Below are 72,089 nucleotides of genomic sequence, written 5' to 3'. Positions count from 1 at the left end.
GTTTGCAAGTTTTTTTAACTAGTTCTGGCATATCATATATGAATAGCAAAAGTAGTAGAGGTCCTATGACAAATCCTTGAGGAACACCACTCAGGACATCCATCCATTCATAGAAGAAATTGCCAAAAACAACACGTTGTTTTCTACAGTAAAGAAAAAGCCAATAGAGAATTTTAATATAAAAACCATAGCCAGCTAACTTGAGATGAAGCAAAACATGCGACACATGATCAAAAGCTTTAGCAAAGTCTAGCAAAATACGCAATGCTGCGCTATCTACACTTAAAGCTTCAGTAATTATATCCAGCACTTCAAGAAGATTTGTAATGCACAATCCATATTTGACAAAACCATGTTGATGCCAAGATAACAAATTATGTTTTACTAGGTGTTCAGTCATGACATCATACATTATTCTTTCCATTATTTTTCCAACTGCAGAGGTGATGGAAATAGGCCTGTAATTTCAAGGATCAGTATGATGACCTTTTTTAAATATGGGCGTTATATTAGTTTCCACCCAGATGGCACTTGGGTGTCATCTGGGTGGCACTTTGGTATTTGGCACATAGCCAGAATCAAAGGACTTAATAAATATTAGAGAAAGAGACACACTGAACTCTTTAGAACAAGTTTTGAGCACTCGAGGATGAATTCCATCATTATTGAAATGTCAAGTGCAGATAAATGTTTTTCGATATTACAACAATTAAACAAAAAGCTTGAAATTGGAGAGCAAACAGCTTCAGTTCTTCCAGGAAATATAGGGGATTGAGAGTGAGTAACAGGCGATGAAAACGCTTTAAAAAATTTATAATTTAGACAGCCTGCTATAGACTTTTTATCGAATAATTGCATTCCATTGTGGTCAAAGAGAGATCAAATGTCACTTTTACAAGACTTTTGGCTATTTACATAAGAGAAGAGCTTTTTTGGGCAAGATTTGCAAGCAAAGATGATTTCACTCTCAAACTTTAATACCGCATCAGCCACAAGTATTTTGACCAGACAATTTTGTTTATTGCACAAGACTTGAATACTGTCTTTAAATTTACTAAAAGCACAACGTAACTTCATAAATAGTCTAAATTTTTCTTTTGTCGCAGCTTTAATAGAAGAACCAAACCTTTTGGATCACTCTTCTTCAAACTAAACGACACATTGAACTTAGTAATGTGCTGTTCGATCAAAAAAATGTATGCACCTTTAAATAATTCAAAGCTTTCGTCAGCTGATTTATTTGGGAATAAGTTTGAACAGTCGATTTCCTTTAGGCCCTTATTGATTGCATTATAGTCACCTTTGTTATAGATATAATTTACTTTGTGTAGTCTGGAAGTTTTAGTCAATGATTTAAGTCTGTAATCCCATAGGAGTGAATTGTGAAAATAACTTTTCTGAGTACATCCAAGTGGAGGACTGATTATAACATTATAAATATGATCAGGGTCATCTGATAGCACTAGGTCAAGTGTATTATTAATAAAAGTTGGTTCAGTGACAAACTGTGGTAGAAAACAATCATTAATAGTATCTAAAAAAAGTTGACTAGACTGTTTTCCACTTTGACATTGGCCACCCAAATCACTCCACCTGATATCACTATGATTAAAATCACCAATAATTAGAACACTTGTAAATTTCCCACCATCAATTAGAACTTTAGCACATTTGATTGACTTATCAATTTGCAAGTTAGACTCATTTCGAGTAAACAGATGACGATAAATACATCCAATTAACAAAATATCAATTGAAATTTGACACCATATTTGTTCACCCATTTGTTTATCACTGAACTTGCATTCAAATGAAGATATATCTTTTCTAACATATATGGCAACACCACCTCCACAAATTGTCCTATTTCGAAGGTGGGCAGTGTAATTGTCTAGATTTGTTAAAGATGTAGAAGTGAACCAGGTTTCTGTGATTGTAATGATGCATGGGTAATCCAATGATAGAACTCATCCCACTTATTTTCTAAAGACGTTGGATTAAAATAAAGACATTTAAGTTCAGATAAAGAATAGACGATAGAGTAAGAGAACTATAAGCACTTTTGTTTGGTGTTTCATTATTTTTGTTCAATCCATCGAATTGAGCCAGATCGCACAGACCAGAAACCTTTTTTTCATCTCTAATGCCCCAATTAAGTTGCCTCCCTTGCAGACCTTCAAATGAATTTGAAAGAGCATTGTTTCTAATTCTACATTCAGCATAAAGTTTAGATAGAGCTATCTTTTCATTCTCAGTTTAGTCTGGTCTGACATAAACTTTTCAGAAACAAGAACTACTTTTTAACTCTCTTGTGTTATCCAAAGCTAATTGACGTTTTCCATAATTCTTAAATTCAATTAACACCAACGGGGAACGCAAAGATACATCATTTAACTGATTGGTGTTACCATTAGAAATAAAAGGAGTTGGAAATTATGTATTTTTCTTTCTTAGCCTTATTTTAACTTTTACATCATCATGAGACACTTTTAAGATGGTCAGAACTTCATCGATCACTTTATTATCATCCTCCAAATTAAATGACTCACGAAGACCACTTATGATTAAATTATTTAAAATTCTGTAGTTCTCGTTGTTTTCTTTTGCAATTTTCTCTTTGATAGTAATGTCCTTCTTTTTGTTAATAAAACCTGCCCAAACATCAGCACTGCAAGTATTATTTTGAAAATTGATGCTTTCATTCTCATTTTTTTAAAGAAAATCAAGTTCCTTTTTTTTGAATTTTGTTTTCTGCTTCTAAAAACCCAACTCTTGTAGTAAGGGGAGGATACCAATGATGATAATTTTCCACAACAGACATGCAATGCTCTGCTCAGATCACTGTAATTTCCTTGACCAATTTTAGGCCAATTTTCTTCTTAAAGAAAATTGATTGAAAATTGATTGATTGTTAATAAGATTTTTTTAAATATGAAACAAATGTTTAATTTTTGAATAAATAGTTGATACTAATGAAACTACCAGCTGTTTAAGTAATGTTTAATTAATCATATTTTAAAAGATGTTCTTTAAAAAAAAAAAATAACAGTTTTTCCAGGCTTCTAGACTTGCAAATCTGAATAAAACCAATCATTCTTGATCTGGCCTTTTAAATTGAATAAAATTACTTGATACGTCATAAATAGAAGAACATAGCATGCAATATGCAAACAATTCTTTACTATTTTAGCCAATATATAATGCACGATAACTGCACTGTTTTTACTGAACTTACTAATGACCTAATATGGGTTTGGCTACATTTTCAACTCACACAAGCAATAAACTCATCTTCTATAAGTTATCAGCTCAAATGTATTGTGTGTGTGTGTGCGCGCGCCCGCAGAGATGAGCTCATTTTGGAGGAAATCCTCCTTAATTATACAGTAACATAATAGATGTACATAAGTTAAACCCATTTATTTTCCTTGGTCATTTATCTCTAATGAAACTTATTATTTTAAATTAAAAATTAATTTAACAACACCTTGTAAAAATTTTCAATATGATTCACAATATTGTTTTCAAAGAAATTTATTACAATCAAATTTTATTTGAAAAAGTTCTATCAATATTTTATTAATACATTCAAAAAAAGTTATGTAATTAAATGTTATTATTAAATGTTTTCTTAAAATTTTTCCATTTCCTTTGCCTTGTTGTTATTAATAAATTTTTATAACTTTTCTTAAAACTAATAAAAAACTTAGCATCTTATCAATCATAAATGACAATAACAAAAAAAAATGCTGTTGCAAAGAAAATTAGATCTACTATTTACTTCGCAATAAAATTGTTTTTTTTATTAGACATTAATATGATGTTCAACTTGAGTTGATTTAATAAATTATTATTTCATGTGTTAACATGAGTTGTTTAAATTTGAAGTGATTGGATTTAAACAAATTTATATTTGTTAATTAAGTTTTATTTGTTATAGAACTCTTATTTATATAAGTATACTTAAATGTAGAAGTTATTATAAAAATTTATATTTGCTTTTATTTGTAATTACTTGTTTTCTTTGAAATAAAAAGAAGAGAGCTTTCTTATTTTACTAAACTCATGTTTAAAAACAATTTTTTTTTTAGTTTCTTATTGGTTGACAAAAAAAAGCAATTGTGCTTTTAATCATCTTAAGCAAAGCTAAAGACAATTTATCTCTAACTTTTATTTTAGGAATAATACTTATGAAAAATTTGCAAAAAATAAATAAATTTAGAATTGGCTAATTTATAATTATATTTCACAATGTTTCGCACTACACAAACAAGTATAACAAAACTTTGAATAAAAAAGAAATTAAGGCCAATAATTTTATAACTAGGATATAAGTTGAAAGTGAAAGAACTTCTTATTTCTCTAATTTATGCATACATATAACTTTAAAAAATAAACAAATTTAAAAAAAAGTAAATAAATATCAATTTACATCACTTTAAACTCCATCAAAAGAGATTAAAACCAAAACTTTAGCATGCATAAATTATGTCACAATTAAGGAAGGAGGGGTAGGGAGAAGGGTTGGTGGTTTTGTGATGACTCATAAAAGACTTATTACTATAGAGTTACGATTTTGTGACAAGGAGGAAGAGGGGCAAAAACAGACAAAAATTGTGCGACAATTTATGGATGATCACTAACTTACTTTACCAACTTAAAAAAAAAATCATAACTTTTTTTGCTATTAAATAAAATTTACAGAAAATTTATGTGTATATGAATATGGTACAACAAATGTTTGTAATCCCATCATTTTGGTATTATCTTTATTGTAATAAAAGTAAAACAAGCTTTACAAATCGTTTAATTAAACAATGTTACATAACAGGGTTGCAAAAAAACCGGTTTTTTTGAAAAAAACCAAAAACCATAGGTTTTTTTAAAAAAAACAAAAAAACCATGGTTTTTTTGGTTTAAATTAGGTTTTTAGAATCTATTGCTTCTCTTGCTAATTGTGTAAGATATTCACCAGTATGTGAATGACCAATGTTGATTGTTTCTATTAAAATGTTAATTTTATCTGTAATTACAGAGATACAAACTATAGGTTCATTATGTACATTACTCCAGCCATCTAAAGACATGGCTACAATTTTCCCATTCAATACATTACATTTTTCAATTTCTTATGTGTAAACCCTATCTAATATTTCTCCTCCAATTTGAGTTCTATTAGGTAGAGTCTATCCTGGATGAAGCATATTGATAAATTTTTAAAATTCTTTGTGTTCAACTGTTCTGAAGCTAGAGTTTGTACTGTATATAAATCTACCAAGTTGCAGATCAAATAAATCTTTCTCTTTGAGGCTTGTTTGTGTGAAAAACTTATCAATTTTCAAATATTTATCAGCTGATGTTGAATTGGGCTGAAACCTTTTCATTTGTTGTTGTGATGTTGATAGTGAGTTACCTTTAAAATGAAATTGCAGTTTATTGAATTATTCTAAACATATATGTTTACAATTTAGAGAAAGTATAAAATTTAAAATGACAATGCACTCATTTAATTACCTTCAAGAAGTTGTTAATCTTTAATTGAATCCATAATTTCATGGGGTTGTGATTGCTTGCACTTTATTATATGTTCATGCATCCTTTGAATTTGACCTTCCATTTCTTTTCTACACGCATTACAAACTGCTCTACACCCCTTTTTTTCTGAAACAGTCACTCGTGTATATTTTAACCAAATCATATTACATTTGCGCCCAGTTTTTTGAGACATTTTTGTGGTATCAATAAATTATGTTATAACTACTTATACTTTTGCTAAACATATAAATCTCTATATATATACATATATATATATATATATATATATATATATATATATATATATATATATATATATATATATATATATATATATATATATATATAAGAAAACTTCCTGATGAAATAAGTTCAAAAGGAAGCAATGCTTCTTGATGAACCTATTGAAGGAGAAACTGCCTGTAGAAGAAAACAGATAAATGTTATTACTAATTTATTACTGCTTTGTTCTATAATAACACTGAGGACTCTATTCTATGAAAAAACAAAAACAAAACTCATGGATTCAAAAAAAATCATCTATATTGAAGATTAGTTTTATTTGTGAACATAACCCTCTTTTAGTTTCAAATCATTTTTAAAAAAAAACAAGTTCAAACCATTTAAACATTTAAGTTCAAATCATTTTTAAAAAAAACATTAATTTGGTTTAAACCAACATTTTTTAAATTGGTTTAAACCATGGTTTAAACCATTTGGTTAAAACCATGCAACCCTGTTACATAAGCTATTTAACTATGCATTTTCTAAAGTAACGTTAAAAAATTTAAATTTAAAATTATTAATGGCTAAGACACTTAATAAATGGAAATAACGCTGGATTATTGATATTTATAGTTTTACTGATGTAACTACATAACATGAAATAATTTTTCGAAACTTAACTAACTAACAATATACTTAAAAAAAAAGAAAAGAGTTTTATGGTGCTTGTGATAAAATAAAACATAAAATAGAGAACTTTCTGTATAAACATTTCTACAAATTAATACAAGAAATATTGTCTAATCATAGATTATTGTACTTACTTCAGGTAGTCAGCAGTAATATAGTTACGGGTTTAAAAAAAAACAAAGAAATTTAAGATACTTTTGAGCAACATACAAGAAAATAATTTGTCTGGCTCATCTAATTTTATGACTTTTTTTTAATACACAGTGATGCTGTATTGATTGTATTTCTGTAATCATTTAGTCAAAGTCATACAAAAAATAATAGTTGAAATTTTATTACTTACAAGAATTTTTAACATCAATAAATTTAAGAACTTTTTAAATAACTTAAATAATAACTTGTTTAGAATAAAAATCAAAAACTTGTGAATGGTGAAAGTGAATTTTAAGCAACTTTAAAAGCTATTTTATTGTGTTATTAAAAAAGAAATCAAGAACATGGATCTTGTAGCATATTGCTTAGAAGACACTATGACTACTTTAACACTACCACTATATTATATATTAAACACCAGCACACAAATGCTATTATTAGCACTTATTATTTACTCAAAAATAGTTTATGTTTTCACTAGCGAAAAATACATTACTTATGTTTTCTCTAGTAAAAATACATTTATTATGTTACTATTCACTAATGTTTCATTACATTAATTATTTTAACTGTTATTTATTTTTTATGCATATATTATTCCAATGTAAAAATACTGACCTGGTGTACATACTGTATCACAGACAGCCCCACAAAGTCTACAATACTTGCAATACTAAATCAAAAATATGGTTTTAAACCTAAAAACAAGCTTGAAGTATTTTAAAAAATATATATCATTCTTAATATACCATATATCGATATATAGTTATCAATTATAATATGTCACTTATATAAAACTTAGTAGAAATATATTAATTCAATTAAACTTTTTCTATCTTTTTAAGTTTATTAACTTTAATGATTCTTATATCAAGTTGATTAGAGACTTTCGTTTTCTAAGAAAGTTGTTGTTTTAAAAAACAAACAAAAAATTTTATTTTTTGACAACGTTTATTATAAAAAATGCATACTTATATAATTTATATAAGTTAAAAAGATTACATACAACTTTTAATGATACTTTAAACAAAAATCATTATCAGTAAATTGTTACTTTATTTAAATGTGTTTTGCTAATATAAATACATGAGTAAAGATAACAGTTTCAATGTCATTTATTTCTCTAAGATATAATTTAGAATCTCTTTCATTTAGCATGTTTTTTAAAATGTTTTTAAAAAAAGCTGCGGTCAAATAGTCAATGCAAAATATTATTTGCTTGGTCATATAATGACATGCGAATGCATGCTTTCATATGAAAGCCTAGTGGTTCATATTTTTAAATTCTAAATTTTACTGGTTAGCTACAGTTATATTTTAAATATAGTTGAAAAAAAAACATAAACTTATTCTATAAACTCAGTTTGTTTTGTTAAATGATTTTGCACACTTAATTTCTGAAATTTTATATAATTTTATTAAAAATATCACACCCTCTATCTTTTTTTACTGCTCTCTCCTCCTCCTACCCAGCTATTTGTAATTGCAAGTTCATTTTGTCAAGTACTGGATAACAAGTTACCAACCAACTAATAGCAACATGTAATGCAGTAATACTTGTTCCATATTCTGTGACATGTAGGATTTGCTTTTCTATCCAAAGGCTAGGAGAAAGAAATTCTGACTTAAAATTCCCCTTCCTTAGGGTTATTGGTTTTGTAAAGTCTAGAGATGACGTCTTGATAAAAAAACTCATCTTGAGCAGATGTTAACTACATCCAGCTACTGTCTCATGGAAGGCCTTCTAGACATAAAATTCTTAATTTTACAACTCCAAATGACAAACTTTGACAAACAAGGTCGCTGTGGGGAGAAACAAGTTAAGCATGGTACTACCAGGAACGTGGTGGGGGATTGAACTCATTGCTTGTGATGTTATGCTCTATCTATGAATAAGTTAAGTTCTCTTATTTAAATCATGACCGAAGTATTTAAAAATATTAAACATAAAAAAACATCTCCATCTAACTGTTTCAATATATCTTTTACAAATATTTGTGGTTTTCAAAGTAACTTTTGATCAGCTGAGTCTTACCTTTTTAAAAATTCACCAGTCTTACTTACTCTTTGCAAGACTGATTTGAATTCCTCTGATTCTTCTTGGGATCTCTGTTTTGATACTATCCTTTTATTTGCAAAGACTCCAAATTACCTATTTGCTGTATAATCAAATTTGAATACTTCGAACATTCTTTTATGTGCTTCCTTTTATTAAGTAACCGGGACCCCTGCCCTGGCTAAAAATGAGACTTTTTGCAAACCTGGCCCCAGCAAAATTATAAGAATTAGCAGGGGTTGATAACCAGTAATAAGCGAAGACTTAAAAGTTGTAGATTGTTTAAGTAAGAAAAACATGAAGATATGTTATGAGATTAAAAAACTAGATTAATAAAAAAATTTAAAGTATGAAGGGACAGATACAGTAATAGGATGCCACTTGCTGTAGAAAAAAGAAAATGCAACAATGGGAGAGAGCCTCAAGCTTGACAGATAAAGCTGGTCAAATTTACAATGTGCTTTTAGACTTTGTCTGAGAGTGAGAGGGTTGTTATTCGCCAATACAGGAATGCCAATAATATTGCAATATTTGTTTGCAGTAAAAAAAATTTTGAGTTTTGTTGTCAAACAGAAATTGTGGATTTCAATCAAAAAGTGAAGACTGTCAAAACAAGAGTATAAAGTTGAGTCGTCAACAAATAGAGCTATTTTAAATGTAAATTTTTTGTGAAGATTGTTATTGTAGATAAGAAACAATGTAGGACCTAACCTTTAAAGTTACTTGAAATGAAGAAAAGTGTAGGCCTTCAAAAATAACTTTAATACTGCAGTTAGAAAGAAACTATTTAATAATCTCAAAACCTTTATATAAAGAAACTAATAATACAGTGAAGACTAATCATAGGATAATTAGAAAGGTCAGAGTATTTTCTAGAGTTTTTAAAAGTTGAAACCACTTATTTGGTATGCTTATGCGGTAGTGGTAGAGCGCTCGCTTCATAAGTGAGAGGTTCCCAGTTCAATTTTCACCACGCCCCTGGTAGTACTGCGCTCAACTTGTTTTTCCGCGCAGAGGTCTTTTTTGTCAAGGTTTGTGTTTCGGAGTTATAGAGTTGGGAGAGGGTTATAACCACAAGTAGCCTCCTCATCTGTAGTGCCCTTCTTGGTCTTGGGGAGGCGAATAACAAAAAAAAAAAAAATTTTTAGCACTCACTTAAATTTTTAAATGATTAATGTTTAATAAAGCAACTGCTCAAAATGATGAAAAATGTGAAGTAGAATGAGACTTGATCTAAAATTCAAAAGAATGAACAAAAGCTTCAAAACTTTTATTCCAGAAGGAATAAAAGCTTCTAAAATGCAAAACTATGCTTACATAATATGGATATATATCAGTGATGAACCCAGAGTTTATTTGGGAATACCGCTTCATTTTTTGCGACATTAAGGAGGGGGGGTTGATGTTTTTGAGAATTTTGAGTTCTCGCCCTCTCCTCCCCTTGTTACAACCGGTGCTGCAACAATGATTTTTAATCACCATTGTCTCATTATCATTTTAATAATTTGTGTTTATCTTGTTTAGTTCTATTCTAAGATAAGGAGTTGATTTAAAGGCATTCCTTTGAAAACATGAATCTACCGGTGGACGTAACCATATTGTGGCATGAGAATTATAGGGTTCTATCCACCTTTTTTTATTTTAAAGGAATTTAACAATTAAAGTTTTAAATAATAATTAATAATAAAAACAAACAACTTAAAAAATGATATGAATAATAATATATGTTTAATAATGAAAAATAAATAACATAAATGACTTATAATTTATAATTATAAAGAATAACAACAGTAAAATATTTTAATAACTAAATATCAAAACCTAATAGTGATGTACCGATGGCAAAGGCCAACTGAGGCTAATATAATAATATTAGGTATGAAATTTGCATATGAAAGGTGCACCTGGGCAACAGTTTGGTTTAGCTTTTTAGCCAATGCCGATGCATCGGTCAATACTGATTAATGAACGAATGCCATTGGGTGAATAATTAGCCGATGGTTAAGCTGATTAATTGGTTGCTGGTTACCAATGGCATAAGCTAGTAGGTTGAGTCACTGCTGATGTATAGGTACATGTTATATATGTATTTTACATCCTTAATATTATTATACTACCTTTATATAAATACATTAAAACCTATTATTAGCCACAATGTTGTACCGATGGCCTTTACTATTGGTTTAACTTTATTGTTATTACAACATTAAAGTTTGGAAAGCTGGTTTTTCCATGAGCTTACTTTATATAAATTTATTGAGATTATTAAATCATTTCTTTCTAACCCTAGTGTTGGGTAGAGCTTAAGAAGGAAAAAAAGGACACTCAGCCTCAAAAGTAAAGCAGTTAAAAAAGTTTCCACACAGAGTTCTCTTGTTTTTTAATTGGTAATCAAAATTTATTTAAATTTAAAAAAAAATGATCTTAATAAGATCAAACAGGTTCTATAAGGTTTTATAATAGAACTTTAGAATCTCTACTAGTCATATAACTTTTTAAAAACAAAAAACTGTTTAAAACTCTTAAAGGGCTCTATTTAAAATATCGAAGTTTAAAATTTAGTTTTTACTGGATATTATATGAAGCTCTTTTTTGGAGGGCAATTTTTCCAAAAACAAGAATAATTCATCTAATTTATAAAATAAAATAATAAATATTATTATGAGTCATGGTAACAAGCAAATATATAAAATGCAGTACAAACTCACTTTGCACATATTGCAGTTATCACTATTATCTTTGCATGATGGACAACTTGTATCACATAGCTTGCATAACTGGAAGATAATTGGTTGATTAATTTAAGTAATTTAAATATTTTTAAAATAATTTCGCATAATTTACTCATAAAAAGCACTTAATATCATTTTTTTTGTGTTTTATTGATTGCATATTTATTATTACACTATAAAGTTATATTTTCAAAATACCTTACAATATTTACAATAAACACAAACAGATCCTTTTTTATATCCATCTTCATCAACTTTTTGATTTTCTACTGTTTCACTGCCTTCCGATCGTTCATTGGAAAGCGTTGGTTTTTCTAAATTTGGGATTTCTTCTTTATCAAAATTTGAATTAGCATTTTGAGCAAACAAAACTCCCTGCAATGTTAATGCCAAGCATAAAATAAAATAACTATTAAATGACATTCTAGAGTAATTAGTGTAAAAAAACGCTTTATAGTGCCAAGTAGTAGCGCATTACACAGTAAGTTTTTTAAAAAACATAAAAAACAACGAATACACGAACTGCGATAGTTGACACGCGCAAGTATTTACAAATGTCATGCGCAAAAATTTGGGAGGTAAACAAAACAATTTTGCAAGTTTAGTAGAGAAAATTAATGAAAAATGTCGACTCATTCTAATGGTCAATATAAGTTAATAAAATGGAACGAAGCTTTTTGTGAAGAACATGTGGTGTGTAGGGATGATCTTAAATGTTCTTGTAAAGCGCCGTTCAGGTAAAAGTATATATTTTTTTTTGTTGTTTATTCTTTAGAAAATTTATAAGATTGCAAAAGCTTTTAAAACATAAGAGCATTCCTTGTTAAAATATTTATATTATTACATATCTAATTCAAAATAAAACAAAATGTTAAATATATTATTGCTAGCCAACAATAACTGTTTACAGCTAAAAGAATATAATTTTTTTTTTAGGTTGCATCAGTAGTCAATACTTTACTAATTAATACGAAAAATTAGAAAAACTTTAGTGCTTGTTTACTTCGGTTAAATGTTTATTTACCTCCTAAAACTTTGCGCATGTCAACTATCCAATTCCGCAAATCGTGTATTTATTTAGTATTGCGGACCGCACAGAACCAATAAAGGTGGTCATGCTCTAGACCAGCGTTGGCTAGAATTTTTGACGCGAGATCGGCATATAAATACTGACGTGTGCCGAAGAGCCGCAATAATAATTGGCGAATGTAAATTTAAATTTTTTAGACAGCAATATTTAAATTTTTTGTTAATGAAAATGTATTTTTAAAAATAAACCTTTTACAATTTGTTTAGAAATTAGTTTTGTTGAAAAAAAAAAGAGAAAGTAAAAACTAATCTTTTAATGTAAACTTGGTTATAGAAAAAAAATGAAAGAGCATCTTCAGATCATAAACTTTTTTAAAATTAGTACAACTACAACTGGCATAAATTTTCTTATAAAAATAATTGGCAGCAAGATATGAAAATCTGAAGATAAATAGGGATCTTTAAAAAGAAAATTGTTTCTATGTAATTTAATTAAATTTGCTTATAACCACTTATTAGAAATAAGTTAATAAATAACTACAAAATACTAAATAAATAAAAAAAATCACTAGAAAATGAAACAAATCTTTTAATGAAATTCAATTAGGTATAAATTACTTTAAATTTTATAATAAAAAATAACTTTATCATCATTCAGCAAAAAGTTAGACATAACCGAAAGAATTCTTTTTATTACATCAATTGTTGTGTAAAAAACCATTAGAAAATTCTTCTTGCATAATTACTCACACATTTACAAAAAATTTATTAGGTACTAAGAATCTGAACGCTACTGGTAATTTTTTTAAAATGTGGTTTTAAGCTTGTAGTTGATATTCTAAGCAACTCTAACACATCTTCACAAGCTAGATTCGCAAGATACTTTGATTTAACAAATTTCATAGTCGAAAATATAGATTCACATGTATACGTTGAACCAAAAATTTATATGAGTTTTATACTTATCATTTTTAGTTGAGGATACTTAACTTCAGGAACTATTTTCCATAAATTTAATAAAGTTAGTGTTTTATGCATATTTGAAGATTAAATTACTACACCTTTTCAAAAACCATGAGCGAGATCTCGTTCTCGTTTCTCGTGAGAAATGGGACTTCTCGTGAGAAACGAGAAATAGAAAGTTCTCGCGACACTTAAATATTATATTATTTTCCAAATTAAAAATTATTATCATTTACAAAATGCTTAATAATTTGTTTTTTTAATTAATTAATATTTTGACTCCGCGAAATTTAATAAATCTAATTAAAAATTTAATTTTTTTTTGACAAAAACAAATTAAATTTTTTATTAGATTTTTCAATTAGATGATTTAATTAGATTTTTTTTTTAAATCTAATTAAAATATTTTAATTAGATTTTAAATATTTTTAATTAGATTTTAAATACAAAAACTTTTTGTATAAAATGGTGCACTTTCGACTTAATTTCATTAGTTTACCAGTGGAATTCAACTTGACACATATTGTTCATATTGAAAAGAAATATTCTTGCCTCATTTCAACGATCAAAAATGTCACCAAGAAAAAACAAAATCTAGAGATATTTTCAAAAAACAAGTGACGGTGCTGAATGCAAGGCGTGCAAAAAGTCTTTGAAAACAAAAGATGGAAACACAAGGGACTTCGTCGTCACCTCGAAAAAAAACACAGCCAAGATTACGTTAAGAATTCTGAAAAAACTGACGACTCTCTTCTTCCTCCTCCTAAGAAGAAACAACGAACCATGGTCGAAATGCTTGAAACAAAGTCCAAATATGACAAAGACAATTCCATTCAAAAACAGTTTGACTCTGCAATGCTGAATTACTTTTGCATTGAACTGGCATCCTTTTCAGCAGTCGAAGGAAGAGGTTTCAAGAAATTGTTTGACATTGCAAACCCTAAACTGAGCCTTCATCACAGAACAACATATTCAAGAAAGCTTTCAATTCGATCAAGAGAAGTTCAAGCTGAAATGAAGAGCATAATAACAAAGATTACGCCAAATCTAAAAAGTGCTGCATTAACTTCTAACCTTTGGAATTCTAGAGCTCAGGACAGCGACATCTCTCGGACTTTTCATGTTATTGACGAAAATTGGAGACTACATCACTCGACACCCCATGTTCAACAGTTCCTAGGCAGACACACAGGTATCTTAAATGAAGGAAAGCTGGATTCTTTCTTAGAAGAACTAAGTTTGCCTGCTGATTTGCCAATGTACTGCGTGAACGACCAGGCAAGAAACATGAAACTTGCAGTCAAATTGTCAAAGCGCCTTGACCAATACTTGTGCAACAATCATATTTTGCAATGTGCAGTTCGAGACTCATTTGGAATGACTGCTGGAATAGATGATGCGTTGCAAACATGCAAAGATTTGGCTTCTTTAACTCACCAGTCAACAGTTGCAGCTGAGTTGTTTGAATCAGTATCAGACGCTCAAGGAATCAATTTTAGACAGTTACGCCAATCTATTGACACAAGATGGAATAGTGAACTGGATTACATGGCTTCTGTCCTACATCTAAAGAGTGCAATTATCAGCTTATGTGCAAATGAAGATATTTTTTCTTCAAAGATAATCAGTGCATCACAGTGGAAATCAATCGAGGGAGCAGTAGAAATTTTGGCACCACTTAAAGAAGCTACAGAAACGTGGTCGGCTGAGTCTATTCCAACAATTAACACTGTCGCCGATTCTCTTTATTTAATCCATGAAAAAATTGATCAATTTATTGAGACGGATGGAAAAAATGGCTACGGTGTCTTGTATGCAAAAAACTTGAAAAGCTGCATTGATAAAAGATTTCCTCGTTGTCACATTGGAAACTTATTGAGTGCTGCAGCAAACTACTTAAATCCTGCTTTAAATGGACTTCACTTGAAGCTCTTCAAAAAATTTCCAACAACAAAAGGATGGTTAGCCTCACAGGTTAAGGATAATGTTGAGTGCCAACCTGTTGCCAGAGTCCTTTCAGCAAATTTGTCCCCTAATTCAAAACTGAAGCGCAAGTTAAACGTCAGACTTGAAACACAAGAGCCAACATCTGAACTGAATCCTATTTTGATCGAAATGAGCCAGTATGAATATTTCCCTGATGCCAAAAAAGACTTTCCGATTCTTGATTGGTGGAAATTACATTCAAACACATTGCCAGAACTCTCTTCATTAGCTAGAAAAATTTTAACTATTCCAGCAAGTTCAATTAAATCAGAGGGAGTTTTTAGCTTAGGTGGAAATGTCGTCTGATCATCCAGACACAACTTACACCCAGAAAAAGTAGAACAAATCATCTTGGAAAAGTTCGGCAAAAAAATTCTGAATTAATATTTGAAAAAGTTGTTTACATTTGACAAATGTCATTTGTGTCTATTTGTCAAAACCATGTTTACATTTTTTTTTTTTTTACTTGGATTTTAATAAATTTGTTTTCGAAAATTGTTAAATTTCTCGTCTCGTCTCGTTCTCGGTCTCACGAGAAGTACTAACTTCTTGTCTCGGTCTCGTCTCGGTTTGAAAAAACCTAGTCTCGCTCATGGTTACTTTTCAAGATATAATTCAGAACTTGAAAGTTGTAATTAACAAAAGTAAGATGTAATTGAGAAATACAACATGTAATTTAGAAGTCGCAATATGTAATTCAGAAACACAACATGTAATTAAGAAATTTTAAAATGTAATTGAGAAACCCAAAATGTAAATAAGAAATCGCAATATGTAATTTGAAAAACAAAAAGTTATAATTAAGAAATCGTAATATGTAAATGAGAATACACTATTTGTAACTGCGAATTCAATGTAAGCTTAAAGGTCATTATAAAAGATCTTCTTGGACATACATTTTAATAAGTTAATAATATCAAATTTAGCATTTGTATGCACCAGCAATACAGTAATGGAATTGAAAGATAGTTGTGTTATTTGTCAATACACTATGAATAGAAAGTCTGTTATTAAATTGAATCCGTGCAAGCATTTATTTCATCAAATTTGTTTACAACCATTTCTGGAACAACCAGAACCACCTTGTCCAATTTGTAGACATGAAATACATACAACTGAATAAGTTGAAAGAAAACATTATGCTTTATCTTCATCGAATGATAGAAGAAGAGTAATTAAATGTGCTGAGCAAAACGACGATTGGGTGACTCTGGCGCAAACTTTAGGTGTCAAATATAAGACAGCATACAATTGGGTCCGCAGCGGAAATTTAAATTTTATTGAAAGAGGTGGTTTTAAACCAAAAGAATTAGCCGATGATCAAATCGAAGAAACACTAATATGGATTGAAAGTGACTGTCATTTGACATTGGTGGCCATTAAAACAAGGATATTAAGTCAGCTTAATATTAGTATCAGCACAACCACAATTGTCAATTACCTCGAAGGCAGACTATTTTCATTTCAAAAAGTGCACAAGGAGCCTACTACAATGAATAGTAATGAAAACAAACAAAAAAGATCTGAATATTTTAGGAACATTAACAAACACATCACAAATGGTTATCAGATAGTTTGGTTGGATGAAACAAATTTTATTCTTTTTTGTAGAAAAACGCCAAGACGTGCCAAACAGGGGAAAAGAGCAATAATGAAAATACCTTCGTCAAAAGGTGCAAATATACATTTGATTGCAGCTATATCAACAACAAATGTTGTCATGATGGAAATTCGCAGAGAATCATTTAAAGCAGATTCTTGTAACGCGTGGATGTTGGCTTTGTTTAACCAGTGAGTTACATCCAGGAATCGTTTAGAGGGCTTGACCGTCGTAACAGACAATGCTCTATGTCACGCTCGTTTGGAAAGGGTGTTTGAAAATTCACCGGCTCAGTTGTTACGATTAGGACCCTACAGCTCAATGTTAAACCCAGTGGAAGCTATCTGGTCCAAAATAAAAATAAACGTTAAAAATGTTATTTGCATTACACCTGTATTCGGTGCTGGGATTATGGAACAACAAATGTAGTATTTAGAAAGAATTGGTTCTGCGGCAAAAAATACAATAATGGGAGGTGATTGTACACGCGCAGTATAACTATATGACCACGCATTACGCAACGATTTTAAATATGGAAGACGTCCAAGTTGGTGCTTAACTAAATATTGCAATGATTTTTAATGACATTGTTTAAATTTAAATTTTTATGTAAATAAACTATTTGTGTTCTATTTATTATTCATTTGAAATCTCAACTAAATTTTTCACAAACAAAAATAAAGGAAAGTTTTAATTGACACCCAATAGGATTTTTCCAGTTACCGCCTAAACCTCAAATGCTTTTTTCATGACTTTTTAATTTTATTGATATTATATTATTGTTTCCAGCCTAAAATTACAAAGTATATCTTATGATCATCATATTGAATCGTAGGATTATGATTATGAATCATCTTCTCTATCTAAGGAAAATGATTAAAAAAGGTAAGATCTTTTTGAAAACTAAATATAGTCTGAGCAAGTTAAGATTTTTAATCTTTTCTCTGAAGTGACAAATTCATATTTTGTAAATGTTGCATTACATCAGTTAAAAAAAAAAAGATCTTGCTAAAAGTTCAGATCGTCAAAAGCTTCAACTGTCTTTTGTTTTTCAATCATAAAAGATTTAATTAGTTATAATACTTCTACAAACCTATAAAAAATGTAACTACTTGGTGAGCAGCCGTGGCGCAGTGGTAACGCACTTGCCACGAAAACAAAGAATCCGTGGTTCAAACCCCACCTCTGGGTAGGTTTTGCAGCATCGGTTAAGAATTTCACGTAGGCGGAACTCATTCACGTAGGCGGAACTCATTAACGTAGGCGGAACTCATTCACGTAGGCGGAACTCATTCACGTAGGCGGAAATCATTCACGTAGGCGGAACTCATTCACGTAGGCGGAACTCATTCACGTAGGCGGAACACATTCACGTAGGCGGAACTCATTCACGTAGGCGGAAATCATTCACGTAGGCGGAACTCATTCACGTAGGCGGAACTCATTCAGGTAGGCGGAACTCATTCACGTAGGCGGAACTCATTCACGTAGGCGGAACTCATTCACGTAGACAAGTGAATAGATTAATTGTTTAACTAGTAACATGTTGTTCAGCAAGATTCAATTTAGCAGCGGCAAAATCGTGGAATGTCTTAAAAACTCAAGATACCAATTCAATATTATTAAACTCATTTAAAACTGTTTTATCGTCCGGGTATGATTACTAACAGTTACATTTACAACGGTATTAGTAACAGCAACGTTCACAATTAAACGCAAGTTTATTATTGTGTTTTTATCCTCCTAAAAACAACAGCTTCAATTGTACGGTTATACTTATAGCAATAGCTATAGACTTTTCAGCCGTCTGTAAATTAGACAGGCTCGCTAATTCAAGTAGCTAAATAGCCAACAAGCCGCTTGTAAAGCTAGTGGTGACTGGCTAATAAAAAATGAACCTGACTAGACGTCTGAAAAAAGATAAATACCATATATTGTTTGCAACTATTACAATCAGTAAGTTTGTATCGTAACCCTAACTTATCTCACAACGAACCAATGTTATTGTGTAAAAAATAATCATTTTCATACTAGTTGGGTCCGGTAAACTTCTTCGAGAATTGACAATCAATCCAGCAGTTAAAAACATGTATTCTACTGTTACACTGTTTGATAGAATACAAAAATATTCCCTTGCTAAACATATTAGAAAAAAAACATTTTTATGGTTATTTTTCCAAAACTCTACAGGGTCTTTTTCTTCTTCTTTTGTCAGTAGACAATTGATGTCCGTTTTGATCGTAACTTGGAAGCGCAGCTTTAATTTCTTGAAGCAGTAATTTCTTTGCTGTAGAATAATTTTTTACAACATAATTTACATAAATCAATCATGCAAATAATTCAATAGACAACAACTCTATTTAAAAAACGTTACGTCGTTCTTCACAATTTCGAACTAGCTGGCGTTTTTAATTATGCCCTCTCACAAAATAAAGTTTTTGCGGGGACGAAGAAACGTACAAGTTCGCGTTAGTCAAAAATTTCTTTTAAATTACATTAATAAAAAATTTATTTCAAATTACAATTTTTTAAACATAAACGTTTTATTTTGGTATAAGTTTTATTTTAACGAATTTATATAAATTTTCGTCATTTCTTTACTTAGAAATATTATAATGAAATTTCAGACAAAAGCTCCGCTAAGCTTAACGGAGAGATGAGAATACGGCCCAAGGTCTGTTCTTTTACGGTGTTCGTCAAGTGTTCCCAGTCGGCAAATTTAGTTGTAAATGCGCATTAGAAACTCGTTTAAATACGTATCGATGTGGTATGTATGTTAGCCATTTTATCGTGTCGAATACGCATTAAAAATACGCATTAGATGCGTATAAGAACAGGTATACAATACGACGCCTACTGAGTATCAAACTCGCATTTGAAACTCTTGTAAACACGTATAAAATACGATAACCAGAGAATATTCAATACGATATTTTCCTGGTATTACATGCGCATTTAAAACTTTCCAGAATACGCATTATTTACGAATATTTGTTAGCCATTTTATCGTGTCAAACGCGCATTAAAAATAGACATCAGATGCGTATAAAGACAGGTATACAATACGACGCCTACTGAGTATCAAACTCGCATTTAAACACGTATAAAACACGATAACCAGAGAATATTCAATACAATTTTATTAACTAATATGAATTCATAACATAATGATAATGACTAGCAGTAAGCAACCCGTAATACGGGTTATGAGTTATTAAATCACTAATAACAATAAAAACACATTAATAACTTGATATATTATCTAAAAAATTAAATACAAATTTATCTATAAATATTTTAACTTTGACTCCATATCAGCAACGTCATTGCTTATAGTCACAACACAGGTACCAGAAACGGAAAGTCAAGTAAAGCCTGCAAATACCTAAAAAATGATATTAAAAAAAAAATTACAATTTTTAATTACAAAAGTACTATTTGCATTTTATTGTTAGTAGAATTAGGATAATAATAACAGAAAATATATATTCCGTGACTACAGAATAATTAAAAAAGATTATAAAAAGGCTAGACAACACAATGTAGTAACACTGGCAAATAACACAACAACTTAATACTTGGACTGAAAAGATTTTATTTATTACAATATTTGAACAATCGAGGGACAATTATAGTTGAACAATTTAAACAATTATACCATAAAATAGCAAGCAAATCGTAAAATATTTCTTAGAAATGATCTATTTTTTTCATTTGACTACTATTTTCAAGTTGCCTATAAGCATTTACATTAATAACTACGTTGAGCCTAATACTATCTATTTCAATTTAACTATTATCATTAAACATATTACCAGTAATCTTACTATTGCTGCAACTGAATAAATGAACGTAAAAGAATCTTACAAATTGTGATCTTTTCTAATCAAAGATTTTATTTAAACTTAAGATTTATTGAAATCCATATCTTTTTATATGTTTACATACATTAGTCGTTTATCAAAAATATTAAACAACATTTACTTACATCAATTAATATTAATTAAAAAAGAATCTAGACTACAATGCACAATATTATTTTTACCTTAATGCATAAAAATAATAAATTCACCATCTTGTATAAAAAAATGAAGCAATGTCAATCAGTATATTTTACTCTAAATTAATTATTTAAATATATATATATATATATATATATATATATATATATATATATATATATATATATATATATATATATATATATATATATATATATGGGAACATGGGGTAAAATGACGAATGGGGCAAGATGACGACCTACAGTTATCTCTTAAGCAAAACTAAATATAACAGTTGATTTTAGCTGAAAGGGAAGTAGATTAATTTTACTAGATTTATCAATGGTTTCTTTTTAAATATTATTTTTGTGACGAAAGTTAAGTATTAAAAAAGTTTTTCTGACATTGAGAAAAAAACTTTTTATCCTCGTTTGACTTGATTTATTGCATTGCTACATCACCAGCTAAAGGTAAGTTTTATTTTTTGGGACAGACTAAGATACAGGCGTTTTTCGAAACAGTCATCATCTTGCCCCATGTTCCCCTATATATCTATTCACATACCTTTAAATAGTGGTATTACACTTTACACAATGAAATATGTAAATACATCATCATTTTTTCAACTACTTTCAAAAATTTTTTTTTTTTTTTTTAGTCTGTTATTTTTTCTAAGAAAGAATATTTATAAAGATACAGAGAAATATAAAATATACTGAAATATAGGCAGATTTATGTTTATAAACTTTTGTGTCAACAAATTACAGTCAGTTTTCCATGTTAAATACATAAAATATATATCTAATATAACATATATCAAATATCATATAAATACAATATAAAATAAAACAAAATAGTAAACTTACTCAAATCAGTATCAGTTATACTGTGTGAAGTAACTAAAAAACACTTCAGCTCTTTTCAATTGCTCTAAAAAATAACTTTCAGCTCTTTCCAATTGCACTAAAAAGAAAAAAAAAACTTACTTAGATAAGTTGCCAAGTTCTTAAGAATCTGAAAACAAATAAGTAAAAAAACAAAGAACAAACAAACATTTATTTGTTAAAACTACTATATTTAAACAATTTTTTAAATTTGTTAAAATTACTTTATTTAAACAAATTAAATTTAAAAAAGTGTAACGCCAATTCTCCTTAAATGCTAAAAAAAGATTTTCAACTTAAATTTGCTTGCATATCTTGCTTGTAAAACCATGTGAATAAGAAACACTTTTAGAAAAGCCTAGAAATTACTTAAAGATGACATATGCAAAATTTAAGTTTGAACGTTGACTGGACTAATTATTAGCAGATGTTTTTAAAAAATTCATAAAAATTTACATATATTCGTTCTTTTATATTGCATAAATCCATCATATGATAAATCTGAAATGAAAAAATGTAATGGATAAGTAAATACAAAGAAAAACATCATATATGAATCACAAATCAATATATCAGATAGAGATAAGATGTCATGATAAGAGAGTAGTAGTTGTTAAGTATTGTTATTTCATGTTAGCTCGTAGAAAATAATTCATGTTGGTACGCCAATGGTTCTAAAAATTTAAATTAAGATATAAACAAAATGTATATGTGGCAAAATGATTTTTCTTGAGTGGCTTTTACTGAACGATTAAAAGCAGTGAGTTTCAATAATAAAACCACTTATAATTTTTAACAATAGACACCAACATAAAGGTAAGCCAAATGTAAAAACATTAGTAACATAAATAGCAACTTTATGCAAAATCTTGCTCAACACGATTGCCAAGTCACACACTTTGAAAACATGGTCCATAAATATTATAAGAAGTGTTTATATATGTTATATAAATTTAAATAAATATATTGTGTTTTATAGTTAGTATATATATTTATATTATGCTGTTTCTATGTCATGCAAAACAACATAATATAAACATATATACTAACTATAAAACACAATATATTTATTTAAATTTATATAACATATATAAAAACTTCTTATAATATTTATATACACAATAGATACATTTTATACTATTTTAAAAATACATTTATAAAACAATTATATAACACATATTACCACATACATATATTTATCAAAAACTTTTTAATTTTGAACATAATATAAACACATATGCAAACTATAAACATATATAACTTGAATTGCGTGAACAAAAAATTTAAAAATAACATGAAAAAATCTAAAAAGGTTCATATATATTTATATATAAAGACATATATCTCATAATAAAATATCAAATTATAATCATATTTAATTTAAATCAAATACTTATTGAATGAAGAACAAAAAACAGATAAGAGAACTGCAATCCTAATAACAAAATTTTACGTTTAGCAACAATTAAAATGTCAGTTTTGGCTCAAAATTTTAACTTATTTTTCTAAATTTTCTAAAACAGAACAAAAAAAGGTGATAGCATAACAGAAATGTCAATAAAATAGTAATCAACGGAATAAAATAAGCAATGTATGAAATGATAGGATTTAACATATATTTGAATTATATAAGTTTAGGACTTCATAAAACTAAATTAATAAATTTAAAAGTAGTAATAAATATTTTTATGATAACTCTTTTAGTGCAAAAAAGTACTGTAACTGTACTGGAGATAATTTACTAAATTGCTCAAGAGAAACCTTTTTAATTTAAATTTTATTTTGGCTATATCAGTTTAAGCATGCGTTTTAAAAGCAAAGATTTTCGTTATTCCCTTATTTGTTAATTATTTGTTAATGATCTTCATACGTCCATTAAGTTTGCTACTGTTTACCACTTTGCTGATGACACTAACCTAATGCTAATTAATAAATCCTTAAAAAAAATTAACAAACACATTAACCATGATCTTGCCAATCTAGTTCAGTGGCTTCGCTCCAACAAACTTTTTCTAAACTCTAACAAAACTGAACTTATTATCTTTAAATCAAATAAAACAAAAATCTATAAACATATGAACTTTAGATTAAGTGGCAAAAAAATTGAACCTGTTAACTCAATTAAATATCTTGGTATAAAAATTAATTCAAATCTTTCCTTTTTATCCCACTGTGAAGACTTAGCAATGAAACTAAGTAGATCTAATGGTATGTTGGCCAAAGTTCGCCATTATGTTAATCTTGAAACACTTTTGAACATATACCATGCTATTTTCGGCTCACATCTTATATATGCATGCCAAATTTGGGGGCAGTCCCATCAACAAGCTCTTATTAGGTTATCCCACCTCCAAAACAAGGCTTTAAAAATTATTTATTTTCAGAATATTAAATTTAATTCTAATGTGCTCTATCTAACTTCTAAAGTATTAAAACTATGTGACTATATTCAATTTTCAAACTGCCAATTTGTCTGGAACCACCAACACAATAACCTACCTTTAACTTTCATCAATTTCTTTTCCAAAAGTGCCAACTCTCGTTATCACCTTCGTTCCAATAGTAATTTAAACCTGTCTGTCTCTAAACATTGCTCTCATAAATACGGACATAAATCTATAAAGTATCAAAGCATTAAAACTTGGAACAACCTTCCTTATGAACTAAAAGCTCTCAATTCATTCTCAACCTTTAAAACTAGATTATTCTACTTTTTATTAAAAAAATATATTTTTTTTTTATAATTTATATTATAAATTTTTTTTGTCTTTAGTTTTTTTTTTTTTTTCTTTTTTTTTTTTTTTTTTTTTAATTTTTATTATATATTTTTTTGTCATTACTATTGCTTATTGTAATTTCTATAAATATTTACATTACTATTATTAACTACTTTTAACTATTACTACTAATATTAATATTGTTATCATTATTATTATTATTATTTTTGTTATTATTGTTATTATTATTAAATATATTACTATTATTATTATTGTTATTGTTGTTATTATTATTATTATTACTAAGATTAATTGTATATAAATAAACTATTTTTTAAGGTATTTACTTGAGATTAGTATTTCAATACTATTTGTAAATAGCCGTGAAAATTTATTTTCAGAATATATATGATTGATTGATTGATTGATTGATTGTTAATATTTGATCAAAATCGGGTTCGATATCATATCCGATTTTGATCAAATATTATAAATACGTATTTTTGATAAATAAGTGGTATTGAACTCGAATTCGAAACTTAAAACTAAATGCGCATTTTTCTGGTATCAATGGCGGTATGTTATACGTGATCAATACTCCGAGTATTTTCAATACTAGATATGCCGACTGGGTTGTTAGACCAAGCTATTCGAGTTGAATTTCATAGGACTGATGTTTAATAGATGATATTATTTTTGTTACTCGATGTTGAATTTGCTAGTGGGTAGCAATGTCGGAATTTAAATGCGGCGACCATGGCTTGCACAGCAAACTTAAGGTGGGGGCGAATGTAAATGAGATACAGCGTGCGTCATAAATAAAAACTGCAACTGCAAAACTTTTTTTTGACTCGCCCTAGCATTCTATTAGCTACGGCTATTGATACGGCTGACTCTACTTGTGGTCTGACGTTAAAGTCATTGGAGACCATCACACCAAGATCTCGTTTGACTACAGTCTTTTTGAGTGGGCAACGCAAGTCGTTGACGTTAGCCATTGAATATTCGTGCATCGACTTGTTATATGTGCGACAAACATGCATTACTTTGAATTTCTCAGTTTTAAAATGCATGAGGCAAATATGTCACTATTCTACTGCTCTGTCAATATCAGCTTAGAAAGTGATGATGTCCGACTCCTTTTTAGTTAAGCCAATAGTTTTGCTGTCTTCAGCATACAGTTTGATATGGTGGATGATGCTGTCCAGCTTGTCATTAATGAAGATTACAAAGAGCATTGGGCCCAAGACCGAGCCTTAAGGCACACCACTAGTAACCACTTGCCCTTCAGATGTAATGTCGTTGACTTCGGTCACGTCACAATGCTCTTGCAATGAACAAAGCCATGTTGCTTTAGAGTAATTAAGCCATTAGCAACACAGAGCTTGTTTGCAAATATACTTTCCATCATTTTGCATGGAATAGATGTGAGCGAGATAAGCTGGTAGTTTGATACATTTAGTTTACTACCCTTCTTGAAAATAGACGTTACATACGACTTTCTCCACAAGTCGGGAATTACATTTAATACACGAGCAGTTGTAGATAAGCGAAAGAGGTTTGGCAAAGGTAGCTGCTTATTTGCTATGGAACCGTGGATGTAGCCGGTTGACTTTCTTTTATGAAGGTGGTTGAAGCACTTTTGTACTATATCATTAAAAAAACTTACTGGTTCGATATATATATATATATATATATATATATATATATATATATATATATATATATATATATATATATATATATATATATATATATATATATATATATATATATATATATATATTATATATATATATATATATATATATATATATATATATATATATATATATATATATATATATATATATATATATATATATGAAGACCTCAGTGGAAAAACCGGCGTTGTCACATTTAAAAAGTATTGAGAAAGTATTTATTGATCATTAATAAAAGCCTTTATTTAAAGCAAATGAAACTAAGCAATTTAAAAAAATTTATATTATAATTATTTTATTTAAAATTTATTTAAAAACAAAACATTTTGTAATTTTTTATACAAAATTTTTTTTTTCTTTGCTTTAAATAAAGACATTTATTAATGATCAACAAATACTTTCTTAATACTTTTTAAATGTGACAACGCCGGTTTTTCCACTGAGGTCTTCATATATATATATATATATATATATATATATATATATATATATATATATATTATATATATATATATATATATATATATATATATATATATATATATACAAATATATATATATATATATATACAAATATATATATATATATACAAATATACATATATATATATATACAAATATATATACATGTATATATATATAAATATATATATATATATATATGTATATATATATATAAATAAATATATATATATATATATATATATATATGTATATATGTGTATATATATATATATATATATATATATATATATATATATATATATATATATATATATATATATATATATATATATATATATACTGTGCCAGTTTTAGCACTACCAGCGCCCTGGGCGAGATTTTTACGGGGCCCCTAGCTTAATTTAACCCCATTCAAAAAAAAGGCAAAGGGTAAAATAACCAATTAGTTTCGCCCCTTTATATTCGGCGCCCTGGGCCATCGCCCAACCAGACCCTACCCTAACGCCGCCACTGTATATATATATATATATATATATATATATATATATATATATATATATATATATATATATATATATATATATATATATATATATATGTATATATATATCCAAAGACGGATCCAGCATTTTTTGGTCTTTGAGATAACTTCCAGACAAAAGTAAACTCCAAATCGTTATATGTTTATACTTATGTCAAATAGAGATGCCTTGCAAAAAGTTGCGATGATTGAAACTTGGGAACCAAAAAGCCCAAAAATTTTGGAGCCTGTGAACAAAAAAATCCCAAAATTTTCAGGGTTGCCTTCTGATGTTTTTTAAAGTCAAATTTCTCAAATCTGGTTTGTTATTTTATCGTTGGGCCTGGAATTTTTGTTTTAATTTATTTTAGGAAATCGGGTGTAAATCTGGTTTATTTAAGTATTTTGTCATTTTTTTTTTCTGGTTTGTTTTTTAAAATCTGGTTTAATTTTGGTTTACTTATTAATAAATCGATTTAATCAAGTTTTTATTTCATAAAAAAAGTTTATTTTAGGGAAAGAAAGATTTCTATTTTTTCATTTTATAAAAGAACAATCAAGTTTAAAATAAATGAAAAAAATGTGCACATGTGTGAAATCTGCAAACATTAAAAAAAAATTAGTTGTAATGTCATTAGAATGTTGTTTTCAACCTTCAATTGCCCAAAATATTTGAAAATTCATTTTTTGAGAAAAATCTGCCTGTAATAAATGTTGTTTACCAAAATAAAAAGGCTTTTTCAAATCTACCATTTCCTCATCTTATGGAGACAAAAAGTGAAGAAATTAAAAATCATTATATAAATTATCAGCATCATTATATAGAGTGTCTGAAAACTTTTAAGAAAAGTAAGTTTCTAAAAACACCGCTGAATTCTGAACTGCTTTATGAGACCATTTAGAAGTTTAAGGAGACCTAATTGCCTTAACTGTCTATGTGTTTCATTTCTAACTATTTTGTTGAGTCTTCTCACAGTTCATCTGCATAAAAAAGACAAAGTCTTGGATGCAGTCATTCAGAGCAAGTCATATTATATAAGGTGAATGATTTTTTACCAGGACTTTAAAACAATTGAGTCAATAATGCTGTAGCAAATGAAACAGATGAGAGAGCTAGGAGAAAAAAAAATATTATTGTATTTGGTTTGAACCAGTCCATAAAAACCGATTTAAATGAAAGAAAAGAAGACGATAAAAAAGAAGTATTAAAAGTTATTAAAGATATAAGTTTAGAGAGTGTGCAAATTAAAAAAATTACGAGATTACGATCAAAGGATATGTCACAAAAGTCCCCAGTCATTTTTGAACTTGTTGATGTGCATGCAAGAAATCAAGTGCTAAAGTAGCTTTTCGAAACAGGGAAAAGATACCAAATATTTACTTTAATACTGACATTACTGAAGCAGAAAGAATTTTAACGAAGCAATTAAGGTCTGAAATTAAAATTTTAAATGGAAATTCAAACATAAACAATAGCTCATTTTATTATGGTATAAGAAGTAGTAAAATAGTAAAACTAAATAAAAAGACAATTTGAGTATAAAGTGGCCAAAAATAATAATAACATCTGAATATTTGAACGAACTGTGAACAATATTCAAAAATAAATGATAATGCAAAAGAGCCAGTTACAAATTCTGCACACAACTCAAATAGGTTGAAATGTTTATATACCAATGCCACATCATTTGAAAAAAGTAAACTAAATGAAGTTATGATTGAAATTGAATTAAATTGTCCAGATAAAATTTTCATTACAGAAACATGGTGGAATTATACTTCAGCAACAATCATACCTGGGTATAACCTTTATCATAGAGACCGCAAGAATACCATAGATGGTGGAGTCTGTATTTATGTAATTGACCAAATTGATTCTTTTAAAGTAAATAAGGAAGTCTACAACAATAAAAATGTTAAGCAGATAGGGTCTACAAATAAAATAAACAATGAATACATATTATGTGGCTGTATTTATAGACCAGGAAGTGATGATCTGGTAAACTGTCAAAACATAATCAATTCCATTAAAGAAAGTTACAGTTTGTTTCTCAAGAACTAAAATATATTCTGAAATTTTGATATGTGGTGATTTCAATTTTCTATCCTTGAATATTATATAGAATTCTAGTTACGAAAGTGTCTGCATCGCAAATAAAAAGAGACACAACATGTAAAAAAACCAACATTCCAACTAGATGACACAAAATTGACCAATATATTAGACTTAGGGTTTACAGACACTGCTTTTCGTATATCTAGCTTGGTGCATTTGGATCCCTTAGGAAAATAGAGGTCATCATATTTTACTTTTTAATTTTAATTATAAGGCACGTAATAATTCCAATAATATCACTACCAAACGATTATTCGTGAAAGAAAACGTGAATTTTCAAAATATTTATATAGACTTGATGTTGATCAGTGTTACAAAAGATTTCTTCAAATTTATGAAAATGGATGCAATAGTTTTATACCCTCATTTATTCAAAAAACAACTAAAATTAGAAGATCTCTATGAATGAATAAAGAATTGAAACACGAAATTCGACTTAAGCGTAATTTTTGGTATCGATACAAAGCTTCTCATTTCAAAAATTTAGATTTAAAAGAAGAATATAAATTATAAAATAAATCAGTTAAAAAACTTGTAAAGATGACAATCAAAAAATATGAAAAAAAAATTGCAACAGAATCAAAAAAAAATCCAAAACAAATTTATGCTTATATTAACAGTAAACTAAAAGTTAAAGAGCATATTATCAACTCAATCATATAAGAGCAATTACAACTGGAAATAACAAAATATCAACTGACAGTCAAGTTATTACTAATCAATTAAATAGATTTTTCAATTCTGTTTTATAAACGAAAGCCTAACTAATATGCCTACTTGTGAAAGTATGGCAGAAAAAATATGCCCAACCCCATTCATTAAAAAGGAAGATATAAAAAAACGATTATTAAATTTAAATGTGCAAAAGTCTCCAAGTATTGATAAAATTCATCCAATGTTTTTAAGTAAATGTGCTGACAGTTTAGCTAGACCACTTTGTATAAAATTTAACTGCTCATTTTTAAGTGGAACATTGCCTACAAGCTCGTTGAAAGCAAATCTTACACCAATTTTTAAAAACGGGGATAGGCTGCATGACGGTAACGACCGTCCAATTTTATTGAGCTCTGGAAACTAATGGAAAGTATTGTAAAGGGCACAATAATGAATCATTTAATTAAAAATAAATTAATAATACCAGAACAACATGGCTTCGTTAAATCAAAAGATTGTGTGACAAACCTTCTTGAAACATTAGATATAATAACAGAATTGATAAATGGGGGTAAATTTGTTGGTGTTGCCTTTTTGGATTTTTCAAAGGCATCGATTCAGTTCCGCATTCCAGGCTGCTCTTAAAACTGAAATCATTTGGTATTGTTGGAAAATTGTTGCAATGGTGTAAAGCTTTCTTAGCAAATCGAAAACAGAGAGTTGTTTTGGGATTATTTGAATCAGAATGGGAAACAGCTTGTAGTGGGGTACCACAAGGATAGGTTTTAGGACCCTTGCTTTTTATAATTTATATAAATGATTTAGCACAAAAATTGAACAATAAAGCAAGGCTATATGCTGATGATTTAAAAACAATTGCAGTTATAGAAAAAAATAAAGTAAGCCACTCTCTACAGTATGACAAAAAATGGCTAATCAGTTTTAATAAAGGTAAATGTAAAATTATGCATTTTGGTCGTGATAATCCGAAAAAAACATATAGTTTAAAATATGATGCTACAGAATCAGATACAATTCAACATGAACTAGTAGTAACGAAATTGGAAAGAGACCTAGGTGTTTATGTTTCGGACAATTTAAAATGGGAAAACCATATTGAAAAAATGGTAAGTAAGGCGAATCAAAAATTGGGTATGCTAAAACACCCAATTCTCTATCCAGATAAAACATCAACGAAATTTTTATATACGTCACTCGTTCGGCCGCACTTAGAATATGCTTTTCAAGTATGGAATCCATATTTTTTTAGGGACATAGACTTAATCAAAAGGGTTCAACGAAAAGCTTCAAAAACTGGCTACAAAAAAAAGGGAGACAGTTACGAACAAAGGTTAAAGAAAATGGACTTACAAAATCTATCGAAAAGAAGAGAAAATGGTGATCTTATCCAAATGTATACAGTCCTAAACAAACGTGATACTATCAATTGGCATCGTGAAACAGAAGTATTGGTTAGGCTAACCGGAGGGCACAATCTAAGGTTGAGAAGGCAGTATGTTCCAAACTTCTTGCCGAGGCATTATTTCTTCACGAACCGTATAGTTGAAAATTGGAATCGTTTGGAAGGTGATATTGTCAATTCCATTTCAGTGATTAATTTAAAAAAAAAACTTAATAAATTAAGCGAAAAAAACGCTGATAATATCTAACATCTACTGTTGTTAGGTTCTTTCTTGAGACTCTCAAAAACACAGCTTCAATTATTATTATTATCATTAATTATCGCATAGGTTGGAAAAGAGATCTATATCCATATGCAAGCGAGAAAGAAAATATATTTTAAAGGTTGATAGTGTCGGATTTAGTATAGGTGTTTGGGAGTGAACTACTTTCTCCACGCCACTTTGAAGGCTGTACTGGACCTCCTTAAACAGTCACACACTCGTCCTTTTCCTTTTCCCTCCCTCTCTTATAATTGAATTTAAATATTTAAGGATGAATTTTTGGATAAAAAAACATTTTTTCAAAGTTTAAATCTTAAATAAGGCTTTAAAGCAAAAATTATGATTTTTTTCTTTTTTTTTAGGTCTGGTTTATTTCTGGTTTATTTTTGTTTTGTGCCTGAAAAAAAACTTGGCAACCCTGAAGTGCACGCATACCTCTATTTCAAAATAAGTAAATAAGATAGTGTTAATCTCTGTAAAAAATCGAGTTTGTTGCGCGGTTGTCTCTCTTTTCAAACCTCTGTTCCGACATTGAGCATCCTTGACGTCTGAAAACCCGGATTTTTAGGGGATAGGCAAATTGGGATATATAGGGATAATCAATCAATCAATTGATATATTATGAAATAGTTGTTACATTCACGGAAGTTTACAAATAGTACATGTACTAATCTTAAGTAAAAACCTTGCAAATAAAAGCTACTAAATATATTGTTAATACTAATAGTAATATTAATCGTCCACAGCTGTAACAAAACGAACATTAAAAGTTAAAGGAGTAAAATACTAATAATGATAATAATAAGAGCGGTAGTAGTAACAATAATAACAATTCAATGATAAGAGTATAATGATAATAATAAAAATAAAATGACAACAATAAAATAATTACAATAATCATAAAAAGAATAATAGTAATTTAGTATTAGTCACACAAATACACATTTTATTAATGTGATTTATATTATAATCATATTTTATTAATGTGATTTATATTATACAGTGATTTATAAACTCAAATAAATAATCAAATATACTAATAACGTTGGTTATATAAAAACCTTACACGACAGTAATTATGAAAACATCAGAATATAAAATAATGTTCATACACACATTATGTTACATACGCACATATATAGACACATACAAATATATACATAGAAACAAACACACATACACACTTACGTTCACGAATACACATAAACACATATACTTATATCTCCCTGTATTCAATAGTTATGTATACAGTAATTGTATTCATACATAATATACACACATGAATGTAGATTCATATATACTATACACAAATATACGTATATACACAGACGTACATATACATACGCACACATACATAAACACATACATACATACACATATATAACCATAAAAACATATACATGCATTTAAAAATATTATATATGTGTATTATATATGTATACATTACATACACATACACACATATATGCATACATATATACATATCAACCCTCGGAATTAGGGTCGGCATTCGGCAATGCCGACCTAACTGTCGACCTGAAAGTGTTTGAGGTCACACACGCACACATATATATACACATATAAATATATACAAACATACACATACACACATACACATCCATATATACATGTACACATAAATACATATACACTCACGCTTATTCGCATGCGCTTATCACAAACATATCTTATACATAGATACACACATCTTTGGATTTACAAACTGTATTTGATTAGGAAGAATTTTAGGTCATAGGGATAGGCGCATTGCAGTGTACGTACATCGACATATGTAGCAATAGGCACATTGAGTGTGCATACATCGACTGAGGGTTTGGTCAGGTTGTGTTGAACTGAAAAATTAATCTTTTTCATATTTGCGGACTTAAAGGAAACGGTTGGAATCAAGGTTTGAAAAGAGAGCTTATGGTGAAAAGACTAAATTCCAGCCGCATCTTTACAAAATTGTTTCTACAAACATATTAACAAAAAGGTCAATATGAAGGTTTTGCTTTTCTAGTAAGATAAATCTTTCAGCATTTAGGATATAATTACAGCAATTATTATAAATGAAAACTGTTTGAAAAAAAAACGACAACCAAAAGTATATCAATTAAACTAAAATACAGTCACTATGACCAAGTTTCAGCCACGCGTATGCGTATGAACCTAATTACAGCCAATATAAAAAAAAGCTTTTTACCAATACTTTTATGTTTTGCATTTAAAATATTTAAAAATTAATTGTATTACTAAATACTGAATCCATAATTTTTTTAATCCTACAAATTTAGCCGGTTGACAGATAAACAATAAGCAAAACAGTTTTAGTGATTTTATTTAAGTGGATCTACTTAAAGTTTGTTTAGTTTAAAGTTAAAATAAATATATTCTTAAACATCAATTAGAAAATGATTGTTTAACTTAATACTAAGCACTCATCAATAAATAAACTTGCCTAAACTTAATTAGGATGCCTAAACTTGTAAAAAAATATATTTTCAGGAGTGAGTTGCATCACCTTGCCCATGGGCAAGAAAAAATAAAGTATACATGTTGATTACAAACAAAGCTTTTTTTTTTAATGTAAATAAAAACCAAACACAAAACTAGAATTAATATTTTAAATAAGAACCTATATTATGTGTAAATCAGGATAATTGATGTCAATCTATACTACTGTTTTAAAAGTGAACTATATAAAAGATTTAAACGGTACGAACAAAAATTCATAACAACATAATCAAATTACGCATTGTTTTTTTATACTTTTATTGGTTTATTCTTATAGCAAAGATTTTTTTCAAGGATTGTCTTTTGACAATACCTCTGCTTCCTTTATTTTTAAGTTTGGTAGTCTTTTCAATTTATGCATATCTTTTTCCGTTTCATTTTGAGCTTTTTTTTGCATCTGCTTTAATTGTGACTCATATGCTTCCTTAGAAGTAAGCACAAAAAGTTTGTCTGCATTCTAAACTTTTTTGTTCTTTGTAAAACTTGCATCTGAATATAGCAAAATATAATTATCTCCATCTCCTGGATAAAATGAATTTTTAAAAGAGAAATTTGGGACAAAAGATCAAAGCTGAAATCAGATACAAATACAAAATCAGAAGCTGAAAGAGTTGAAACTGTAAAATCAATCTCATGCTGATCAATAGGCTGTTCAATTTCAGAGTCAGACGTAATCCTAAAGCTGTCTTGAAACTTACTAGTAAATGCAGCTTTATTATTCGCAGCTTTTAGTTTTATATTTTACATACTTAGTTCCACTAAACCATCACTGCTATGTTCTGGAATTTCTACTACGGTTATTGGTTCAGCTAAACAGTCATGATCATTTGCTATAGCAAATCTTGGGTTGGTAATTACATGTTGTTTCAAGTCAATATCTGGTAAAAGTATTTTTGCTGTCTGTTGTTTGATTAATATGCTCAACTGTTGTTGTATTATCAATTGTTTTAATTTAATCAAAGAGATTAGTCACTAACCTGTCTTCCGAATACATACATTTTGGCAAGTAAACTTCAGCCGGAGTAATGGAAGGATTATATGGAAGGATTCCACGTGATTTAAAGCCAGATTCAATATTAGCTTTTTTCTTACTTTTATTCCAGGCCTTGGTTAAAAGTCCTGTGAAATTGGCCTTATTTATTATAACCCTAAGGTGATTAGACATCATATCCTGGACTGCGTTATTATATGAAACTTTTAATGACTTAAATACAGTTTGATCGCAAGGTTGAAGCCAATTGCTTGTATGAGCAGGTAATTCAACAATTTCAATTCGGTTTTGTATGGCCATATCTATTAACTCTAGAAAATTGTGGGAATCGTGGCCATGCAAAATTAATACTTGTGGACGTTGTGTCCAATGTTTTTTAAAAATGTAAGCTCAAACCATAGTTTTGCAATCCCTTGTTTAGTCCATCCAGATTCACTTGGACTCCAGTTGGTTCCTTCAGGGGCATCTAGAACTTGAAAACTTTGAAGGTATTTTATTGTGTTCCCTTTTCGAATCACATGAGGTGGTAAGGCTCTTCCTGCTGCACTCACACAAACAATTAAAGCAATCATTTCTCGATTTCCACTGGTTCTCATATGTAAATATTTAGTACCTTATGCAGCGACAATTTTTTGCGCCTTAAAGTCTAGCTGCAGCCTGTCTCATCCATGTTCCATATTACTTCAAGCTGACAGTTTTTAATGACTTCTTTAAGTGCGGTAAAATAATTTGCCACCTTTATAGGATTCATGCATTGACGATGAACTGATGCTGTTGATTCTGGTTGTTGAAAAGTTACTTTTCTGTAATGTTGATTGTTTAATAGTTTCACCATTTATTAGATGGTTTGCCATTCTTAAAAGAATATCCATATTTTCTGGCGAGCTTGCCAGCATATACCATGAATTGCTCTTTTCCAAAACCAATGCCCATCCTAGCTCTATTGTCTGCAAAATCAAGTAACTTTTTTTTGAGATCAAGTAACATTAAAGTTTTTCTTCCTGCTTTTGCATCTATCCCAATTTTTCCATTTATCTTGCTCTGCAAAGTTGCTCGAGATATTTTTTAAAAATTTAGCAGCAGCTCTAACAGACATTTTAGGTGAACCAATAACAGTTTATAGTTTCAAGTAACACTTCCTCTTTATATTTCACATATTTACTTTGAGTTGGAAGACATTGTTTCTTATTATGAAATTTTTTTTTATTATCAGCCATTCTAAAATGAAAACTTTATATTATAAATTATTAAAACTTTCAATTAAAGATTATTTTTTTAATATAATTTCATTTATAAGCAATAATCTTCATGAAACAATATAATATCTTTCAATTATTTTGACTTTTGTTTATTTTTAAGTCATCATCATCATATTTTAAAAATATTATATAAATATTTAACTAAATAAATGCATATATTTAAGATTGATAAGTTTTAGGACATAAATATAACATAAAGTATTAAAAGAATATAATCTAATAATATAAATATCGTACAAGTATGAGTTACTTTTAGACACTCGTGAACCTAATTTCGGCCTTGGCCGAAATAAGGTTTATACCTGGTCGGGTTCTGGTCTTTCTACCAGGAGCATTTAATTCAGAAATATAATCTATAGAAATGACTCAGCATAATTATAAAGCTAAAATTGTCTTTTTAAGAAATATATTTATAGTTTAAAATAATTACCATTTCGTTAAGTAATAAATATTTAATGCTTATAAGCTTCAAACTGGATGCTTACATGATATTTTAAATTTAAAGTAGTATTTTTTCGAGATAGATATTTAATATGATGTTTCTTCTATTATAAACACCCGCCAACTAAAATGTTTTTTTTTATTGTCTGAGTTCATGCCAGTCTCAAAAAAGTCGCATTAACAAGCATAAAGCAGAAACCAAGATAGAAATGTTAAATTTAAAATGTGGGTGGAATTTGGTCACTGGCTCGAATTTGGTCACTTTGCGGATGACTAGGGATTGCCAGACGTTCGGCTTTTACGAAGAAGACAACGCCAAACCTGTAAAAATAACTTGTTTTATTGTGTTCTCCTTCATAAAAGCCGGACGTCTGGCAACCCTACGCATGGTGCAAAAACAAAAATGGTAGTGATATAAATAATAACAATTTTTTATCCATTTTTAAATATAAATGGTTTTGTTTATATCAATTTTTTTTAATGAATAAATTGGTTAAAGTTTAAAATGGTATCAATTAAATTATTGTTGAATAAATTTTTTGCTGTGGTTTAGTCAAACTGGTATAAGAAATGTTGAAAGAAGTTTTCATTTTATCCCAGTTTAATTGGATTATTGAGAGCTAACATAAAACAAATCAGACGTTTAAATGCGTTCTTACCCGTTATATATATGTTCATTAACATTAAAATGGTTTGCAAAAAACTTTTTTTGTTTTAAAATGTTTTCTTGAAATATTGTTTCCATAAAAAGAAGTTAGATTATTGCAAACAAGAAAAAAGTAGTAAGAGGCAAAAAGTTGTTTCAATGAAATGGACTGGAGGACTTCAGTGAATAATGTTCTCAAGCAATCATTAAAGTAACTTAAATCAGCAGCTTAAAAATAATCCTGAATACTTTACAATAAGTTCAAGTTTTTTTGAATCCACCATAGTCTTGTGATGGCTGCACAATTGAGTACTGATAACTAGTGTAATTGCTGAAAATTTAATATTGTTCAAATTGAATACCGCGAATGGGGCTGCATAGAAATTTGAAAAATTCATTTAGAATGTTGAATTGGTACTAGCTCTTGTATATAACTGATAATTTTAAACCTAGAACTATGACTTGAGTTTTGAGAGGTTTTATTTGAAATTTTTCTTAATTAAAGAGAAAAACAACTTCTATTAAAATATTTTTATCTAAACTTACTTCACAAGGTGTTATCAGGAAATTTTAAATTAAAAAACACCTATGATTTTTTGAAATTATTCGTATTGCAAATTTTGTTAAGTCCTTCAATAATTGTGTCACAATGATCAGAATTATTGTGAGGATTGTGCAATTATTTAATATTTTATTTGTAATAATTATATATATATATATATATATATATATATATATATATATATATATATATATATATATATATATATATATGTATATATACATACATATATATATTTATTTATTTATATATATATATATATATATATACATATACATATATATATACATATATATACATATAAACATATATATATATATATATATATATATATATATATATATATATATATATATATATATACTACTGTGATCAAAAAGTAAGGTGAATTTTTAATTTAAGTTGGTAGGAATGTCATTAACATTTGCGCCAAATTACATGTCAAACTCATAATTTTTTTGTTTTGTTTACGCTTGTTTCTGAAGTACCAAAAGTGCATTCGGCGATTTTCATGATGTCTAATTTTGTTGAGCAAAGAATTGCTATTAAATTTTGTTTGCAGAATGATATTTCTGCTGCTGAAACGTATCGAATGTTGCAAAAGGCCTTAGGTGAAGAGACTATGTCTCAAAAAAATGTTTACAAGTGGTACAAAGACTTCAAAGAAGGCCGAGAACGTGTTGATGACTTGGAACGCTCTGGACGACCATTGACTTCGATTGATGATCGCCACATCAACAAAATCAAAGAATTGGTGCTTGCAAATTGTCGGTTAACCATTCGAGACCTTGTTGACATGGTTGGAATATCATTTGGGTTGGTGCAAGCGATTTTGAAGGATCATTTGGGCCTCAGAAGACTCAAATCACGTTTGGTGCCGAAATTTCTCAATTTCTTTAAAAAAGAGCGTCGCGTTAAAACGTGTGAAGCTATGCTTTCTGACTATCAAGACGTCTACAAACAAATTATTACTGCGATGAGACTTGGGTCTACGCACATCCGACCAATCGAGTGAATACCGTGAAAAAGGCGAGCCGAGACCGAAGCAACCATGTCAAAATCACTCAAAAATCAAGGTCATGTTGTTTTCTTTGATTATTGTGGTGTCATGGACTACGAATTCCTTCCAACTGGCCAAACTGTCAACAAGGAATATTATTTAAGCGTTATGCAACGTTTGCGTGAAGCTATTCGCAAAAAGAGACCGGAATTATGGGCCAATAACTCTTGGATTTTGCACCACGATAATGCACCTTCGCATACAGCACTATTTCTTCGTGAGTTTTTCGCTAAAAACTCTACCCATGTTGCTCCACAACCACCGTATTCGCCCGACTTAGCACCGTGTGACTTCTGCCTGTTCCTAAAGCTCAAGAGACCACTCCGGGGAAATCGTTTTGAGTCCATTGAAGAGATCCAACGTGAATCTGCACGCGCATTGAAGGCTATCCTTACTGAGGACTTTTCGGCATGCTTTGAAGACTGGAAAAAATGTTGGTAAAAGTGCATTGGGGCCGGGGGGGGATTATTTTGAGGGGGACGATACAGATTTGGAAGAATAAATAAAGATTTTTCATTTTATAAAAAAATTCACCTTACTTTTTGATCACAGTAGTATATACATATATATTATATAGCCTAAATTTCTTTTAAGCACCAAAAATGTAAATATTTTCAGACATTGAGCAAACTTCAAAGGTTTGTATATTTAGACTTGTGTCAAATAAGGATGATTTTCATAGATTGGAGTCTGGGAACAAAAGAACCCTAAAATTTTAGCCATACTTGCCCTAAATGTGAAAGCAATAAGTTGAATAAATTTTTTTTTGTTGCTATTCTCAACTAAGTTTATGTTTATCAACAAATTTAAAATTTTATATAATAATTTATTAGTGTTCAAAATTATGACTATATGTTTGGAAACCCTCTCAGTTTGAGCGGGTAAAATTTAATTAAGGTCATAATTTTTGAACACTAAGATATTACTTTACGGCTTTTAAAATTTATAGATAATTACAAATTTAATTAATAATAGTAAAAAAAAAATTTAATCAATTTTTTGCTTTCACATTTAGGGCAGGTGTAGCTAAAGTTTTGAAGCTTTTTTGTTCCTAGGTTCCGAGCATTGCAATTTTTGCTAAGTAACCTGAATTAACATCTATAAACATATAAATGTTTGGAGTTAGCTCCATGTCTGGAAGTCTCAAAAAACATCAAAAGATGCTTTTGATGTTTTGAGATAGATCATCCTCTGTATATATATATATATATATATATATATATATATATATATATATATATATATATATATATATATATATATATATATATATATATATATATATTTCACTTAGATAGTATTAGCTTACTTTTTTTTTTTTTTTTTTTTTTTTTTTGTGTTATTCACCTCCTCAAGGCCAGGAAGGCCACTACAGATGAGGAGGCTACTTAATAGTGGTTATAACCCTCTCTCAACTCTATAACTTCGAAACACGAACCTTGACGAACAAGGCCGCTGCGCGGAGAAACAAGTTGAGCGCGGTACTACCAGGGACGTGGTGGGGATCGAACTCGGAACCTCTCGCTTATAAAGCGAGCGCTTTACCACTACACCACTACCGCATTACTTACATGCTTTTACTAATCTGCAGCTTTATCACTTTAGCCAGTTCTTTTTGGTAATTCAACAAAGTTTACATTCCAACTTTTTGGCATTAAAGTTGTTCATTGAATAAAGGTACTTTTTAATTATTTTTTATTGTTATAATTCTCCTAATAGAGCTAAATCTCTAATGGATACTGTGGATTCTTATCTGTTTTGGAGAATCTCTTATGGTATTGCATTTATTGCAGTACAAAGAAAGAGCGAATTGAGTGTAAAGCATCCCGCAATACAATTTTCCAGTTTTTCAATGTTAGCTATTTTGATTTGAAACCTAATGTCAAAAAAATCCATATTATTCCATTAAAGTGCTCTATTTGTCCGTTTCCTCTGGGATTAAGCCTCATTCTGCTCGTGGCAATGCCTAGGATATGCAAGAAAGTACTTCTCCTGATAATAGAGAACTGCCTCTGTCAGAATAAATATAAGCAACCATGATTATATTTATTCTGACAAAGAGAACAGATTCTTGAAACAAACAAAGAGAACAGATTCTTGAAACACTAAATTACCAAAGATGTATCAGAGCAAGGAAAAGCGAATGGAAATTGTGCTAGTAAATAATTGTAAAGATATACCAATTTTTAGTTGATGTCAGAAGTGGGCTTAGCGTGTGCTTCTTTTTCAACAGCTGGTTAGTGTTTTTCGTGTTTTAAAGATTTTGAGAAGGCCAGTGTTTGTACATTTGTTTTAATATTGCAGCTAACAGAAAATCAGTCGCATCTGTTTCAACAACAAATTGTTTTTTCAATTGTTTTTGCAACAGCATTTGCTGTGTCGTTTTTTAGTAGTTTAAAAGCGTCTGTAGCTTGCTGATTAAGTGTGAATGTTGATCACTGTAATAACAGACTTACCTTTTCAGATTAAATAAAGATTATCTTTTAGTAGTAGGAGAACAGCTTACAATTCTTTGTAATACTTTACCATTTAGTGGTACTGGTAAATTAAGTAGGGATTCTAATCTCTCTGGGTCTGACTTTATACTATTAGGAGATACAGTATAAACAGGTAGATTAATTGAATTAATTGGGATTGCACTTTTGTAATCACCTTTTTTTTTAAGACTACAAATTGACATAAGAGGTAATGTTCCTCCAAAAGGTATTCTTATATTGCTATGCTGTTTCAAAAGCTTGACCAAAAATAACATCACACATAAATAAAGCAGTATCTACATACTTCTGATTTTAAAAAATTCTATTTACTCTACAATAACGTTGAATTTTATATGGGTTTTAATACTGATTGACAATGCATTTGTTGATAAGGTTGTCTAAGCATCCGGTATTTGTTAATGCAAAAAAATTCTCCTCATTTATTTCTACTATCTGAATTGCATGTGAGGGGCAATTAGGGGCCCAGCACTTAATATTACTAATAAATCTTCGGATTCATTAACAGCTAATAATCTATTTTATTTACACACTTTAGCAATATGTCCTTGTTTTTGACATTTGTGGCAAACTGCGTTTTGAGCAGGATAAGTACTATTTGTTTCCACAGAAGTCACACAGTTTTGTGGTTGTTGGTGAAGTTTTTTGATTATCGGTATATTTTCTTGCATTAGAATTTGCAGTACGTTAGACTGATACTGTTCGGAAAATTTTTGTGCAAATTCTAGTAATCTTTCTTGATCGAATACTGATAATAGTTTGAGAGTCTTGTGTTCTAGTAGTTTCTGGCGTATCAAACTGCATTTATCACTTAAACCTAATATCGGGTGTTACAGCTTTAAAGTTGCAGTCTCTTGCTACATTTTGGAAAGCTTGTATGAATTTTTCCAGTGTTTTGCCAGTATGTTGTTTGTGTGTTGCTAACAGATGTCACGTGAATAATTCGTTTTTCGGTTTATGATACAACAATGTGAGAACTTCAATTGCATTTTCATCAATTAGAGAGTGGGATATTTATGCATAAACAGTCGGTGGTACGAAGTTAATTAATATCCTCAGCTTTTTTTCAGATGTAGATCCTAAAGGTAAAAAAGAGTTTTCTAGAATTTCAAACTAGGGAGTTTTTTTCTTGTGTAGATGTTAAAGACAGCGAGTACATTTTACAGAAGCATTGTAAAATTTAATAGCAATAGCATTTCACAAGTTTAAAAAATAGCATGAGTTTTTTTGTTTTTTATGTTTTGATTTTTATTATGATTATTATAAGGGTTGATTATGTAATAAATAATGCGTATGTACGCAGAGGAAGAGCGAGGAGGAGGAGTTGTTGAAGGTATACAAGTACATATAAGGGGGGGGAGGATGGAGTTGGTCCTAAATCAATGGTTTTATTGCGTACGTGTTTTATGGAGGCCCCCAAATTATTTTTTTTGAGTTGTTTTTATTCATGATGGTCTGAATTTATTTTACAAAAAATCATCTGTAGCCTGATCTCGTCACTAGCGTGCAATGTTCTGAACTATCAAAACCGTGCAAAATATTTTTATTAATTTTTATTCACCGAATAATAAAAAAAAGTTTAAAGTTAAAAATAGATGTTTTTTTATATTAAAATGATGATTTCACTTATATAATTATGTTTAGGCAACAATTGTTGGTTTTTTAAAGATGTACCTGCTGTTGGTGCTGATTCTACTCTATGTGGATGGTAAACCAAACATAGTTATATTTATTGCTGACGATTTAGGTATTGCTGACATTGGATGCTTTGGCAACAGTAGCATTAAAACTCCAAATATAGACTATATTGCAAAGAATGGTATGAAACTGATGCATAATTTAGCAGCAGAGTCAATATGTACACCAAGTCGTGCTGCATTGTTAACTGGCAGATATGCATTAAGGCTGGGTTTTGGTGCATTTGAGGACGATGCTAGCAGAGTGATTCTTAGATCATCTAGCTCTTCTGGTTTACAGCCGACACATAAAACATTTGGTCACGTCCTAAAAGAAAACAATTTTACCACCGGTTATTTTGGCAAATGGCATTTAGGTATTCACTGCTGTAACAACAGTGATTTTTCGCATTTTCCTTTAAACCATGGTTTTGATTATTATTATGGATTACCATTAACCAACGTACAAGATTGCAGTGATATTGATAACGGAGCTTATGAATTGGTGCCTCGTTTACCCTTTCCAATAAGTGGAATGTTTTTACCAACAATTTGTGTTACAATTTTTATATTAGTAAAAAGTAATTTCATTTGTAAAAGGTATATTGTTTTTCTCACAGCAACTTATTTTATTCTTTGGTGTTTATTTATTTTATGGTGTATGATAGTTCGTTACACGAATTGCTTTGTTATGCGAAACCGTGATGTAGTCGAACAACCTGTAGATTTATCTCAATTTACATCGAAGTTAACCAAAGAAGTTAACGGATTTATTGAAAATAATAAAAGAGTTCCTTTTCTTGCTGTTGTTGCATATCATAAAGTTCATTCAGCATTAAAAACACATCCAAGTTTTGTAGGACACAGTAAACATGGTAAATATGGCGATAATGTGGAAGAACTCGATCACTCGGTTGGACTAATTCTTGATAAATTGAAAGAACTTGAAGTGCTTGATAAAACTTTTATTTATTTTACATCAGATCATGGACCTGCGTTATATATGATAGTTAATGGAGAATATCACGGAGGCTGGAAAGGAAGCTATAGAGGTGGTAAATCTTCCAGTTTTGAAGGTGGCATAAGAGTTCCAACTGTTGTAATGTGGCCTGGTAAGATACCTAGTAACACACAATACGCTCATCCTACTAGTCTTCTAGATGTGTATCCGACTTTGATGTCTATTTCTAACATAAGTGCTCCGTCAAACCAATTGTTAGATGGTATGGATATTTCAGATATTTTGAGAGGTTTTAATGTTGATCCTCGTCCGAGGTTTTTATATCATTATTGTGGAGCGAAACTAGAGGCTGTTACATACACAACTGATGATGGCAATGTTTGGAAATTGCATTATCAAATTCCTAAGTCTCACAATGAAAGTAATTTTTGTGATGGTTCATTATGTAAATGTTTTGGTGATAGTGTTTTAAAATTACAATCACCAGAACTATATAATATAGTGAAAGACTATTCAGAATCTCATTCAATTTCAAGCGAAGATGAAAATTATAGTAATGTTCGCTCCACGATTGATAAAGCTGTAGCGAGCCATATTGATTCTATTAAATATGTTGAACGCCAGTTATCGAAGGAAAAAAATAGATTTTCACTTGACAGACAACTGTGGTGCAATAAACCGTTTTTTTAATTTTTAATGTTTAATTTCTAATGATTTTTTTTTTATTTTTTTTTTTTTTTGCAATCGTAATATTACTTTTTTTGTTATTTAATGGTCATTTAAAATGGGCCTCTTATCAAAGGTAAGATTGCATAATAAACAAAATTATATAAATATAATTTATATATATTAAAAATTATATAAAAATATTATAGATGGTTTAATTAAAAAAATTATAGCTCTACGAAATTAATGTCTATGACTACATTTTATAGCATTTGAAAAGCAAAATCGATAACAAAACATTCTTAAAGCTTTAAAGCTTGGAAAAAAGTCCAGCAAATGTCCTTTAACTTAAACCCCCGATAACTCAATCTTCCGATCACTCGAAGTAAAAAATTAAGAGAAAAGTTAACCCCAAAAAGTAAAGAAAAAAGTTAATTAAAACCAGAATCTTTCATTAATATTTTGCAATAAAATATTGAACCCTTATGCTAATTTTAATTCGAACTTTTAAACCTAATATACGATATTCATGATTGGATTCATTAACATTCATTTAATGAATCCAATCCAATTCAATTAAATTCATTAAAATCTTTTTAACCAAGAGACTTTCCAAATGGTGACTTTTTTCCCATATTTCCAAATTATATCAGTGACCTTTTTCCGACTTGTGATAATCAATAAGGTATCCGCTGACAATAATAATTGTTAATATTTCAAATAATACCTTAATATTATTCCTAAATTAATAAACTTGTTTTATAAATCCATTCTTAAGTAAAACTGCAGAGTACAAAAGTAACCAGACAAGCATGGGCGGATCCAGACCATCTAGTAAGGGAGGGGAAGGGCGATTTAAAAAAAATTTAAATTCTGAGCAGAGAGGAAATAATGATTTGTATTGATGGGGGGAGGGGGGGAGGGAGAGAGATTTGATTTGGTTGATCTAACTGATCAAGTTAGATCAAGCGAATCAAATCGTCGGAGCGTTTTTCAAGTTTTTTCGTTAATTTTTTTAGAATATTAGTCTTTGACTGTTTTAATCTTTACATCGATACACGTTACATCGATATTCCGTGAGTCCGATTTTTTTTTAGTACCAAACAAGTTTATTAAAATTATTTATCACAGCCTCCCTAATTTATTTCCATTTTCAAACAATTGCTCTGTTAAATATATTAATTTGAAAAAAAAAATCTTTTCAAAATATCTAAGATTTTTGTGTTCAAAGTTGATAAGTATTATTCTTGAAATTTTTAACCCGTCCAAAATAAATCAGCATGTATACTTAACTAAATATTCAAGTGACAACAAAGCCCCAAAGACTAGCGACAACTGAGTTTATAATCTCATTTAAAGAACCGAAGGTATGGAATAATACTAATAAACACTAAGAAAGTTGAATAAGTTTAATACAAAATTGAGACAGAGATTACTAATGAACGAAATAGTATAAAGCTATTCTGAGATTGCGTAAAATAAGCTATCATATATGAAAAGTATATCAGTGTATATTCTGTTTTATAAAGTAAGGTATAAGTTAAGCAAATAGTAAATGGTTTAGACAACTATCGGTTGAACAGAATGAAATTCAGCATCTTTTAGTTGTAAACTACTTAACAGATTTTCGTAATTTTTTAACTCAATTAAGCTAATTGATTTTTTTTATTTCAATAATTTTTACATTTTTTATCGGACGCTTAGATAGAAACTGAATATCTTTGCCAGTACTTGACATCATCTGCTGGATCTTGCTTGGAGTTACTTTTTTTGATGCGGCTATTCATTTTTTCTTAAAATCTTTTTTATTTGTAGCTAATTTCTTGCTTTTCAATTAAGATTCCTTTTATAATTGACCAATAACTTTTAAATACTCGCTGCTCAGGACAATTCGTAGGATTTGCTTCTTTAGAAACAAATTCGACGCCATTTTTTTCATAACATTCTAGAGACTTCTTGGAGTAGTGAGTTGTAGCCAAATCAGGCCAAAATATTGTGGACATTTTATGCTTTTTAATAAATGGCAAAAGGCGTTTCTTTAAGCATTCTTTTATATATGAATCTGCGTTCAAAGTTTCAAGAAGCGTACTTTTTAAACAACAGGAGCAGATTGCTTGCAAAATAAGGAAATTGGGAGCAAATTTTTCAGTATATTCAAACTTGAATTTTTCGGCAACATATCTGCCTTTCAACTGATAAAAATATTATTGCCCTGGCAATTGTAAAAAGTACTTTTTGTAATAGGTTTCATCGTCTTCAATTATGCACAAGTTATAAACCGAGAAGGTTTAAAAGTTTACTTTTTGGAACGACGAATTGCTTTAATTTCTCCATCAATTCTTTGGAGTTTTCTTTTTATGATATGCTTTATATTCTTGAGATCTAAGTACTTTTCCTATTAAAGCTTGGCTGCATTTAAATTTTCTCGTAAGGTCTCTCTGCGACTGACATGGATTTGCCTTTATGGGGCGAATAATTGATTTTGCTCTATATTTATCTTTAAATACTTTTTTTTTTCCACTTCCAGCTTCTCTTTCAATAGATTGAGTCTGTTTATATCGCTGCAAAATAAATCCAACTGATGATCGAGAAACACCGGTCAATTTCGAAATGTCAATTTGTGACAACGATCGATTTCGAAGAAAATTTTCTAAAACTTTTTTTCGATTTAATATTTGTTTACTCATTTTAATCCGATAGCAATGATAACCAACCATTTATTACTATTACAATCAGACAACAACACATTAACTTCCGTGTGCAAAAAAATTAAAAAAATTTGTTAAGTAGTTTTTGAGTAATTAACGATTAAAAGGTGCTGAATTTCATCGATATATAAAAAAAAAGATTATTTTACAACTGCTAATAATGAGGTGAATGGGTGACAAATATTGAGGTAAAATCGGACACTGTCTAATACCATCTAATTTTAATTTACTACATTTTTAGTTTTAAAATAATTTTTTTTTTAAAAAAAAAGCAAGTAAACAGACTAATATTGTTTAGGTTTTTGATAAGATTTCAATGTTTACTTTATGTTAATTTACTTTTAGTAGAAAAAACTATATATAATTCTTGTTTATGAGAGAATTTTAACCAGATTATTGAAAACGTCTTTAACAGTATGTTTCCTGCCTAAATATTTACATAACACTTTAAAAACTGTATTTTATTACAGATTACCATAAATGCTATGTTTGATCTGTAATTTATAAATTAGTTATGGATAAAATATGGGTCAGATAAAACTGAGAGAATTACAAAAAAAAATATTTTCTAATGATGAAGTGAAGTGATATGAGATGACTCTAGTGATGAAATGAAGTGACACAACTTCATTGCAATATGTATTTCACTATTACCTTTATTTTTTTTACTGAAATCTTTTTTTGAATTTGATTTTATTTTTCTTAAAATAAATCAAAATTTATAGTTAAACCTAAATTTTTGTTAATGCAACTAAATATAACATAATTAAATAAAACAATAAAATAATAATAAAAATAATAAAAACAAATAAAAAAAAATAAAGCATAGTTTGCTAATACTTTAGTGATTAAGATAATAATTTTCTTCAGTTACCAAAATACTACAAACATTTATCTTCAGTTACCAAAATACTACAAATATTTATCTTCAGTTACCAAGGTACTACAAGTATTTATCTTCAGTTACCAAGATATTACAAATATTTATCTTCAGTTACCAAGATATTACAAATATTTATCTTCAGTTACCAAGGTACTAATTAAAACGAATTAAACGTCAGTCGATCTGATGCTTGTTCAATAGAAGTTGTTATGATGGTTGAGGAGTCTGGCAGTTTTTCAGGAGTATAAGTTTTCTAAATGAAGTAGCTGCTGTACAAGAGTATAAGATTTCAAAATGAAGTTTCCAGAGGATAATGAAAGTTAACAATGAAACTTCTCAAAATAGCTTATATTTTGGCAAACAACATAAGTAAATTTTTAATAAAGCACAAAAAAAAGTCTTTGTTAAATATCTGTAATGCATTTGGGAATTAATATAAAAGAAACAAAGCAACTTGCTCATCAAAATACAGGTAAAAATGAAAATAAAATAAAAAAATAAACAAATAAAACCAGAAAACTGGAAAAGGAATGAAATAGCTGATACTAATTGATACTACTTGTTCTTAAATCGTGAAAAATTATCTATTTGCCAGCTATCAAGCTGAGTTGAAAAACTAGTTCTGATCGTACAAATGTAAAAGTCATCTTCAAAAACCTTGAAAATCTGTAGAAACGCTATAAGTTTACTGCTGATGGCATTTACAATATTGATAAGACAGGTCTTATAACCGTTTATAAGCCACAAAAAGTGATTATAGGTTTAGGCAGTGAAGTAGGAAGGTTTTTAAGTGTTTGAAATAACCAACTTTTAAACAAAAAGAATATTCGAAACTTATTTACGTTTATATGTATGACGAAAAGATTCTTCACAAAAAAATATTACTGTGAAAGAAGAATGGGAACAAGAAACCCTAAAATCTTAGCCATCCCTCCCCTTACCCTAAACGTGAGGGCAATGAGTTGAAATATTTATTTTTTCTTTTTGTATAAACTCGATATGTATTCATCTAAAGATTTCAAATTTTATGTTTAAATTATTCAGTTTTTATGACCATGTAAAGTTTGTGATCCTCTAATATTGAGGGGGGTTATTCTTTACATGGTCATAAAACTGAACACTGAACAATTTAAACATAAAGTTTGAAATCTGTCGGTAAATACATAGCTAGTTTATTTATATAAAACAATAAATAATTCAACTCATTGTCCTGGGGCTAAGATTATAGGGTTTCTTGTTCCCATTCTCCTATCACAGTAATTTATTTTTTGTGAAGAATATTTTCGTCATGCATACGAACGTGAAAAGGTTTGGAATATTCTTTTTGTTTAAAAGTTAGTTATTTCAAATATTTAAAAACCTCCTACGCCACTGGGTGTAGAATCAAAATAAGTAGGTCACAATTGTGAGTTTTTTTAGATGCTCTTTGAAATTCTAAACCACTTTTATTGATATTTCCTCGTATCTACTTTCGTAGTCGTGTGTTTAAAGGTGCTCTAACTAAATACAGAAAATTTTTTAAATGGTTAATTTTTAAATGGTTAAAACATTTTGTGGTGTAACAAACGAAAAAGTACAAAAAGCAAAAAAGTAACTAAGAAAAAAAGTAATGAATTATTCTCGTTTGGGTTGAACATCCAAACAAGGATAATTCATTACTTTTAATAATGGACAACCACAGAAGCCATATATTAATTGAATTGAATGAACAATGCAAAGGAAAGTAATGCTGTGCTCTTGATATTGCTTCAGTATTACAACCACCAACTCCTACCATACAAACAAATTGGTATGTTATATTGTGAGTAGAATAGACAATCAAAAATATTAAGAAATTCTTTCTTTTTACTTTTCCCATTTTACCCAATCCCATGTCACCCGAACACGAGGTGAACACTTATGAGCTTAATTTAATGATTAAGTTATGAGTTTTGTAATAGGGTCATTTCGGATAAAGCGAGCCATCGGATAAAGCGAGCCGGTCGCCTAAATATTGCAATTTTACGAAATCAAATTATGCTTTCGATTTATAACAATTTATTTAATATTAGTTATTCATTTTAAAGTCTAATGAATATTTTAAAAACAGTTGCTAAGCAATTATTTTCGCGGTGGTATAATTATAATCATTCGAGTAGTAACAAAACGTTTTTTCGCTTTAAGACCTTATATTTTGTTTAGCTTCAATTAAGAAAAGTGAGTATTTCATATTTGACACTATTTATAGTAAATATGATTGTAATATTATTAATATGAGAAACTATTTCAAAAAATACAGTGTTGATATGTATTTGAGCGATGATAAAGTTTTTTAATCGAATTTTCAACCTGGCTCGGTTTTGCATAACTGTTAGATAAACCGAGCCAAGGGCATTCAGGTAAACCGAGCCATTGGATTCTCAGCCCAATATGTTGTCAAATATTGAAAATTCTTGCTTGGCACTGCGATCGAGTATTGAACAGCCACCTGTACCTAATGCAGCTATGAATTTGCAGTTAATTTTTGTGACCGAATCCGTTGACATAATTAATCTGAATGAAATGCAATTGCCAGATATTTCAAATAGTTCTAGTGCTAAACTTGTTGATACAGCTAATAAAGATAATATTAATGCATCTAATTCTAATACTCGCCTAGATAAGCAGCATGAGCAACATGTCAATACTGATATTGCTGGTAGTACTTGTTTACCTACCACTGATGAAAATGCAATTGTGTCAATTGAACAAGCAGACTTCGATGTGTCTTTCGAAAACTTGATGCCAGTGCCACACAGAGATCGACCACAAAGCAGTCGGCCACGTAAGAAACCACCATCTTATGAATTGACATCAGAAGAAAATGTAGCATTTATTCAAGAAAGAACCAAACCAATAACAAAAAAAGCAGCTAAAGAGAAAGAGACCAGCAAAGGAAAGAAACAGAAGAAAACTGTTAAACAGAAGGTTATAAAGAAAAAGAAAGAAACAAAAAAGAAAAGAAACAAAAAGAAGAGGACATTTGCAAATATTGTGGGTTTGCATATGGTGAAGCAACTGATCCTCTCATTGATGATGAATGGATTGAGTGTGACGCGTGCCGTGATTGGTTACATGAGAGCTGTATCGAAATAACCGTGCGTGGACAACTATGTGCTGATTGTGTTCAAACAACAACTAAGTAAATTAACTCTAGTTAAGACTTGATATTTTGCATTTTGTACTGCATCATTTATCTGCAGCTTTAGTAGTCTTATTTTTATTAGACTAGTCGCTGACATTTTTATATTGCTTTTGTTCTTTAAATTTTTTGCATTGTATGCATTTGAGGTTAATGTTTGCAAACTTTTAATACCAGTTTACTATATCGTAGGTAATAAAGTTAATATTAATATAGTAAATATTATTTGTAATAATACTTCCAATTTTGTAAATTTTTGTCTGAAATAAAAGCTAAATGGCTCACTTTAGAATAATCATATAAGCTATTGGCTCGCTTTACCAATAATGGTGGCTCACTTTATAAATTTGTTAATATAAAGCGAGCCTTTCCTATGTATCATATATAGTTTACTTGGCTCACTTTATATTAGTGTGGCTCACTTTACATTATATCATAGTTTAGGTATCTGTTATAGAGTTTTCTAGTACAAGAAGTATTAAGATATTTCACATAGTTATTAATACACACTGATTTTAGTTTTATTGGCTCGCTTTATCCGAAATGACCCTAGTTTACCTATGACCTATTTACTAGTCTATAATTTTAACCCAAACTTTATGGTATTTTTAGAAAATATAAAACGCACCTCACAACAAATTTTTTTGTCCCATCTTCCCTAATTGGTATTAAAGGCTTACGACGCAGTATTAAAGCAATTTATTTTAAATTAAAACATTTTAAATCAAAAAATAATAAAAACAATGAAAGTTCTTTAAATGTGCGGAAAAATTTTTTTTTCTGTCCATGAAAAAGTTTTCACGGACAGAAAAAAAAAGTTTTCCACTCTTATGTTTTTTTATTTTAGGTGCCCTAAGTAATCCTTACTTTCTTATCACAGAACACCGCGGAAGAGCATTTAAAAAGAAGTCCTCCTTCCTTACCGATGTTATAAAACTTGCCCAGAGGTGGCGTTGATTATCTCTAGTTTCTGATGCAAGCGCGCTAAACACTGCGCTACGGTTGCTAAATTCAAAAGATATTTTATTGTTTGTATACTCGAATAATGAAAATATAAAGAAACGTTTACATAAAAAACAACCTTCAATCCGATAACTAAAGTCAACAAAATATTTTGATATAAAGCCTTTATGTGGGCTTGCAGGTTTAAAATAAGGTTGTTAAAAATTTTATGTAAGAATACAAAGGATAAATATCTTCTTTAATTCATACATTAAATTAATAAAGTAAATATTAGGTTCTGGAATAAATTCTGGAGTCTAATAAAATAGCTCAGAGTTTGTTTTTTTAAGGAAAAAAGTTTGTTTTGTTTTTTTAAATTTAGGTGCCCCAAGAAGTCCTTACGGTTTTATCACAGAGCAACGCGGAAGAGCGTTTGAAATGAATTTCACGTCTCCTTCCTTACTGATATTATAAAACTTGCCCTGAGGTGGAGTTGAAACACGGATATCTAGCTTTTGAGGCAAACGCGCAAGCCCAAGGCTGCTTATATAAAGTTGCAAAGAATTTTGAGTTCAATTTAAATACTTAACTTAAAAATCAAATTAAAAAAATTTTAGTTTTTTTTATTTGACTCCATTTTACTTTAGGTCGCAATCTTTTTATTAATTTAATTTTGCTTGTTTTGTTCTGTCTTAAATGCATAGCAAAAATAAACCAACGGAATACTTATAAATTATCAATAATAAATACTAAACATTTTCATTTTTAGAGTACTTTTTCCCATCTTTATAAATTTATTGTTTTTCAGAATCATAGTTTATATATTTAAATATAAAAATTAAGTGTTGGTAAATAATGATTTCGTATATCGTCGTTGGCCAGGTAATATCTCACTTGTGTAAAAAGCAAAATTTTACAGGAGACTGAAAAAACTATATATTTCAATGAAATGAGGTTTTAAAAGTAAGAGTAAAAAACAAATAACTAACAAATTATAATATAATTTGTTAGTTATTTGTCTCCTGTAAAATTTTGATTTTTACACAAGTGAGATATTACCTGGCCAACGTAAAACAAGTAAATGAATAAATGCATTAAACATATATAATGTATATTAATGTGTTAAGCAAATAAAAACATGCATTAAGCTAATTGTGCAATCAATTTTTGATTGCACATCGTTTATGTGGAAAAACCAAAATAAATTTTCGTCAATACAATTTCATGAGAATTTCAAGGACCCAATTTGAATTAACTTTTGCGAATCTCTGCATGTAATATTTAGTTCTCCGAATTCCAAATTGCATATTATTTTCTTTCATTAAGCACTTGTCAAATCTAGGTCATTAAGGTTGAAAAGTTGATTACTTCAAAAAAGTTATATGACAAAATGTTAATCACTAACATAAAAACAAATTTATAAAAAGAACGAATTGTTTGGTGTACGTCCTAAAAAAAAATCAATTTTTCCTCCCCTTGTCCCTCACTTTATTTTCATTCTTTTAAATACCATCATAAACAAGATTAAAAATCATTTGATAGATTTCAAATTTCAACAAAAAATATTATAGCGTTCTGAAGATATGACCATTTAAACTAACAATACAAAATATTAAGTTCAGTTGATTTATATATCATTTATAAAATAAATGATCATATTATTATATATAACTATGTATGATAATATAATATAATCTGAAACATTATAAGACCTTGTTTAAAATTTTCTGAAACATAATGTCATATTATATGGTAAAATATAATATAATCTGTAGTATTGTATAATATAATATCATTTGTAGATACATAAATACTTGTATAATATTAAATAATCTATAATGGTACTATATATTATGATCTGTAATATTAAATAGTATAATATAATGTACAAGATATGTATATTATTGTAAGTTTTATGTATAAACTACAAGAGTGAACAAAATTCAAATTCGGTGACTTAAGTACTCCACTACTGCTTTTCTGAGAAGTTCTCCGTGGTTTGATCTGAAATCTGAGCTTAAGAACCTGCTTAGAGTTTTTAGCAAATTATGGTGTAGATATATCCAATGGCAGCTTGGCTCTATTTAAAAACATGATATGACGATGTTCAATTTTGTGACCTTTTCATCGTGTAGAAAAGTTGTGATTGAATGCAGTCTTGCATATTTTTAAACTTTCTAAATTATTATTTAAATTAAAATCCACCGCTTAACATATAAAAAATTTTTTTTATTTTAAATATAAGTTTTAAATATGATGTTTCTCTATTTGTTTATCTAATACCTTTAAACTCCTTATATATGATGCTACAGCATCAGCATAACCTTTATGAGACTCATTCCAAAGCACATGTTTATTAATAAATGTCAATTTAGTGAAATTGCTTTAGATTCAATAGAAGTTTCATTTTTAACTATAATTAAATAGTTTGTAAAATATAAAATATAATGCATATTTTAAATTTACATGCAGTATATGATTTCAAAAGCTCAACAACTGGATAATAAGAAGGAAAACAATCTAATATAAATTCTTTTAAACTAGGAAGTAGCTTCCGAACTTTACTAGCATTTCTGACATTTAGTCCATTTCCATTAATTCCATGCCAATAAACATGTTTTTTTTATCAGGCAGAAATTTCAAGTTTATTGCAAATAACATTTCAAAATTCTGTCATAATCTTCATAAGTAAATAGAGTTCTTAAGGAAAAATTATACCAAGTACATACATCTCTTCAATCTTAACCAGAAGAAATGGATGTATAACATTCATGTAGAGTTGCATGGAACATTTTTGGATCCATTTTTATGCAAGTATTTATACAAAGTTTTCACCTTATTGACGGTTCTCAGTTCTCCAAGATCATTTTTATATTTATGCTGCATTAAGAAAAAAGCAGATCATGAGTTTAGATCAGTGATTTCCAAACTTTCCGATACTGCAACCTCTTGATATCATTTGCCAAGTTGTAGCCACCCCAACAATAAAATTAATATGACTGCTCTTAAGTCACTGTAATTTTTATTTTGAAATCACTAAATTTTTCCAGCTTACCATTATATTTTGAGTACTAGTTATTTGAATTTGTTTATATTTTATACTTTATAGACACCTTTTTTTTGTTACAAGTTTTTTGATGGATTTATAATAATTTAATTTTATAATAATTTATTAATAAGACAATTTGTTATATGTTTTGATTAATATTTGCAAACGAATAAAATGTTTACATAATAAACATTTTAAAAAGCCTTAACTTTAAAATTTTGATTATATATGTCTTAGAGGTGGATTAAGGCTTATATGGACTCGGATCCTAAATCGGATGTCTAAATCAGAAGAGTTAGTTTCGATTGCTATGATGAGAGAGCTACTAAATATTCAAAAAGAAACAATTTTGTCTTTTTTTCATGAAGCATTATCGAACATAAATGAGAGGTTTGATAACTTTCAATCTAGTTTTAAAGAAGTTCGGCGAGAACTCGACGAAATGAAATCTGGATTAAATTTTGTTGGCGATGTATTTAACGATAAAGCTAGAGCAGTTGAGGAAAAAATTAATAAAGTTCACGACGATTTATCAAATGTACGAAAAATGCAGGGTAAAATATCTTCTGACAATATTGAGTTAAAATTAAAAAGCGTTGATATTGAAGACCGTAACAGAAGAAACAATTTAAGAATTGACGGGGTCGTTGAAAATAATGAAGAAAAGAATTGGGAAATCACAAAAAAAAAGGTAAAGCAACTATTTAAAGATAATCTTGGTATTGAAAAAGAAATTATAATTGATCGGGCTCATCGAGTGGGAGTAGCTAATGATAAACGAGAGCGAACAATTGTCTTGAAGCTCCGGGATTACGAGGACAAAAAAACAATTTTGGAAAGAGCAAGAAAATTAAAAGGAACTAATATCTTTCTAAACGAAGATTTTAGTTTTACCACGCGAAAAATTCGAAAGGAACTTTTTGATCAGGCGAAGATACATCGTCAAAATGGCTATTTTGCAAAAGTTGTTTACAACAAACTGATTGTTCACGAATTTCGAGAAAACACCCGCAACACAGATGTTATTCCGACATGCGTAAACGAGTAAGCGTTTTGAGTATTTTCGTTTTTAATTATATTAAATATTTTTAAATTATACATTTTTAAAAAATGGCAGCGCTTTTTCCACAGAAATTAGATTTTCACAATTTAAATTTAGACTTTTTTGAGGACAACTTTATAAATAACCTATCAGAAGAAAATATAAATATTTTTCAAGAAACTCAAATGAACTTAATTAACACACCGTATATTGATCCTTTTGAATTTAAAGTAATAGCAGATGATGGCTCATTTTCTGTATTACACATAAACATTAGAAGCATGCAGCAAAATTTTGATAAACTTAAAGAATTTTTAAATATTTTAAACTACACGTTCGACATCATATCTATTTCAGAGACTTGGCATGATACAGAAAGTTCTCTTGAATTAAATTCTAATTATATATTACCATTTTATAAACTAATAAGTCAATCAAGAGGAAATGGGAAAAAAGGAGGAGGATTAGGAATTTATGTCTTAGAAAAATATGCTTTCAAGATAAAAAATATACTATGCTTTTCAAATGATAATTATGAAAGCCTTTTCATTGAAATTATTAATAAAAAATACCGAAACATTTTAGTTGGATGTGTTTATCGTCCACCGAGTGGAAAAATAAAAAATTTCGAAACTTTTATCAAAAATACGATTATGAAAACAAATAAAGAAAATAAGACATTATATATAACTGGTGACATAAATCTTGATGCTCTTTCTAACACAAAATTTCCAAAAATAAAATCTTTTTTTGATATGCTTTTTAAATTTAATGTCTTGTCAACTATTAATAAACCAACGCGAGTAACAAAAACCTCTGCAACAGCAATAGACAATATTTTTATCAATAATTATTTAGAAACGACATTTGAAACCGGTATATTTTTGACAGATATTAGCGATCATTTCCCGATATTCATAAAAATAAAAAACTTTAAATCTATGTCTGATTGTCATTCAAAAATTATACATTTAAAAAAACGAAATTTAAAATTGAGTAACACTAATAAATTAACAAGTAGACTAAAACAAGAAACATGGAACAACGTATATAAATGTAAAGATACTAATGAAGCTTACAATGCCTTTTTAAGTACATTTTTGGAGTACTTTAATGAAACCTGTCCAAAAGAGATAATAACAATTAAGTCAAAAGCAATTGCTAATCCGTGGATGGATAAATCGTTATTAAAGTGCTCAAAAAAAAAGCAAAAACTTTACAATAAATTTTTGAAAAATAGAAACAATGATAATGAAAAAAATTACAAAAATTATAAATTTTTTTACCAAGATCTCATTAAAAATGCAAAAAAAAAATATTACAGTAATCAAATTAACAAATGCAAATTTGATAGCAAAAAAACATGGTCCATCATTAATCTCTTAATGGGAAGAGAAAAACTAAATTCACCTTCTCTTCCTAAACGAATTGTTATTGAAAATAACGATATATTTTGTCAAAAACTAATTTCAGAAGAATTCAATAAATATTTTACAAATATTGGTCCAAATCTTGTAAATAAAATTGTACCAACATCTGTATCCTTTAAAACCTATCTTAAAAACACGAATAACGTTACCATGCTTGATTATGAATTAGGCTATGAAGAATTAGAGGCAGCCTTTGCCTCCTTAAAAAAAAAAAAGGCTCCAGGATTTGATGAGATATCTAGTGATATAGTTATTGCAAACAAACACAGTCTTAATAGACCCCTGTTTCATATACTTAAGCTCTCATTAAATTCTGGGATATTTCCGGATGTACTTAAATTGGCAAAAGTAATTCCATTATACAAATGTAATGATCATTCTGACATTACAAACTACAGGCCTATATCAATACTTTCTGTATTTTCAAAACTCTTCGAACGTGTAGTTTATAATAGAATCTATGATTACTTCATTAAAAACAATTTTTTTTACCCAAATCAGTTTGGCTTTCAAAAAAATCTCTCTACAGAGCATGCAATCATTGAAATAGTAAATCAAATAACTAATGGTTTTGAAAATAATAAATTTACTTTAGGAGTGTTTCTTGATTTATCAAAAGCATTCGATACAGTGGACCATTGCATTCTATTAGATAAATTAAGGCACTACGGAATAATAAATAAAAGTTATTATTGGATTAAAAGCTATCTTACAAACAGAAAACAATATGTAAATAATGTCCAATCTGGAGTATTAAATGTCATATGTGGAGTCCCGCAAGGATCGATTCTTGGTCCACTTCTTTTTCTAATATATATAAATGACTTTTGTAATGCATCTTTAAAAATGAACTCGGTCATGTTTGCAGATGACACAAACTTATTTCTCACCAACAATGATATCAAGAAATTATATGCAGACATGAATATTGAACTGTGTAAAGTAAACAACTGGTTTAAGGCAAACAAACTCTCACTTAACGCTGAGAAAACAAAGTATATACTATTTCACAAAAAAACACAAGAAGAAAATCTTCCTCTCAAGTTGCCTAACCTATCTCTAAATGATAAACTAGTAAATAAGCAATCCAATATAAAATTCTTAGGAATCATTGTTGATGAAAAATTATCCTGGCTTCCACATATAATATATATCCAGTCAAAAATCACCAAAATAATAGGTTTGATGTATCGAGTTCGCTCCTACGTCAATAAAAATAGTCTTAAATTAATCTACTTTGGGCTAATTCATAGCTTCATCAGCTATGCAAACATTTCATGGGCAAGTACTCAAGCGGCAAAGATTAAAAAAATTTATAGTCTACAAAAACATGCCTGCAGAATCATTTACTCAAAAAATAGGCGTGAACACGCTAAGCCCTTAATGAAAGATATGAAAATGATGAATGTGTTTGAAATTAATATCTACCAGCATTTAATTTTCATGTATCGTTATAATCACAATATCTCTCCTATAAGCTTTAATAACAAGTTTAAAATAAATAAAAATGATAGCTATAATCTTAGAGCGAATATGTCCAACACATATAAACTGCCTCGGATAATAAACAAATATTCAGAGTACAGCATTCTATATCGAGGTCCAAAAGTATGGAATACTTTTCAAAAAGGATTCAAAGGCACGGTAAATTCGTTAAGTTCCTTCAAGTTTTTAACAAAAAAAGAAATTTTTAAAATATAAGAAATGTTTTTGGTTAATCATACTTTGAATAATTTCTCATAAATCTGTTTTTGTTTTATTTCTACTTTTGTTGGTTGCTTATCAATTTTATTAGCGAATTACGCGTTTTATTACGATATTTTATTGAAATTTTATTACGCATTAACATATTACGATATTTTTTTGAAATCTTGTTATAGGGGCTCTATGAAAAGATTGCGATAACGTACTGTCATCCTCATCTTCTTTGAGCCCCTATCTGTTTTACTTATTTTATTTATTGAAATTTTATATTACGAAGTTGTAAAATCTTATATTATATTAAAACAGAGAAAGAAAAAAAAAAAAAAAAAAAAAAAAAAAAAAAAAAAAAAAAAAGGATCCCTTTTAAAGCAGGCCTTTTACCATGCCTTTAATCAAAGGTTCTGCATTTTTTTTTTTCATACCCCCAAGAAGAACTAACAATTTTATTTTAAAGCACCGCGGAGGAGGATTTAAATAGGACGTTCCGCCTCTTTTCTTACCAATGGCGCAAAATATGCCCAGAGCTCGCTTCGAACCTGAAATCTCTTGCTTCCAAAGCAAGCGCTCTAACCACTGCTTCACGGCCAATGTTTTGAAGTTTCTTTTGAAAAAAATCTTTTATTTTGATTCAGGGCCCCCTAAACTGACCATCAAAATAATTTGTTTTATAATTTGGTTAATATTTGCATAGGAAAAAATGTTTACATTTCACAAACCTTTAAATTTTCGGTTGTGCATAAGATGTAGCGGGATGTAAACTTTACAATATTTTATGTGTGCATTGTGCAATGTACATTATAGTTAGAGGAGTATTGTTTCAATTTAAAATGATAAATAGAAACCACTGACTAGCGTAAACAAATTATTTTCAGAAGTTCTAATGGCGACCCCTGGCAAATTGTCATGCGACTTCCGTTGGAGGCGACCCACATATTCTGAACCGGTGGATTAGAGGAACTTTGAAAAGAGTAGTGGGTAAAATTGTAAAAGGGAGATATGTTATTTTTCAAAATATCTGGCAGTTCTATGAAGCTATTTGTTTTATAAGCTATAAATTCAAACGGTAAATTTAATACATTCGACAAAATCAATTAAGGTGGTAGCCCTATAAAAAAGGTGATTTTGATAAATAAAAGGAAATCTACCATATTTAAGTGTTAAAGAGTTTCTTGGAGAGAATTAAGTTGATTCAAAAAAAAAAAAAAAAAATTACATTTGTTTGATCCATAATGGGGGAAAAAGTGGCATAATCACATTTCAAAATGCTATAAGTCAGTTTGTCTATATCTGTTTTCAAATAAATTTTAGAACATTCTGCAGTACACCTAGATACTCCATTTAATCGTCAGATTTTTTTCTACATCAGAATATTAAAAAAGTTATTAACTTTTTTGGATGAACCTATCGATTTTCAATAGTTTTGTGGTATGATTTGAAACGTTTAGGTCTATAAATCAATATTTAGAGTGATTCATAAAAATTCTGACGGTTAAATGGAGTGCATATATGTTGTGAACATACCCTGAAAATTTGAAAGCAAACACTCTATCCAATAATAAGTTATCATCTTTTAAGTTTTGAAGAAACATTCAAAACGCAAAGCTGAGAAAAATACAAAAGAAAGTTTAAAAAGTAAAAATCTCAACAAATATTTTTTTAAAATCCTAATAATTTCCTGTTGCATAAGAGTCTATGGGTTCTTTTTCTTTTAAAATGTCACAGTAACTTTTCTGCTTTACTCTGATGGATTTTCTTCGCTTTTTTACATTGTCAGTAGCTTTTTTGGTCATGCATTTTTCACGTGATATATCCAGTTTCTTTGCAATTTGGTGCGAAACTATTCCTGTCAATCCGAAATATTCTGATATGCCAAGGATGCCGTTCCTGTCATTATTAAAATGTATGACAGCTGAATAGGTACCCATTTCTATGGTTTCTCTTCCAACAAATATAGATTTTGGTACAGAGACCATATGATTGCATTCAAAGCCTCGTTTGCATTTTGTGTTTTGCCATGCATACACTTTTTCAATAGTTCATCTTCCATTAAAGCCTTCAAAGTTTGAAAGATGATTTTTTATCAACAGAGGAATTGAATTTAGTGACCTATATGACTTATTTTCTTTTGACCAATACTTGCAACAACTTCCAGCATCTCGTGGGCAAAATTTATGACAATTGAAAGGATCTGGTAGGTCAGTGAAATGAAAAAGGATCGATAAAATTACCTTCTTCATAGCATACAAATTTCCAATATTATTACAAATGGACAGATCAAAATAAGTTTGCATAGAGTCAATGCCTTTGTTGGTAAGCTTTCCCTTACCAGATAAAGGTGATTTAGTGTTTTTTATGATTTCACAAGATTGAACAAACGAGTCCCAAGGCGCTTCTGTACCTGACCAATACACTCGAGCTTGATCGGGTTACATTATGATCTTTATATGGATTAGATTTTAGAACATCATTAAAGAACTGGTGTCTCCATCTCCCAAGTATTCTTTAATAATCAGGCCATAATTTAGTAATGATCGGGAAAAAATGTCAACAGCACCAGCTGATTCCATTGCACCAGAGGATTTCGTATGATTAATTTTGCAGATGTGGTTAAGTTTCCAAATTTGGTAATCAGAGGTACCATGTTTGTTTTCCCACATTTTGCAACCAAAGCAATGCCTTGACTTTATTTCAACATCTAGACACTTGTCACCTGAAATGGCTGTTACTACTCCATGGAGTGAAGAATGGCCGCGTTTCTGCCACGTCCCATCAACAGAAATACGAGTGCATGGTATATCACTAACGGTGTCAATATGAACAACCTCTCCAGCATCAGTTTTCATGCTAAACTCAGCTACTTTTTTGTAACAATCTTTAACAACTTTATTAAGTTGGATGAATGGACCTTTAGTTGAACATTTTATGTTCATTACCGAAGAAAAGGTATCCATAGCACTAAAATCACATCCAATTTTACGAAATGCAACAACAGCTCGTACATTTATGTCAAAGGCTCTGTGACCCTGAATCTTTTTAATTTCCTTTGGTTTTGTTTCAGGAGAAGTATATGAGGCTTTAATCCAGTCTCAATTGGAACATTTGACACTAATAAAGTGTGAATACCTTCGCCGTTTTAAGTTTTCGTCATATAATATGATGTTACTACCACAATTTGGACACATTAATTCACAAAATATATTTTGAAGCATTGCAAAATGTACTAACATAAAATAGTCATTATCAAGAAGATTTTTTACTATAGATCCAGACATTACATTATTCATATTTAAATTCCTTTGACTTGAACAAGTACCAAGAACAGATGAATCCCCAATAATTTTTTTATTTGCAATTGCACCATTCCACTTTCTCTTTTTTTTAACTATGGAATTTTGTTTATTTGGCATCCTATTACTATTTAAAATCTAAAAAATATTATCTATATGTATAAAGACAAACATGCATATACTAATAAATACATACAGGATGCACCAAATAAAATAGTAAACATACATATGACGCTATAAAAGTATGACTACTATATAATAAATTTCAATGTAACTTCCACATACTGTTTGTGGTTTTAAAACATACTTTTTAGAACAATATTTGAGTAGAGCAAAGTGGATGTTTTATCTGGAAAAAAAAAAGAGTTAAAAGAACTACATGAAGGGATTATATTAGACCATAATCATTTTGAACGGTAACTAAGGGCGTTGCTATGTAAATTTCCAAATAAAGATAGTCTAAAAAGTTATCAAAACTGACATAAAAGGTACGGTAGGTGATTTAATTTTGTTTTGGAAAGAAAGTAGTGGTATACATGATGCTGTTTTAAGAATAAAAATTTTTTTCAAAAAAATCTTTTTTTCATCATTTTTTTATAGAGCCACCTTAACATTTTAGCCAACTTTGTGATATTTTAATATAGTAAATGTTGAAGACTTTATCACTTCCCAAGAGTTAATTAGGAATTTCTTTTCATAAAAAGAATTTATAATTATCAGAAGACTAACACAGCAAACAAACAACTGTTATCGGTTTATTGTTCTTACAAATTTGTATTTGCAAGAGCAATAATTAATTATAAATTAATAAAGTTACTTGTCAGGATACTGATACAAAAACTTGTTAATGCACTTTTTGTTTTTTAATTTTCTTGAGGGTAAATAAAAAATGGTTTTAAAGTATAGAACTTTGAAATCTATGTAGTAAATAATACTTTGAAAATACCATAAATGTAGTTTTATCTGTTGGTTCAATACTTTTTCACCGCCTGCAACTTTTCAACTCATTCTTAAAAGTAAGCACTTCAAAATATTGTTCAAAATTTTGAAAATAGAAATAGATTTAAACAAGTTGCGTTTTAGTTTTTGTGGCTGTCACTAACTGCGACTAATTTCAATTTGGCGCTGCGACTTAACTATAGCAAGAAAGTCAGCATATATTTTCCCGATATGTGACCAAAGATAAAGAAGTGACACTTAGTTTACCAGGTCTACCTTATTTATCAATTCTTTACGGGAAAATATCACGAACGTAATTATACAGAATGCAAAGGTGAGACAACTGGATTGCAGATGAAAGGTACTGGAATTTAAATTTTTCAAAGAGTTTCTTTAAAGAATATTCAAAATTAAAAAAAAAAGAATGAAAGTAACTGTGTATAGTGTCCTGGATTGGTGTCAGGGTTGCAGCTATAAAAAAGAATTACAGAATACTAATAGCACAAAATGAATTTTAACTAAAACTTAAATGAAAATAAATACCATTAGGTAATTTTTTGATAATAGAAATAATATAAGAAATTACAAAAAACTATTTACAAAAATATATTTTACAAAACTTAAAGAAAAAAATTTAAAACAAATTTACAACAAAAAGCCAATTTTGTTTCCGTGCATTAATCTAAGCCCTCGACTTTCTTCGTTATTTTCAGCTGATTCCATTTCTGTAAAAGTGGTATGCGAGGCAGTTTCTTTTAACTTTACCTTGGTAGCATTTTGTTGAGAAAGAAAAGACGATATTGCAGCGCCAAGAATACTTGTACCTGAAACATACTTATTATCATCACTAACATTAAAGCTTTGCTCTCTTGAGTCTGTTTTATCTCTAGAGTTTGTTTTATCTCTAGAGTCTGTTTTACTTTTATTCTTTTCAGAATAATTTTCTTCTATTTTAGATAAACTATCTTTCCGCTTCGATAACAGCTCATTAAAATCGTTCTCTATGTTGTTTGTAAAGCATAACTTAGCTATTTTACTGATCACTTTTTGCTTACATGTTTTTTTTAACTTCTGGCACGGAAAGTTTGCATTTTCATGAGAACTTAATTCATCATCAGAACTTGAATCAGAATTCTTTTTTAAATCATCTTCCTCCTGACTGTAACAACTTTGAGCATTTTCAGGATTATTTGAATTTTCATAATAATTCTTAGAACTGCTTATATCTTTTTGTATATATTTGGCGGCAAAAAGCTCATCTTCTTTTTTTTGATCTATCGTATCTAAATATTTTTTTACCGTTTACATATTTTTATAACTAATTTGAAGATTAACTACAAATTAAAGAGCGTTTTTCTAAAAGGCGCTAAGCCACATTTTATTGTTTTAAGAAAAATATTCATACTATTCATACTAACATATTTAGATTTGTAGCTTAAAAAAAACTCAATTTTTGAAAAAATTGACTTAGCGCTTTAGAAAAATTTTCTTCAATTCTAGGTAAAACACCTTGATATTGATGACAACATATAAAGTACAATAAACATAAATATGTAAATAAACATAAAAAATATTTAAAAAATTTTAATTTCATACTATCTTCTATCTTTTGTATAACTAATTTCAAATAAATATTAATTTCTATTTCTATTTAATCTTTCTTATTGATTATAAATCGCTATATTTCATTTTACAGTGTTTTTTTCACACAATATAATTTAAATTGTCTTTCACACAATATAATTTAAATTGTCTTAAAAATCTCTAACTTTCTATTTTATAATTATACTTTTTTAATTTTATTTCCACATTTTTTTGAATTTGTATTAGTTATAATTATCAAATAAAAATAAATATAGCTATATTTCAGCAGTAAAATAATATAGTTCTATAACTTCTATAGTACTAAATAATGACTAAAAAGCCTAAATTCGTCCTAAATTAATACTTAGTCTTACATCTCAATGATTGTTATATATTATATTATGCATTATAGATTTTACAACATGTAACATTTAAAAAATCAAATTTAAGTTAAACTGAAATATTTTTTGGAGTTTGATACCTTAATGTAAAACTATAAGAAAACTATAAGCCCTCTTTTACTATATAAAAAAAGCAAAAATCATAATGTATTACAATATTTGTCTACAATAATAGAATACCTAATGCAGCTTGTTTATAGTTTATTTAATTGTTACATGTCACAAAGTCATTATTATACAGCTGATAATACAACATTGTCATAGTAACTATATTTTTATATATTATAATAACCAATATGCAAGATTGAAGTTGTGTTCTCTAAAAAAATTTATTAAGAATCTTGTTGCAGTTCAAAATACAATTGAAAAATTTATGCAGACATGTATACACTAGATACATGTAAAAAGCCTGTCTTTAATATGTGCTGTTTGTAAGACTTTTTGGTACATATTTTTAACTAATGGAAAAAAATGTTTTTGTTGAAAACAATAAAGTTACTGTCAAATCTCAAACCAACTGTAAAAAGATATTCATGGTTTGCCTTTAAAACTTAAGCTATCGATAAAACAATCAGTAATTGATCTGTGTTATAAAAGAGAGAGATAAGATAAGGGAGATAAGGGAGAGATAAAGGAGAGATAAGGGAGAGCACTAGACCCTCATACTGATCTTATATAACCTCCCTACCAGCAAATAAACTGAGGAAACTAATATATTATCAGATGTGTTTCTGATGGTAACTTGATAGGAGCAGAATTTACTTTATATATAAGATAAATTTTTTTTTTTAAAATAGGAAACATTTTTTTTGCGGAAAAAGAAAAATCTAAATAATATTTCAGGGTTTTTAATCAAAAATTAGATTTTTGGAAGAAAGGACTCAATAATTTAAAATAAAAGTCTGAAAAACTATAAAAATTTTTCCAGTTGGATAAAGTATAACTTATGGCTTAGGGAGGCTGTTAAACTCTAATACAATATAGTGTCAAACTCTAGTTTTTATTCCAACAACCTAAAGCTGAAAACTCAAACAAAATTAGATCTACCATTATCATATTCCTTCTTTGATGATTCTTCAAAGTTGCTATAAATGAAAATAAAGAAAATGCAGTAATTTATAAACTTCATTTTGGTCTAAGTCAATCATTCATATTAACAAAACAATCATTATAACTATAAAATATTGTTATCTTTATTTTTATTATCTGAATATTAATAGCGAACTTTAGTAGTAGTAGTAGTAGTAGTAGTAGTAGTAGTAGTAGTAGTAGTAGCAGTAGTAGTAGTAGTAGTAGTAGTAGTAGTAGTAGTAGTAGTAGTAGTAGTAGTAGTAGTAGTAGTAGCAGTAGTAGTAGTAGTAGTAGTAGTAGTAGTAGTAGTAGTAGTAGTAGTAGTAGTAGTAGTAGTAGTAGTAGTAGTAGTAGTAGTAGTAGTAGTAGTAGTAGTAGTAGTAGTTGTAGTAGTAGTAGTAGTAGTATGATTTTGAAGTTTTTAACAAAATATTATTATACACAAAATTATAGTCCAACAAAACATTGGGAAAATGTTAGAAAAATATTATCCAAAAGTTTTTATAACAACAACATGAAGGGGGTAAAGAAAATATTTGTCCAGATCTAATAAATGGGGGAAAACATTTTAAAGTATGTCATACTTGTATAAGTTATTATCTTTTTACATTAAAAACATTTTTGGCATGCAAAAACCTTTATCAATGCACTTATGTAAATATCTTTAATGGTTAAAAGTAAAAAGCAAATAAAATTTTTAATATTTATATATTAAATTTTGCAACATTTATATAATATTTATATATAGATTTAATTAATTTTAATATAATTAACATTTAACTTTGTAAAAGATTTTTAAATACTCATTTGTTAAAAGCGTTACAAAAGACCATGGGACTTTTATACTGATAAATTCAACCTATCATTGATAACTTTTAGGAGCATTGTTTTTAAGAGATTTAATGATATATAACTGCACTAAATTAACTTTTTGATTTGTGATCAAAAGATTATAATTTTTGTTAAAGTCAACTCAGATTACTACTTTTAAACAAATAAATAAATTAGTTTTTTGTGGCAAAAACTTTGAACTTAACCAGCATTGGATCTGCTAATTTTGTTAATGACTAGAGAAAAAAAATCTATTCAAAAGAAAATTTGTTTTTGAATTGGTGCAAAGACTTTGTTTTTAATTTACCAGAGTCATGGAAAAAAGTGCTGCTCTGAGGATCATTATTGGGCTGGCAAGGGGGATGTTAAAAATTTATTTCTATTTTGATCTTTTTTTTTTTATCACTATTCATCATTCTTGGATAATAGTGTTTTCTCTATTAATATTTCATTACACTAATGGTCAGTGCGCCTGAGGAAACTGGGCAAAGTTACTTAAAGCTTTTGAACCGCATTACTAATAAAATTTACTAATTTTGATCAAGTACATTTTATGAACATTTTTGGAGAAAAAAAAAACCCACAAAATTTAAGAAAAATAAACAAAAAATTAGCCAATACAAAAAGAAAAAATCAAGTGTCTTTTATAAACATTTTTGGAGAAAAAAAAAAATAACAACAAAATTTTAGAAAAAAAAAAAAAAATAGCCAATACAAAAAACAGCAAATTATCTTTAACTTTTTTCATTCTAGTTTTGTAATCAAAAATCAGTTTTGGCTTTGATGTAACTAACAAGTTGCTTTGTTTTGGCTAGCACCTATCTGATTGTAACTAATTGCATTTTAATTTTTGTATTGATTTTAGATTTGAAAAAATGTCAATTAATAATGGAACAACAATTTTCAGTGATTTTTCATAAGTTAAATTATTATCAAATTTTAATTACTTAACTTTAAAATATGTGTTTAAGTTATTTAACCTGTTAGCAACATGAGCAACATGAGTAAGCTATGTTAGAGTTCTTACCACAAACATTGGATCATAAAACCACATGCACAACAAACAATCCAATTATAAAAGCAACACATGTATTTTAGAAATGCACCTGACAAAAAAGAAATAATGAACTGTATCTGTAAACCACGCTTTTAACTGCACGAAAGAAATGGTTTTTAAACATTTTAACAAATCAGCTAAGGAACTTTTAAAGAATAATTTTTTCATTGATGTTAAGTATTGATTGAAAGTGTTAATGTATCATTTTTTCAAGTTGGGGAACAAACTCAAAAACAAAGATCAAACAATTTTTTTCAAGTAGACTGATCTTTTTTGTTTATTAACTGATCTTAATTACTGTTTACCTGATAAGCAATAAAATGCTTACAAGCATTTTATTGTTTCTGATTAAAAACTATAACTAAAATTAAGATATATTTATATTCTTTATTCATTAAAAACTAATAGAAACTTTTTTATGTTATTTTAAACAAAAATTTTTTCAAAAAACAACCACTTTAGTTTTATACTTCTTAATTGGAACATCTCAAAATGTTTTAAAAGTTAATTTTGAAAAAGCTAGAATTATTTTATACAACTATTACTTTGTCTTAAGAGTAATAAAACACTTTTATAACTTTATAAAAATATATTTTCAGTAAGGCATATAAAAGTTTTTTAAATTTGTTAGTACTTTTTTAAATTTGTTGAAATAGACTATTGATTTTCTAGGATGACATACATTATATCTGCACTTAACATTGTATTCTTTGTCTTAATTATTTAGCATTTTAAGTACTTAATTAAAAAATTAGGGGTTCATCAAAGCTTATTATAAAATTTGACATTTTGTGTTCCTTTTACTTATCTTTAAGTAAATATAAAACTTTATCAATATTCAAATCACTGATAATTCCTGAACTTCTGAAGTTATCTGTGTGTGCGATTGCTATATAACCATTTGTTTCTAACTTTGTACTGTTCAGTAAGTATTCAATTCTATTTTATTTATATTATTTCTAAAAAAAAACCTGCTATAAGAATTTTCAAGAAATAATTCCAAGGATTGACGCAGATGCAAACTACATATCATATTGTCTATATCGTTTCTAGAAGCAAGATTAGATTGTGGACAGCGACATGTCGGACAACAAAAAACACTTTCATCATTTGGAAAAGCTGAATAAATGCAATCCTTGCAGAATGAATGTTGACAAACCAGTGTTTTTGGATCTTTATAAAGTTCGAGACAAATTCCACATTTCAAAAGTTCTTGAAATTTTACGTGCCAAGATTTTCCAGACTCCTCCATTAAGAAAAAATGTAATATTCCTAATAAACAAGTTTGTAATAATTGATAACTTATGAATACATTTTACTTTCGAATCACTTTACTACAAGTTGATAATATACAAAAATTATTTGATAATAGCGTACTTAATAAGCTATTTGATAATAGCGTATTTAAAAATAACCGATTAACAATCGGCATTTTTCACACATAAATTGTTTCAATTTAACATTCCGTTAATAACTTACTCGTAAAAAATATAGACTTAAACGTTTTTTAAAACGTTTTCGAAATCGAAAGGTACCAATGTTTAAAAGTTTTTAAAAACGTAACTTAAAACTTAAACTTCGATATACGGCCCAACATGGCCTACTTAAATACACGGGAGAACCTGTTGTGTACAAGTAGGCCAATTTTAATTTGAGTCCTTTATTTGCTTAAAGTAACTTTTATAAGAATAATAGTTGTAGTTGTTTGAACAAAACTGCAATTCCATGATACGCGTAAATGCGTTTTTAATCGAGGAAACAAAAGATTGCGGTATTTATATTTTAAAAATAAAAAATAAACTTTATTGCAACAACCTAACTGTATTATAAACTTTCATAATTTTTGTTTATATTTTTACAGATATAGCTTAAAATACGTGCGTCACAACGTGACATCGATTTGTCACGCCGCAACGCTCTTATTTTTGCAATAACTCATAAAATAGAAAGTAAAAATAAATAAAACTTTATCCTAAAGAAAATATATTTTTTTTACAAAAATTATATAAATTTAAAAAATTTTTTACACACATATATATTGCAAAATTGCATAACCTCAACAAAAACAAAACATCGAGATATGTGAAATTTCTGAAAAACAAACTTTTGTTTTAAATTTTTATATTATTTGCTTATCTCATAATATGCCCTAAACGGTGCTGCGTAGTTCTTGCAAAAGCGGTTAAAAAATAAAAAAAAACGACTATACTTATGAAGGTTTTATAGCTAAAACAGTATTCAATTTCTACTCAGGCATAGATTTATGCTCACGGTAGATCAAGTTTATAAACAGAGTTAGGTGGAAACCATCTGAATTCTCTGGAATAGGTATTGATCAATTTGAAGAGAAATTCATGAAACAAGGCAAACAAAATACACTTATTCAGTCGACTAGCGTACCCGTTGGTCGACGTCAGGAAGTTTTACTAATTAGAATTCTGGGATTGATATTTGGACAAACAAATCATTTTTGTATGTATATCTGCTCTATGAAGCGTAATGTATTTCTTTTAAGACTTATGATTGTGGTATTAGTTTATATTGGCATAGGAAAAAAATTTGTTGGAAAAAATGATCCTAAAACATTTTTAAAAAACGTTTTTTTTTTGAATTTAATGTCGACGAGGTAAAATGATGTACTGCGTGTCATGGACGAAAAGGTAGAAAAAAGTAAAAAAAATGTTGATATAAGTAAAACTAACTGCAACTAATAAAACTAAGCCTTCTTAAGAAGGGACAGAAAGTTTTGATACCTGTTGCATTAAAAATATTCAAGACAGTAGTATTTTAACTTCGAATACTGTAAATGGAATTGATTCTTTAGTGGATACTTATTATTTACGTACACTTGTCTACCATTTAATGAAAAATGATATCCCATTGGACATAACTGCCATAATAAGCACTAAGTGATTTTACTAAATTAGTAAAATCACTTATCAAGTTTTTTTACTTTACACTGTTTTTTTTACTTTACACTGTTTTTTTTTACTTTACACTGTTTTTTTTACTTTGC

General features: G+C 28.7%; 5 protein-coding genes and 2 long non-coding RNA genes across 10 annotated transcripts in view; 4 read left to right on the top strand and 3 right to left on the bottom strand.

Moving 5' to 3' along the window:
* Window positions 1–11,897, bottom strand: part of LOC136081685 (sarcoplasmic reticulum histidine-rich calcium-binding protein-like) — a 20,113-nt gene extending 8,216 nt beyond the window's left edge. Inside the window, exons 1-3 of the mRNA XM_065799407.1 lie at window positions 11,590–11,897; window positions 11,368–11,436; window positions 7,222–7,276 (exon numbers count right to left, since the gene is read on the bottom strand). Coding sequence (XP_065655479.1) covers window positions 7,222–7,276; window positions 11,368–11,436; window positions 11,590–11,814 — 349 coding nt within the window. The 5' untranslated portion in view covers window positions 11,815–11,897. The remainder of the gene's footprint in view (window positions 1–7,221; window positions 7,277–11,367; window positions 11,437–11,589) is intronic.
* A 92-nt stretch (window positions 11,898–11,989) lies between these two features.
* LOC136081686 (uncharacterized) lies at window positions 11,990–12,377 on the top strand. Its single transcript, XR_010639019.1, has 2 exons — window positions 11,990–12,128; window positions 12,328–12,377. It is a non-coding gene; the product is annotated as an uncharacterized LOC136081686 (long non-coding RNA).
* Window positions 12,378–20,215: 7,838 nt separating this feature from the next.
* LOC136081684 (uncharacterized) lies at window positions 20,216–22,842 on the bottom strand. Of its 2 annotated transcripts, XR_010639018.1 has the most exons (3): window positions 22,311–22,842; window positions 21,837–21,933; window positions 20,216–20,354 (listed from the first exon to the last, which is right to left on the bottom strand). It is a non-coding gene; the product is annotated as an uncharacterized LOC136081684 (long non-coding RNA). The 2 variants fall into 2 exon arrangements; XR_010639017.1 differs by lacking the exon at window positions 22,311–22,842 and having other exon boundaries at window positions 21,837–22,110.
* A 14,426-nt stretch (window positions 22,843–37,268) lies between these two features.
* Window positions 37,269–45,172, top strand: LOC100213116 (steryl-sulfatase). Of its 3 annotated transcripts, none has more exons than XM_065799404.1 (3): window positions 37,269–37,325; window positions 40,793–40,864; window positions 43,327–45,172. In XM_065799404.1, the coding sequence occupies exon 3, from the start codon at window positions 43,351–43,353 to the stop codon at window positions 45,007–45,009; it is 1,659 nt and encodes a 552-aa protein (XP_065655476.1). In that variant the 5' UTR covers window positions 37,269–37,325; window positions 40,793–40,864; window positions 43,327–43,350; the 3' UTR covers window positions 45,010–45,172. The 3 variants fall into 3 exon arrangements, with proteins under 3 accessions (XP_065655476.1, XP_065655478.1, XP_065655477.1); XM_065799406.1 differs by having other exon boundaries at window positions 43,430–45,170; XM_065799405.1 differs by lacking the exon at window positions 37,269–37,325 and adding an exon at window positions 39,769–39,825.
* On the top strand, window positions 38,642–39,142 carry LOC136081237 (protein GVQW3-like). Its single transcript, XM_065798538.1, has one exon. The coding sequence runs from the start codon at window positions 38,642–38,644 to the stop codon at window positions 39,140–39,142; it is 501 nt and encodes a 166-aa protein (XP_065654610.1).
* Window positions 45,173–56,004: 10,832 nt separating the features above from the next.
* LOC136081236 (uncharacterized) lies at window positions 56,005–56,775 on the top strand. The gene has a single exon (XM_065798537.1). It carries the CDS (start codon window positions 56,005–56,007, stop codon window positions 56,773–56,775), a length of 771 nt encoding a protein of 256 aa, XP_065654609.1.
* Window positions 56,776–64,679: 7,904 nt separating this feature from the next.
* Window positions 64,680–70,479, bottom strand: LOC100208438 (E3 ubiquitin-protein ligase RNF168). The gene is made up of 3 exons (XM_065799403.1): window positions 70,045–70,479; window positions 67,162–67,199; window positions 64,680–65,412 (listed from the first exon to the last, which is right to left on the bottom strand). Exons 1-3 carry the CDS (start codon window positions 70,323–70,325, stop codon window positions 64,775–64,777), a joined length of 957 nt encoding a protein of 318 aa, XP_065655475.1. The 5' UTR covers window positions 70,326–70,479; the 3' UTR covers window positions 64,680–64,774.
* Between the last annotated feature and the right edge of the window lie 1,610 nt (window positions 70,480–72,089).

Source organism: Hydra vulgaris, chromosome 06 (genome assembly GCF_038396675.1).
Source record: "Hydra vulgaris chromosome 06, alternate assembly HydraT2T_AEP".
Lineage (NCBI taxonomy): Eukaryota > Metazoa > Cnidaria > Hydrozoa > Anthoathecata > Hydridae > Hydra > Hydra vulgaris.
This window is presented reverse-complemented; position numbering and strand designations above follow the sequence as displayed.

Coding starts and splice junctions, on each gene's coding strand:
- LOC136081237 (XM_065798538.1), top strand. CDS start 38,642: ATGTCTAATTTTGTTGAGCAAAGAATTGCTATTAAATTTTGTTTGCAG.
- LOC100208438 (XM_065799403.1), bottom strand. CDS start 70,325: ATGGAGGAGTCTGGAAAATCTTGGCACGTAAAATTTCAAGAACTTTTG. Junction 67,200..70,044: donor CTTGAAAATTCTTATAGCAG/GTTTTTTTTTAG, acceptor TTTCATTTATAG/CAACTTTGAAGAATCATCAA. Junction 65,413..67,161: donor AAAGAAGGAATATGATAATG/GTAGATCTAATT, acceptor AAAAATATTTAG/ATACGATAGATCAAAAAAAA.
- LOC100213116 (XM_065799404.1), top strand. CDS start 43,351: ATGTACCTGCTGTTGGTGCTGATTCTACTCTATGTGGATGGTAAACCA.
- LOC136081236 (XM_065798537.1), top strand. CDS start 56,005: ATGTCTAAATCAGAAGAGTTAGTTTCGATTGCTATGATGAGAGAGCTA.